We start from the raw sequence: 70874 nt of genomic DNA, 5'->3' as shown, positions 1-70874 counted from the left end.
ACAGTTATGAGCTAGGAATTAAACCTGGTCCTCTGAAAGAGCAGTCAGTGCTCTTAACCACTGAGCCATCTCTCCAGCCTCACCCTGGGGGTTTTATGTAGCCCTACTCTTTGCTGTGGTTTGAAGGCTCAGGACCTGTAGTCCTGGGAAAGGCCCAAGGTGATGGTCACTTTGTATCATTATATTGATATCTATATAATTATACATATCTATCTATATCTATGTATCACCTATCAATATTTCTCTCTCTCTCTCTATCATCTCTCTACTATCTATCTATCATCTATCTTTCTTTCTATCATCTCTATCTATGTATCTATGTATCTATCTATGTATCTATCTATGTATCTATCTATGTATCTATCTATCTATGTATCTATCTATGTATCTATCTATGTATCTATCTATCTATCTATCTATCTATCTATCTATCTTTCCCTATCTATCTATCATCTATCTATCTATCTATCTATCTATCTATCTATCTATCTATACATCTGTTCATCTATCTATCATCATGCTAGCCTCTGATTTTAATCCATGCCTGTGAATCTGAGAGTTGTTCGGGAGAAGCTAAGGATCCACAGGCGGCAGGAAGAGAAAGCCACTGGGCCTGGTTTGGGCCACGGAACCTCAAAGCTCTCTCCCCATGACACACTTCCTCCAACAAGGCCACACCTCCCAATCCTTTCAAATCGTGCCATTTCCTGATGACCACGTATCAAATCTATGAGCCTATAGGGACCATTCTTATCCAAACCACCACTCTGCTGGTTTCCATAGTGGGGCATAAGCCACAGGAGAGGACTGGTAGTGCACTTGCCCACTCATGTGCTTTGGAAAGACACAGGAGTTGTTCAAAGCAGCCAGTGGGCCGGATTTAGGGCTGTGTGGCTGATAGTCGCCAGTGAGCCCTCCCATTCAGTGTGTGCAAAGAATTCAGAGGAGGCTGTGCTAGCTGACTTTCCGTTGCTATGATGAACCCCCAAAAAAGCACCCCTGTAACGTTTGCGTATCCAGTAGGTGCGATGAATAACCAGACCAGCTCAAGAACAACAGTTATATTTTTTAATAATTTAAAAAGGGGAAACTCAGGCTAACAGAGTGAAAGGTCAGAAATCCGAAATGGTCCGGCAAGCACAGTGTAGAGAGAGCGCATGCACCTTTCTCTCCAGTTTTTCTACTTGGCCTCCAGGCGGCCACACCCTAGCCAGATGTGATTGGCTGAGCTTCCCCATCACACCTATGCAGAGGAAAGGGTTTATTTAGCTTACAGATTACTGTCCCTCATCGAGGGAAACCAGGGCAGGAACTGAAGCAGAGACCACAGAGGAGCCCCGCTTACTGGCTTGCTCCCTATGGCTTGCTGAACCGCTTTTCTTATGGAGCCAGGTGGCACCTGCCTAGGGGTGGCGCTGTGCACAGAAAGCGAACTAGTGCGGTCCACTTTCCAATCCTATACACGCATGGAATGGGGAGAGCTCACGTACTTATGTGGGCACACGGTATACACATATGCACACACACTCAATTTAAAAAGAGAAAACACAAAACACTGTTCTGAGAAATTCTGGGGGTGGGAATGCTTTAGTATTTAGCTTCCTTGCTAGCTGCACATCCCTCTGAGTGCAGACTCAATGGCTTCCAGCAGCACTGTTTTCTGGCTTGGGTCTGGCAGGTTGTGGTGCAGAGATCAGCTGTTACAGGGGGATCTGGGTTGAGATCAGGTCTGGGCCTTGGATTTAATACCAAAGTGTGCTCTTTTCTGTGCCATGTTCTTTCCTGTATTCATAGGGGCACAAAAACTCTGACAATGGTATATAAACACATTTTCAGTTCTTCCTGGTACCACATCTACTAATATTCTCCTGGCCAAAACAAGTCACATGACCAAAGCTCAACCTTCACCTAATGCAGAAAATACACTGTGTCCACTGCAGGGCTGGGAAGCTCATACAACAGAGGGAGGAGGTAACGGATTAGGAATAATAATTTGTTCTGTCCCTGAAGAGACACGGTGGGCTTGGGCTATGATCTTCTTGCCCCAGACTCTGGGGATTATGGAGGTGTACCAACACATCCAGCAAGATCTGGTTTCTTTTCTTTCTTTCTTTCTTTCTTTCTTTTTCTTTTTTTTTTCTTTCTTTTTTTTTTTTTTGAGACAGGGTTTCTCTTTTGGTGCCTGTTCTGGAACTAGCTCTTGTAGACCAGGCTGGCTTCAAACTCATAGAGATCCGCCTGCCTCTGCCTCCCAAGTGCTGGCATTAAAGGCATTTGCCACCACCGCCTGGCCAAGATCTGGTTTCTTAAAGTGCTTTGTAAACTGTTGAAGGATGATCCTGGAGGTTAAGTGGGAAAAGTCATTCATTCTCACTTCACAAGGTCTCTGACAGACAAGGTCACTTCACCAAAGTGAAGTTTGTAAGACTGTACATATTTACAAAAGAGATTCTGGGAACCTGCTTAGCATTTTTCTTTTTAAAAATACTTGTTTATTTTTATTTTAAGTGTATGAGTGCTTTATACACATGCACGGGGGTGCATGTGTGTGAGCCTATTGCTCCATTCCTGGTTCTCGCAGAGGCCAGAAGAGACGGTCTGACCTTCTGGAACTGGAGTTACAAATGGTTGTGAGCTGCCATGTGGGTGCTGGGACCCCAAACCAGGTCCCCATCAAGGGTGGTGACAGCACACACCTTTAATCCCACACTTGGGAGGCAGAGGTAGGTGGATCTCTGAGTCTGAGCCAGCTTGGTCTACAAAGGGATTTCCAGACAGACAGGGCTACAGAGAGAAGCCCTATCTTGAAAAACCAAAACCAAAAACCAAAACCAAAAAAACCCAACCAGACACCCAATCCTCTTAACCACTGAGCCATCTTTCCAGTGTGTGTTTTGCATTTTAAATTGATCTTTCCATCAGTTTCTAGAAGATGGTGGCAAGACCAAGAAGAGAGCTGCAGAGAGGAGAGGACGAACCTTGGATAGAATTAGCGTGTGTCTTATGGTTTCTATTGCTGTAAAGAGACACCATAACTGTGGCATCTCTTATAAAGGAAAATATTTAATTGGGTCTGGCTTTCAGTTTCAGAGGTTTAGTCCATTGTCATCATGGTGAGACAAAGTAGCAGCATGCAGGCAGATGTCCTGTGACAAAGGATATACATTACCCTTCCGAAAGGGAGGGAACGGAGCAGAGAGAGGAAGTACTGGACCAAAGCAAGACCGATAACCAGCTGGGCAAACTCCAAACTGCATCTCCGTGTCTGATGTCAACACGCTCCTCAATTCTCCAGCTCCTTTCAGCTTTGTTGACTGCAACAAGCTTCTTTCTCTTGGACTGGTTTCACTCCATGTTAGCAACTTTCTTGTCAGGTATCCCATGGCTCTGGCATATCTTGGAAAGGTTTCCAAGGTGGTTCAGGCTTCCCCTTAACAATGGCCTCTCTAGACCTCCATTCAGGGGCATCCCTGACACATACCTGGTCTCAGCAATTTTCCTCAGTTGTGGAGGGAATTTCTTCTATCCTTAACTCTAAAGCCGGAACCACGTGGCTGTCAAGTTCTGCTGCTTACTGGGGCAGGAACATACTGTTCAATTACATCTTTACCAGCTTCCTGTTTTCAATGGTTTCCTTCACAGCCCAAGCTTGGCTGTCCTTGAAATCTCTCTGTTGACCAGGTTGGCCTTGAACTCACAGAGTTCCAACTGCCTCTGCCTCCCGAGTGCTGGGATTAAAGGTGTGCGCCACCTCTGTCCAGCTCGCAGTGACAGTTTTAAGCGTTTGACTTGAGACAGGAGAACCTAAGTAATTTTTATTTTGGAGGCAGAGAGGGGAAAATACAGAGCTTCTAAGAACCTGAGGAACTGGCCCATCTTATGGGAGCCATGTTTAAAGACAGTTTCACAGTTTACAAATGGTCAAGTATTTGGTCAAATGCTTGCCTTTGCAGTGTTATTTAGTAAGGGCTCCCTAGGGGCCGAGAAAGAAAGTCTAGATCAGGGCTGGGATCTTTAAGATGCTCAGATAACAGCAGTCAGTTTGTGGGAGAGTTCAAGGCAGAGAGAGTATGCCTAACAGGACATGTCATGGGGGTGTTGTTGTGTTGCCTGGGATGCATGCATCACATTGTCATCCCTCCCCAGTTTTCACACCAGGAGAGCAGTTTTAAACTTGCCTAGACACTGCTCACATCACATGGGGCCAGGTCCTGGCTGGACCCATCCTGGCAGAGCCACTGCTGGTTCCATCTTCCCCAGCAGACAATGCTTTAGGATCTTTCTCAGTCATCTTGGCATGGAGGATGACATCACCAATATCGTCATCCAAGGGTTCTGAAAGGGAGAATCGATGAGAGAGGGGAGGGAGATATCTCTTTTCTTGCTTTTGATAAAGGTCATTGTTTTGGGAGACTTTAATTGTCTTTTTTTTTTCTTTATGAGGCAGGGTTTCTATGTGTAGCCTTGGCCGTCCTGGAATTCACTCCATAGGCCAGGTTGGCCTCGAACTCACTCACAGAGATCCACCTGCCTTTGCTTCCTGAGTTCTGGGATTAAAGGCATGTGCTATCACTCCTGGCTTTCTTGAGGAAACGAAACCCTAAGTTTTAGAAGTCCTTCATAGCTCTGAAATCCCTTTCTGGATTTGCCTTTCAGGGTTATCTGAGAACTAACGCAGAACCTGACGAGCTAGTGATGGCCTGTTTTCAGAACAGGGTTCAGCGCCTTGAGTGCAGCTGGCGAGTGTGTGGAACAGCGAGACAGGTGTGGCTGAGCTGCGAGCAGGGTGAGTATCTCGACAGATGAGAATTCATGAATGGAGACGAGGTCACAGACTCTGGGGTGGGGTGGGCTAGGGCTTGGTCAGTGGCCAGTGTCTCTCTTCTCCATTTAGGGAAAGATATCTGTGGGATCCTGCTATAGTGTGAGAACTCTTTGGGGCCGTTGGTTGCCCACGCTCAGCTCAAGCTTGGAGGAGTGTCAGGTGTTAGGGGGCAGCACCTTTAGTGTTCCCATTGTCTGCTCTGGCTGCTCCCAGCCCTTGGAGGGGACAGAGGTTTCACTGCTGCAGAGCACAATGTAGGCGTTTCCTGAGGCATGACTAAGTCCTGTTCTGCTGATGTTATGAAACAGAGAGCCAATGACAAGGGACAGGGAGGTGAGGATCGTGAGCATGAAGGTGAAAGACCCCCCCCCCCCCGCCCAGCTTGTTAAACAACTTAGCACCGGTAACGCCATTTTACAAGGCTTGTACTGAATATTCAGGGTTTGAACAAAGGGCAGTTTAGAAGCTGCCAAAACGAGATAGAGACACCTGTGGCTGGGCCGGGGGAGGAACGAGGAATACCGAGAATATGGCTGGGTGTCGTCTGCCCCAGGCGGGGAGAAGACACTCTGTCTGCCCTAGATAAGAGCCAAGGCAGCCCATATCTGAATTCTCGGGGACTAGGGACCTTGTCCCGACCTGAACTCGGCCACATTCAAACTGACCAATGAAAACCCTGTAACTATGCTTCTCGCTTCTGTACCGCGCTTTTTGCTCCCCAAAACATATATAAACCCATTACCCCGACCTGGAGGTGCACAAGTCCTCTGAGAGACTTTGTCGCCCCAGGTACCTGTGTATCTGAATAAACCTCTTGCTGTTTGCATCCGTACAAGTGGTCTCGCTGTTCCTTGGGAAGGGTCTCCCCAGAGGAAAGACACTCTTGGAGGGTCTTTTATTTGGGGGCTCGTCCCGGATTTGGAGGCCCCCACCCAGGGACCACCGACCCACCACCGGGAGGTAAGCTGGCCAGTGCCCTGTCTGTGTCTGTGTCTATGTCTGTCTGAGTCTTATGTCGTTCTGTCATTCAGTAAGATTCGATAGGGTCTATCAGTATCTGGCAGGCCAGGGAAGGAGCTGACGAGCTCAGACTTCCCCCCCGCAGCCCTAGAAGACGTTCTAAGGGTGTCTGGAGCCTTTGGGGCTCAATCCGTAACTGGAGGACACTCCAGTATCCATAGGGGCTAAGAGTGACCAGGTCACTCCTCTAGTTCCCAGGAGGCCTCCATCTGAATCCGTAATGCTGCGCAGCTTCTGATTTTGAGTTTGGTTTTGGTTGTTTTGTTTCTTTGTTTTTATGTCCTTTGTTTTTGGTATATCTGTTTGTACTCGAGTCTAAATCTGGTACCATGGGACAATCGTTAACAACACCTTTAAGTCTCACTTTAGATCACTGGCCTGATGTCCGGGACCGAGCAAACAATCAATCGGTCGAAGTGCGAAAGAAAAAAATGGGTGACTGTCTGTTCGTCTGAATGGCCCACATTCATAGCCGCGGGACGGCACTTTTAACCTTGATATCATTTCCTAGGTGAAGGAGCAGATGTTCAACATAGAATCCCCAACCCCCTCACCTATGGCTGGCCGACTGAGGGGCACACGCGGGCCACTGCCTGATTCCACCTCCCACGCCCTTCCCCTCCGAGAGGGTCCGAATGACCAGCAACAGCACTGGCCATTCTCAGCTTCTGATCTTTACAACTGGAAGCAACTAACTTGATAGAATCTATCCTAGTTACACACCAGCCCACCTGGGACAACTGCCAGCAGCTCTTGCAGGCTCTGTTGACCTTGGAGGAAAAACAAAGAGTCTTTTTGGAGGCGCGGAAGAATGTCCTGGGCCACAATGGACGCCCGACCCAGCTGCCGAACGAGATTGATGCGGCTTTTCCCTTGACCTGCCCTAATTGGGACTTTACCATGGATGCAGGTAGGGGACACCTATGTCTTTACTGCCAGTTGCTCATAGCGGGTCTCCAAGGGGCAGCACACCACCCCACTAATTTCGCTCAGGTAAAGCAAGTGATACAAGGGAAACTCTGGAGAAAAAGGAAGAGAGATTATGGCAGAGAATAAAAAAGAATCAGGAGAAAAAAGAGATGAAAAGAATAAAGAATTAAGCAGACTGCTGGCCACTATAGTTCAAGGACAAGATAAACAGGGAGGTAGGCTGGGAGAACGGAAGGGGGCCAAAATGGATATTGACCAATGTGCCTACTGCAAGGAACGAGGCTGCTGGATCAGGGCATTCTCACTCCCTGCCGATTGCCATGGAACCCCCCCCCCCCCCTCCTGCCAAAAAAAAAAAAAAAAGCCGGGGACTAGGGACTATTGGCCAATGCAGGATCTGAGAGAGGTTAACAAAAGGATGGAGGACATACACCCCATGGTCCCCAACCCTTACAATCTATTTGAGTACTCTGCCACCATCCCACGTTTGGTACACCGTATTGGATTTAAAGGATGATTTCTTCTGCTTGCGGTTACATCCTGAGAGCCAGTCCCTTTTTGCCTTTGAATGGAAGGACCCAGATCTTGGACTTTTGGGTCAATTGACCTGGACCAGGCTCCCCCAGGGATTTAAGAATAGCCTGACCCTCTTTGATGAGGCCTTACACTGGGACTTGGCAGACTTTCGGGTTCAGTACCCTGCCCTGATATTGCTCCAATATGTTGATGACCTCCTTCTGGCGGCCGCCTCGGCAAAAGAATGTCAGGAGGGCACAAAAGCCCTCCTACAGACATTGGGACAATTAGGATATCGGGCATCAGCCAAAAAGTCTCAGATATGTCAGAAACAAGTCATTTACCTAGGTTATCAATTGAGAGATGGTCAGAGATGGCTGACCGAGGCGCGCAAACAGACTATTACTAACATCCCTGCCCCCCAGAACCCCCACCAGCTGCGGGAGTTTCTGGGAACAGTGGGGTTCTGCCGCCTCTGGATCCCAGGGTTTGCAGAGATAGCTACACCCCTGTACCCCTTAACCAAGCAGGGGGCAATGTTCAGATGGGAAAAGAAATAGCAAAAGGCTTTTGAGGACAATATCAAAAAGGCTTTACTAACCTCACCCACATTGGGCCTTCTAGACGTTACCAAGTCCTTTGAACTGTTTATAGATGAAAAGCGGGGATATGCCAAGGGGGTCCTGACCCAGAGACTGGGCCCCTGGAGGCGTCCTGTGGCCTATCTGTCCAAGAAACTCGACCCAGTAGCTTCTGGATGGCCACCCTGTCTACGGATGGTAGCAGCTATTGCAGTCCTTACCAAGGACACAGGTAAATTGACTCTAGGCCAGCCATTGACCTTCCTGGCACCCCATGCAATGGAGGCCTTGGTCAAACAGCCTCTAGACCATTGGCTTTCCAATGCCCACATGACTCATTACCAAGCCATGCTCCTGGATGCGGACCGGGTGCAATTTGGACCTGTGGTCACTCTCAACCCCGCAACCTTGCTCCCCTTGCTGGAGGAGGCAGAGCAGCATGATTGCCTCCAGATCCTTGCGGAAATGCACGGGACCAGACCGGACCTGACGGATCACCCTCTTCAGGACGTTGACTACACCTGGCACACCGATGGTAGCAGCTTCCTGGAAAACGGGGAACAGAGAGCGGGGGCAACGGTAACCACGGAAACTGAGGTAATTTGGGCTGAGGCCCTACCAGCAAGTGCCTCATCCCAAAGAGCAGAACTCATCACATTGACCCAGACACTCCAGATGCTCCAGATGGCAGAAGGTAAGAAACTTAATGTCTATATGGACAGTCGATACGCCTTTGCCACTGCCCATATACATGGGGAAATTTACTGAAGGCGAGGGCTCCTGACCTCAGAGAAAAAAATTAAAAATAAGACTAAAATCTTGACACTACTCAAAGCCCTATTTCTGCCCCAAAAACCTGGCCACCAAAAGGGTCACAGCCCAGAGGCAAAAGAAAATCGATTGGCGGATGCTGCTGCCAAAGAGGCTGCCCTAAAAACAATCAGCACCTCCTGAGCCTTCACTCTGACCGATTCAGAAAATACAAGGCTGTTCTGATGTCCACTGCCCTAAAGTCAAGAGGACACCAATCTCCTAAAGAAAATGGGGGCCACCTATGACCCCAAAGAGTAACATTGGGTCTTCAAGGAAAAGACTGTTATGCCAATGAGAAACCTTACTGGAACGACAGGAAACTGGCCCCAACCTCCTAAACAGAGATGGGGCCCTACAAAAGGTAACTGATAAAAATAAAGCCTGTGCTCAAGTAAATGCAGGTAAGACTAAGACCTGGACAATATGGATACAAATACCTATTGGTATTCATGGACACCTTTTCAGGATGGGTGGAAGCCTTTCCCACCAAACACGAGACTGCTAAGGTTGTAACTAAAAAGCTCTTGAAAGAAATCTTTCCCAGGTATGGCATGCCCCAGGTATTGGGCACTGATAATGGACCTGCTTTCATCTCCCAGGTAAGTCAGTTGGTGGCCAAGCTATTGGGGATTGATTGGAAATTACATTGTGCATACCGACCCCAAAGTTCAGGGCAGGTATAACGGATAAATAGAACCATCAAGGAGACTTTGACCAAATTAATGCTTGCAACTGGCTCTAGAGACTGGGTGCTCCTCCTTCCCCCAGTCCTCTACTGGGCCCGGAACACGCCGGGCCCTCATGGACTCACCCCATTTGAGATACTATATGGGACACCTCCACCATTCATTAATTTCTTTGACTCTAATATTGCTGATTTTGCTAACAGCCCTTCTCTGGAAGCTCATTTACAGGCACTGCAGATTGTCAAGAGAGGTCTGGAGGCCATTAGCTGCAGCCTATTGGGAACAACTGGACAAACTGGTGGTACCACATCCCTTCCAGATAGGAGACACTGTCTGGGTCCACAGACATCAGACCAAAAACCTAAAACCCCGCTGAAAGGGACCATACACCGTACTGCTGACCACCCCCACGGCGCTGAAAGTTGACGGCATCGCCGCCTGGGTCCATGCCTCCCACATCAAGGCAGCCCATCACCCTGAGGAGAAGGAGCCAACTGCGACCCCACCATGGAGAATCCAGCGTATCCAAAACCCGTTAAAATTAAGACTCACCTGTGGGGCCCCTTGATTACTCTCTGGGCCCTGCTAAGACTGGTAGGGACAACCCTAGAGGGGAGCCCACACCAGACATACTCCTTAAAATGGCAAGTCCTGTCCCCAAGTGGAGAGATTGTTTGGGAAATTCAGGACAACCATGCACTTAACACTTGGTGGCCTACTCTCACACCCGATTTTTGCCAGTTAGCTGCAGGATCAAATGACTGGGACCTAGAGATTCCCGAATCCACTTAAAACAATTGAATGGAAGATTCCATTCAAAGTCATAAGAGAAATGGGGGAATGAAAGACCCCCCCCCCCCCCCGCCCAGCTTGTTAAACAACTTAGCACCGGTAACGCCATTTTACAAGGCTTGTACTGAATATTCAGGGTTTGAACAAAGGGCAGTTTAGAAGCTGCCAAAACGAGATAGAGACACCTGTGGCTGGGCCGGGGGAGGAACGAGGAATACCGAGAATATGGCTGGGTGTCGTCTGCCCCAGGCGGGGAGAAGACACTCTGTCTGCCCTAGATAAGAGCCAAGGCAGCCCATATCTGAATTCTCGGGGACTAGGGACCTTGTCCCGACCTGAACTCGGCCACATTCAAACTGACCAATGAAAACCCTGTAACTATGCTTCTCGCTTCTGTACCGCGCTTTTTGCTCCCCAAAACATATATAAACCCATTACCCCGACCTGGAGGTGCACAAGTCCTCTGAGAGACTTTGTCGCCCCAGGTACCTGTGTATCTGAATAAACCTCTTGCTGTTTGCATCCGTACAAGTGGTCTCGCTGTTCCTTGGGAAGGGTCTCCCCAGAGGAAAGACACTCTTGGAGGGTCTTTCAAAGGGAGCCGATGACAAGGGTGCTGGAAGAGATGAGATTCTCGGTCATTCCTCTCACTGCTTAGAAGACATGAAACATTTCCGGCTCTCTTGAGCATCCTTCTTCATTCTCACCAAATTCAGATGGGAAAGAAATCGGTGTGTGGGGCTGAAGAGATGGCTAAGTGGTTAAGAGCATTGCCTGCTCTTCCAAAGGTCTCGAGTTCAATTCTCAGCAACCACATGGTGGCTCACAACCATCTGTAATGAGGTCTCGTGCCCTCATCTGGCCTTCAAGTATACACGCAGACAGAATATTGTATACATAATAAATAAATATTAAAAAAAAGAGCACAGACTGTTCTTCCAGAAGACCTGGGTTCAATTCCCAGCAACTACATGGCAGCTTTACAATTGTCTGTAACTTCGGTTTTCAGGGACCAACACCCTCACACAGACATACATGCAAGCAAAACACCAATTCATATAAAATAAATAAATAATTAAAAAAAGAAGTCTGGTATGTGTGGAGGGGAATCACATGAAATGCATCGTGCATAGGACAGTCTCTGGTAGAGAAAGAGGAAAGCCAGTGGGGACTTAGAGGTCAGAAGGGGCAATCGGGAGCATGGGAGGAGCTCTGAATTACCAGAGAGCCTTGGGTGGGAGTGGCAGTCCTGAGAGAGAGAGAGTGTTGGGACGGGGTGTCTCTCACAGAGAGGGATTTATACTCCCATCCAGCCAGACTCTAGCCATGGAAGCCATCCATGCCCTAGACCTCCAGTTCTTGGGCTCGTTCATGTTTTATTAAGTCTTTGGCCTTGTAAGTTGCAAGGAAGCAGCTGAAGAAGACGGCCAGAATGGACTCCATTTCTGCAGCTAGTGGAACCCAAGACTGGCACACCCAGGATGCTGTAAACCCTCCAGGCACAAGGGTGTCTCAGAGTGGACTACAACATTGGCAGCGATGCCAGGAAGAACTTGCTTGCTCCAGGCCAATGACCCAAACTGGTCCAATCAGTGTGAACTTCAGGGAAGGAGGTGAAACCAAGAACGGTACCAAGAATGAAGCCTTTGGGGAGAAGGGGTAGGTGGCTCTGGGTCTGGGAAAAATGCAAAGAGAAGGGAAATGTCGAGCAGGAAGTTGGTAGGAGAAAAAAGTGTGATTTCTAAGACTTATGCTCTCATTGCATTGTACTCAAAGGGGCTGTCCCTGTGTGGTCTGCTGAGCTTTGGCTCAGGTTTTCCTACTCAGTCTAGTGGAGGAATCATGATGGGTAATTGAGTTTGGAGGGACGGAGGCACTTGCAATCACTTAAGTGTAGATTGAACCAGGATTTGCTGGAACATAGGTTCCTGGTGTCTCCATGTGTAAAAGAAGTCAGCATTCTGCCCAGTGGAATGTGGAGGTGCTGCCCAGTGGAATGTGGAGGGCTTCCTGGCACACTCTAGGCTCTGGGGGAAGATCTACAAGAATATAGATGGATAGATAGGTGAGTAAAAATGTCACTGGAACAATTCCCAGCTATGCCTGACACCTTTCATATCTGTGCTCATCCACCATCCAACATTTTGTACTTGCTGAGCGGAGGTGGCACAGGGTTGTAATCCCACCACCCAGAAAGCAGAGGCTACATGGCATCTCCTACTCTGCCTTCTTTATCCCAGCATTCAGCTTAATTTTCTCTGCCTAGCTCTGCTTTGCCCTATCACCGGCCAAGGCAGATTCTTTATTCATTAACCAATAAAAGCAACACACATACAGAAGGACCTCCCACACCATTTCCTCCTTTCTGTTTAAATAAAAAGGGAGGTTTTAACTTTAACATAGTAAAATTACATATAACAAAACAGGTATCAAGCAAGAATTATAGTTACAACATTTACTCCAGGGAGACAGCATCAAAAAAGATGATATTTACAATAAAACAAAGCAATTAATTGCAAGGTTTTGATTCATATAGTTATGGAATCTGAGGAGTTTATATCCAGGCCTCTTTCCTGTCTCTCAAAAGGAAGAAAAATGTGCTACTTGAATCTCAGATATACATTATTTAAATTCAGTAGAAACTAAGACACATATAAAACTAGATTACTAAAAGATTGTTTTAGTTCAGGGAGAAGTTTTTTTTTTTTTTAAGACAGGGTGGGGTGATTTGAAAGAAAATGGCCCCCAAAGAGAGTGACACTATTAGGACGTATGGCCTTGTTGGAGGAAGTGTGTCATGGTGGGGGTGGGCTTTGAGGTCTCCTTTGCTCAAGCTTTACCCAATGAGACAGACTACTTCCTGTTCTTGTGGGTCAAGATGTAGGACTCTTAGTTTCTTCTCTAGCACCATGTTTGCCTGCATGCCACCATGTCACACCACAATGATAGTGGATTAAGCCTATGAAAAGGTAAGACACCCCAATTAAGTGGGTTCCTTCCTAAGAGTTGCTGTGGTCTCTTCATAGCAAAAGAAACTCTAAGACACAGGGCTTCTCTGTGTAGCCGTGGCTGTGCTAAGACTCACTCCGTGGACTAGGCTGGCCTTGAGCTCAGAGGTCCCACCCCCCATCTCTGCCTCCCACGTGCTGGGATTAAAGGTGTGCACCACCACTGCCCAGGCTAAAATGTTTGCTGGGATTAAAGGCATGTGCTACCACCTCCCGGGCTAAAATGTTTGCTTTTTTATAAGTGATGTTTGCAAAGGATGCTCAATCGTGACACAAGGACATGTGCTCAACCATGTTCATAGCAGCTTTGTTTGTCATAGCCAGTACCTGGAAACAACCTAAATGCCCCTTGATCAATGAATGGATTAGAAAAATGTGGTACATTTACACAATGGAGTACTACACAGCAGAAAAAAATAATGACAGCTTGAATTTTGCAGGAAAATGGATGGAGCTAGGGACTGGAGAGATGGCTCAGAGGTTAAGAGCATTGCCTGCTCTTCCAAAGGTCCTGAGTTCAATTCCCGGTAACCACATGGGGGCTCAGAACCATCTGTAATGGAGTCTGGTGCCCTCTTCTGGCCTGCAAGCATACACACAGAATATTGTATAAATAAAGAAAAAAAGAAATATTTAAAAAAAAAATGGATGGAGCTAGAAAACATTATTTTGAGTGAGGTAACCCAGACACAGAAAGACAATGTCACATGTACTCACTCGTAGGTGGTTTTTAAACATAAAGCAAAGAAAGCCAGCCTATAAACCATAATCCCAGAGAACTTAGACAACAACACGGACACTAAGAGAGACTTACATAGACTAATCTACGTGGGAAGTAGAAAGTAGAAAAAGACTAGATCTCTTGAGTAAATTGGGAGCATGGGGACCTTGGGGAAGGGTTAAAGGAGGGAGGGGAGAGGCAGGGAGGGGAGCAGAGAAAAATGTAGAGCTCAATAAATATCAATAAAAAAATTGAAAAAAAGTGATCTTTGCAATGAACTTTGGCTTCACATAAGACAGAACTTTCAACAACTTCTGAAATGAGCCCAAACTCCTTCCATTGTGTACTGCATACTTATGGAAAATTGATGATTATAAGATCAAAATATTGACCAGCTCTGAAGAATTGACAATGCTGGATGCCCTGAAGTATTAACTGTTTAGTTGGGATTTATTTATTTATTTATTGTGCACTGGTATTTTGCCTGCATGTCTGTCTGTCTGTCTGTGTGAGGATGTCAGATCCCCTGGAACTGGGGTTACAGACAGTTGTGAGCTGCACATGGGTGCTGGGAATTGAACCAGGATCCTCTGGAAGAATAGTCAGTGCTCTTAACCTCTGGGCCATCTCTTTAGCCCCGGGATTTAATTCTTATGTGTGTGGTTTATGTGTTTGCATGTGTGTGTTCAGGTGTATGTACTCACACATGTGTGTGTTATGTGTGTGCGAATGTATGTGTTGTGTGTTGTGTCTGTGAATATATATGTTATGTGTGTAAGTGATATGTGTATGAGAGTGTATGGTATGTGTATTATATACATGCCAGTGTGTATGGTGTGTGTGTGTCTGTGTGGTGTATGTAGTATGTGGTGTGTATGGTGTGTGTGTGTATACGTGGTTTGTAGTGTGTGTGATGTGTGAGTGTGTGTTTACCATAGTGAATCTGTGGAGGTCAAAGAAGAACCTGTGAGAACAGATTTTCTCCTTCCACAGCATGGGTTCTGAGGCTCAAACTCAGGGCTCCAGCCTTGGAGGAGGTGACTTTAACCACCTGAGCCTTCTTGCTGGCTCCTTTCTTTTTTACTTGACTGATGGAGGTGGGTCTTGTATCTTAACTGTTGCTTTCATTGGTTAACTAATAAAGATAACTGCTTGGCCTGATAGGACAGAAAATTATGTAGGCGGAGTAAACAGAACAGAATGCTGGGAGAAAGAAGCCGAGTCAGGCAGTCGCCATGATTCTCCCACTCCAGACAGACACAGGTTAGAATCTTTCCTGGTAAGCCAGCTCGTGGTGCTACACAGAATATTAGAAATGGGTTAGATCAATATGTAAGAGCTAGCCAATAAGAGGTTAAAACTAATGGGCCAAGCAGTGTTTAAAAGAATACAGTTTCTGTGTAATTATTTCGGGGCATAAGCTAGCCATGCGGGCGGCCGGGTGCCAGGGATGCAGCCCCGCCGCTCCTATTACAACACTTGGCCATGGACAACAACACTATAAAAAGATCTGTTGTTGGTTGTTTTTACTCTTTGGCTCTTTTGGGGGGCCCAGCCCCCAGCCCCAAAATAAATCCGCACAGAGTATTACTACTTATAAAAGCCCAGCCTTAGCTTGGCCTGTTTCTTGCCAGCTTTCTTTAACTTAAATTATCCCTACTACCTTTTGCTTCTGGTCTTTCTCCTTTCTTACCTCCCTATTTCTTACTTCTCTTACTCCGTGGCTGGCTGGGTGGCTGGCCCCTGACGTCTTCTTCCTTTTGTTCTCTCTTGCTCCTTCTTCTCCCTGATTTATCCTCCTATTTATTCTCTCTACCTGCTAGCCCCATCTATCCTTTCTCCTGCCTCACTATTGGCTGTTCAGCTCTATTAGACCATCAGGTGTTTTAGACAGGCAAAGTAACACAGCTTCACAGAGCTAAACAAATGAACATAGACAAAAGCAACCCATCTTTACATCATTAAACAAGTGTTCCACAGCATAAACAGAAGTCACACACTTTAAAATAATATTCTACCGCAATGAACAGGGGCTTGGAAGCTCAAAGCTGTCCTTTGAGTCCTGGACTCACTTCTTAAACACATTCGCCTACATGAGCCTCATCTCCTTCAGCTATGGTATCTGCTGCGGTGTCGCGGAGACCTCTGTACAGGCATCTTGTGCTGTTGACTGGGGGTGGGGTGGAGTGGAGGGTGACTACTGGGTAGCTGTTGTTCATAGTGTTCTTATTTTTTATCCTCTATCTACTTTCACTGGTTAAATTGGTTCAGAATACCTTTTCAAATTTTATTTTTTGAGAGTTTCATATAGGAACACAATGTATTTTGATGCTATCTACCTCCCACCCTGCCCTCCCACTCCCTTGTATTTCACCCAACTTCATGTCCCGTACTTAAAAACGTTTTTATTACTGCCTGAGTCCAGTTGGTGCTGCTGAATGCCCATGGAGAAGGATGGCCCATGAGCATGGGCAGCTTACCAACAGCCACATTGCGGAGCCAAAAGGCCTTTCTCACTAGCGGCGGTGGCTCTTCATCTAAGGTGGGGCTCTTGGAACCCCTACCTGACCCCTGTGGGAATTTCTACTTGACCTTGTTGGTCTTATACGGGTAACTACAGCTGCAGGGCCCTCAGAGACCAGAAAAGGGCATTGGACCTCCTGGAACTGGAGTTATAAGCCACCAGATGTGGTTGTTAGGAATCAACCCCGGTCCTTGGCAAGAGCAGTAAGTGTTTTCACACTCCAAGCCATTTCACTAGGCTGTTAAAGTCCTTCCTTCCTTCCTTCCTTCCTTCCTTCTTTCCTTCCTTCCTTCCTTCCTCCCTTTCTTCCTCCATTCCTTCCTTCTCCTTCCTATATTTATCTGTCGTTTTAAAAAGACTTTATTTTATGTGTATGGATGTTTCATCTGAATTTGTCTCTGTACCATGTGCATGCAGTGCCGGAGGAGGCCAGAAGAGGGCAGTGGATGCCCTGGAACTGGAGTTAACTATTAGCGTCTTGCGGGTGCTGGGAACTAAAGCCAGGTCTTCCAGAAGAGCAAACAATTCCCTTAACTGCTGAGCCATCTCTCCAATCACCTGTTTGTTTTTAAAGTCAAAGTCTTTCTGTAGAGCCCTGGTTGGCCAAGTTTTCTGACTTTGGACCTGTGATACGCCTGCTTCTCAAGAGCTGGGCTTACAGGCCTGTACCACCACACCTGCCCCAGCCACTTTCTGAAGTTTGCTCGGCCCACCCCATGCTGAAAATTCAATTTAAACCCCGTGCATATCAGGCAAGTGATAGCTACCGAGCTACATACTGGTTTAGAAGGAGGGCTCATTGTCATGTACTTCACATACGTGGGATCACAGAGATTACTTAGATCCTCTTCTTCCCTCCCTCTTTTCCTCCTCTTCCCTCCTTCCAGCTCTCTCTCTTTCCCCTCTCTCTTCTCCTTCCTTCCTTCCTTCCTTCCTTCCTTCCTTCCTTCCCTCTTTCCTTTTTTGTTCCAGCATCTCTTTGGCAGTTTTGTGGTGGCCTTTTCTGTCTCCCTAGAGTCTGGTACCGTGCCGTACATTGGCGGTTTAGGAATGTGGTGAAGATGAGACGGGGACTCCTTCAGAGCTAGTCGAGGACCCAGAAGTGTGGCAGGTCGGTTCCTGGTGGAGAGATCCTGAAGCCGTCGTCCTCTGTGCCTCCCTCCACCTGTTCCTGTCACAGTGTCACCCAGCAGTTTTTTAAATGACCTCACTCTCAACTTCTCTCTGCTGGCTTGGTCCCGGAGCCTGTCCTTGCCGCAGGTGCATCGCTTTCGTGTCTGTTAACCGGAGGGGCTGAGCTCAGGCAGAGTCACGTTTACTTGCTTAAACTTAGAACCCAGCAGGCCGAAGCTCAACACTATCCGTGGTGCTCACTAAATCTCTCTTCCCCTGTGGCCCTGTGAAGACTTTTATCTTTCTTTCGAGCCATTTTGTGTGTCTTTTGGCTTTTTTCCCCCGTCATGGCTATTTCAGGAACTCAGAATGCAGGGTGAGCAGAAGGCCTTGTGTGATGGAGGAAGGTCATTGGCTAATAAAGGCACTGCCCTGGCCCATTTTATTGGTTAGAGGATAGGTGGGAGGAGTAGGCAGAACAGGACGCTGGGAGGAAGAGGAAGTGAGCTCAGTTTCGACAGCTTTCCTCTCAGGAGCAGAAGCCTGAGAGAGACGCCATGCCCCGCTCCCGGCATGAAGCTCCGACCCAGGATGGACTAGGCTAGAATCTTCCCGGTAAGACCGGTTCTCACAGATTATTAGAGATGGGTTGATCGGGATGTGAGAATTAGCCAGTAAGGGCTAGGGCTAAAGGGCCAAGCAGTGATTAAATGAATACAGTTTGTGTGTTGTTATTTCGGGGCATAAGCTAGCCGAGCAGGCGGCCGGGGTGCTGGGAACGCAGCCCCGCCACTCTTATTACTTCATATGGCGCCCACGTGGACAACTGCTTCCACATAAAGCCTGAGACAGCTTGGGAAGTAATTCTAGAACAAAATGAAAGCATTGTGCCTGGTTTCTTGGTAGCAGCAATTTCTCGGTTCTACTCTGCTTGCTAGAGGCAAGCAAGGGCCTCATCTAAGAGAGGCTTCCTGACTCAGCTTTAGCTGCAAAGCCTGCAGCTCATTAAGAGGTCCTGCCACGAAACACTTAAATGGTGTTGACAAAAAGCTGAACGCATGCTTTTCGATTTTCAGCCGTAGCAGGAAAAAAGCTGCGCCGTTTAAAAATGCCAGCTTTCTGGGCTGTCCTGCCAGGGCAAACTCTGACTCTTTTACGCAGGCGGTTCATGCGGTTTGCAAGCACAGGCTGCTGAAGCTCGCTTGCTGGCAGGGACCTTGAAATGCCATAGAGTTGTCACAGTAAACATGGCTACAGCCAGTACCTCAGCCAGGAGGCTGGAAAGCTAAGGAATGGGCTGGATCCAGCCGGCAAAGCCACGCCTTTAATCCTACCCATATTGCTTGGTAAATTAAAGACTCGTGTGGTCAGAAAAAGAGAGATATACAGTAAAGAGAGATTCAAAGACAAAGAAAATTTCTAAATGGTTTACTGTGTGTTAAAAATATATGCAGACTAAAAGTTGAAGTTCTTAAAGTAAAAAACATAAAAAAAGGAAGAGAGTTGTTGTGTGTGGTAGCACACGCCTTTAATCCCAGTGCCTAGAAGGCAGAGACAAACAGATCTCTGTGAGTTCAAGGTGTAGTAGTATACACTTTTAATCCCGAATGCCTGGGAGGCAGAGACAGGCAGATCTCTGAGAGTTCAAAGACAGCCTGGTCTACAGAGTTACTTCAGGTCAAAGATACAGAGAACCTGCCTCAAAAAGCAAAGAGTTAAAAGTAAAAATAAACAAAATAGAGGTTAAAACACAGCTGCACAAAGATGGAAAATACACAGAGAATTTTGATACTGTATGCTATTATGCTCTCTTTGAATTGTTTGAATGCTGAGGAAGGACAAACAACTGCTAAAAGATATTTGTTTATAAATGCTGCTGAACTAATCCAACATAGATACTTTGAAAATGCCTTAAATTTGAAATTTGGATCTAAGGACATGATACTTTGGAAAGGAGTTTCTTATTTTGTTTTCACAGAGGATGAGACGCTGTTCATTTCTTCTACTCCGATTTGGTATGATGGACCACGCCCTCCTGAAGGGTTGCAGTGAACACCTTCAGAAAATTGCTTCGCTCAACTGCCAACTGAGATGAAACTAGCACACAGGTTATACCATGAAAGACCTAATTAACGACGCCCCCATTCAGCAGGAAGCAGTTTGGAGAGAAAAAACTGCGCCCATGTTCCCAAATATGGTTTATAAACGTTCTTTTACATTTAAAGGGGGATATGATATAGATATGAATAATTTGCATTAGTATAGATTTTGCTTTATTGATAGAGATTTAAGGTCAATTTTGTTATATGTATAAGTGTTTCTGATTTTGATTAAGGTATTGTGATTGTGTAGTTCATTTAAATATGTACTGTATAATTAAGAAATATAGGTTGTTAATGGATAATCATCGATAATAGTAAAGCTTGTAGTCATGTTAGTTAGATTTTCTAGATATATAGAGATGTATTTCAGTTAGATAGACATTCTTCATGTCTTTCAAAGATTACAGAATAGGACATTTAATGTTTTAATAACTGAGGACTTTTCATGACAATGAGACACTCTGCTCCTGGCAGCACCAATCTACTTCAAGAGGAAGATGGGCATCGAAGAGGCTCGTTATGGAGTTTGATAGCCATTTGGGCAAGAAACTGCTCTTGCCTGGACTATTGCATAAACTGGACACAGAGAACCCGCAGAGAGAGGACTACTGAACTTGCCTAAGGTGAGATGATCTTTCGGGGTTCCTGATTCATTTTGAAAGAGTCTGCGAGACATTCTGCAGGACACAACAGATAGTGACTGAACTGACTTTGAATTTTCCTGCTTTATGGAAATGTCTGCTGGATACCATGGGCCTGAAGGCTGAAGATGGATGCCCCAACGGTACAAAAGAACTTTGGGTGACTGTCCAGGCAGCGAGATGTCTTTGTCATTTCTAGAGTTTGAAGTTTCTTAGTTCTTGTTTATTTAGGTAATATTATATCTTTCTGGAGTCTTTGATGGAGTTAAGAATAGTTAGTTATAGTTATAGTTTTCCTTAGTTATGATAAAGATTATTGTAACTTTTACTTGATAACTGTTTTGTTATATGTAATTTTGCTATGTTAAAGTTAAAGCCTTTTTTTTTTTGTTTAAACCGAAAAAGGGGAAATGATGGAGGAAGGTCATTGGCTAATAAAGGCACTGCCCTGGCCCATTTTATTGGTTAGAGGATAGGTGGGAGGAGTAGGCAGAACAGGACGCTGGGAGGAAGAGGAAGTGAGCTCAGTCTCGACAGCTTTCCTCTCAGGAGCAGAAGCCTGAGAGAGACGCCATGCCCTGCTCCCGGCATGAAGCTCCGACCCAGGATGGACTAGGCTAGAATCTTCCCGGTAAGACCGGTTCTCACAGATTATTAGAGATGGGTTGATCGGGATGTGAGAATTAGCCAGTAAGGGCTAGGGCTAAAGGGCCAAGCAGTGATTAAATGAATACAGTTTGTGTGTTGTTATTTCGGGGCATAAGCTAGCCGAGCAGGCGGCCGGGGTGCTGGGAACGCAGCCCCGCCACTCTTATTACTTCACTTGTGACAATCTTTTTTTTTTAATATTTATTTATTTATTTATTTATTATACAATATTCTTTCTGTGTGTATGCCTGAACGCCAGAAGAGGGCACCAGACCTCATTACAGATGGTTGTGAGCCACCATGTGGTTGCTGGGAATTGAAATCAGGACCTTTGGAAGAGCAGGCAATACTCTTAACCACTGAGCCATCTCTCCAGCCCATGACAATCTTTTAAATGATATGTTTCTAAATTTATGTGGTGGAAGGCAGCCATCCGCTTTGTTCAGATCCTGGGATCCAGCCTTCTGGGGCTGCTGGCGTCTATGCCTTTTGAGCCGCCTGGACTCTCAATGGCATTGACAGGGGTTAGAAGCCGAGTCTTCAGCACAGTGTGAGGGATCACCCTGAGGAGGACGCTGTGCCCTTTGTCCCATGAACTCGCTCTGCTCCTTGTTCACTGTCCTAGTCCTCCTCTCTCTAGGACACTCACATGCAACACAGGATTTTTACCTTTTTTTGAGACAGAGTCTCACTAAGGTAACAAGCTATCCTTGAATTCACTCAGGCTGGCCTAGAACTCATAGAGATCAGCTTTCCTCTGCCTGCTAAGGGATGGGATTAAAGGTGTGTGCCACCACATCCAACTGGATTTTCCTTTAGGTTTTAATGCAAAGAATAAACACCACAGAGAACTTTGTTTTATGCTAAGGATTGTGCATGCTAAGCAACGATTGTGCCATCGAAGGGCATTTTCAGTCTTAACAGATGTTTCTAAATATTCTATACAGCTCAGATCTGACCCACTCCCAAGCAATATTCTAGATGGAGGAATTCCCATTTTTTTCTCTGTTCTATCTTGGAAGGGAAGTTGGCTATCCTAGGTTCTCTATGCCCTCAGTTTCCCTTACTTGCCTTTTCACATACATTTCCTCGGCTCTCTGCTTCCTCCTACTTCCTTTCTATAGGTCTACATCTGTGAGCATCTGTAGTCCCCCCTTTCCTTGTTGACTTTGCTGCTGAACACTGCCCCCATTGGACACAATGCTCTCTTCCTACAGTGAGAGTCAGTTGGATTTATTAAGGACGGTCTTCTGGGCCTGGCCTCCTTTCTAGCCAGCCAGATGCTGTAGGTCTGCTTTCTCAGAAGTCTTTATTTGGAAATAGCGACTTTTTCAGGACTTGGGCTTGAAGCCAGGGCCTTGCATGAGATTGCTAAGCACAGTTATCAAGCTATCTCTCCACCCAAGGATACAGCCATGTCTTCAGACCATTCCAATATTGGTGGATCACAAACCACACTTTGAAAAACACGTTGATACAGTTCAAGTAAAATTTAGAAATTTGTTTTCTGTGTTGGAGGTTTAGCCGAGGGGTTCACATAGGCCCTGTACCTGCTCTATCCTTGAGACACACCTCAGAATGGGTTTCCTTTGAGACAGGGTTTCTCTGTGTATCCCTGGCTGTCCTGGAACTCACTTTGTAGACCAGGCTAGCCTCGAACTCAGAGATCCACCTGTTTTTGCCTCTTAAGTGCAAGAGTATGTACTTAATCTTAAGATTAAGAGTATGTACTACCACTGCCTGGCAGATTTTTCTTTTTCTTTTTCTCTTTCTTTCTTTCTCTTTTCTTTCTTTCTTTTTTTTTTAAAGAGATAGAGTTTTACTTTTTTTTGTCCATTTGTCCTGAGCTCCTGGGGCTAAGGACTCTTGGCTTTTTGCCATTTTTAAAGTCTTCAAAGAATCTCTGATAAAGGCAGAAAGACTTAGTTCTTTGGATTTAATTTCTGCTTCCTTTCTCATTTAATTGCCTCCTTCCCTTCTGTTACTATTTATTGTTTCAATACCAATGACAGAGACTAATTGGAACTCATAGAGCAGTGGCCTAATTGGTCTCCTGGGCTCCAGGCCTGAGTAGTTTGAGCTTTGGACTCTCCCCTAACTGACCTTTGTTTTCCAAGACAAACTCTGTATGCAACCCCTCCTGCTAGCACCCTATGGACCTTAAGGCTAAGAGTTTTATTTCTTCATTTCTGAGATAACATATGAAGCATGTCAGGAAGCTAACTCTTAATTCTGGTTTCAACTATCTCTCTGACCCCTCTTTCCTCTCTTTCCAACTTTAGACCTGGCAGCCTTGGATTAAGAATCCATAAGTAGAGACTGGAGAGATGGCTCACTGGTTAAGAACACTGGCTGCTCTTCCAGAAGATCTGAGTTCAATTCCCAGTGCCCATATGGGGCTCTTGAAAGACCAGTCCCACATTTTTTTCCGAGTCAAATTTGAAGCAAGTTTTAATTAAATTCTGGCCCAGACAATGGGCCCTAGCCGGGACCAGTTCATGGTTCCCAGGAAACAGTGATGAGTCATATTTTACTGAGGTGTATTAAAAACCAGAAGTCCAACATATTTCCCATCATGTTCTGCTGTGGCCAGTAGCCAGGTAGGAATCATAGGCGGGACAACCAGACTAGGAGAATTCTGGGAAGAGGAAAGGCAGATACACAGTCACCAGCCAGATTCAGGGGAAGCAAGATGAGAATGCCTTACTGAGAAAAGGTACCAAGTCAAGTGGATAAACATAAGAATTATGGGTTAATTTTAAGTTTTAAGAGCTAGTTTGTAATAAGCTCTAGGCAATAGGCAAAACAGTTTATAATTAATATAGGCCTCTGTGTGTTTATTTGGGGTTGAATGGCTGTAGGACCAGGTGGGACAGATACTTCCATCTACAATGTCCAGTCATGGGCAAGCATATCCTGACGTACTTCCTGCCTGTGTACCTCCCCCCTACGTCTAATCAGGGACAAGCAGACATCATGAAGTATAACTTGCCAGTGTACCTCCTGCCCACATATGATGAAGCATGTATGCTGCAGATAGGTCAAACAAAGACAGAACAAACAGAAAGCTGTTCTTAACTGTCTTAACTGCAGCCAGAACCCTTAACCTGCAAGGTCTATTTTTCCTGTTTTGGTCTCTCACTAACTTGCAAGGTATGTTGTTCTTGTTCCTGTTTTGGTCTCACAATGGCAGCCCACACTGTGCATAAATCTAGTTCCGAGGAATTCGACATCCTCTTCTGTGCTCCCTGGTGCCAGGCAAGAGGCATGCACACGGTGCACAGACACACATGCAGCCAAAACACCAACGCATGAAACCAAATAATAAAACAAAAGAATCTGTCAGTATTCTCCATCTGGCATTACTGCTCAGTTCCTTCTTGTATTCTTTTCAGTGTTAATCCACTCAAAATGAGTGTTTATGAAATGTCTGTATTGCATAGACCCTATTTGGGATGTGCGATTTTGATCTCTATACAGTCACAATGGAAAATTGGGGTTACCTCATTTTGTTAGGTATTTGTTTTCAATCCCATTGTCTCCTCTTTTCAACACAACAGCTTTCTCCATCTGACTCCGAGGAATAGGCGAAGCTGAAACAGAGGAAGAAGTCAATAGCCGTCCTGTACACCTCAGTGGGGGCGAGTCCTTAGATGAGCTGTCTCCAGAGCCGCTGCAGAGCCCGCTTTACTTCTTGATTCTTCAGACTGTAGATGATGGGGTTGACCATGGGAGTGAGCACCGTGTAGAGCACAGAGAAGGCCTTCCGGAGCAGGGGAGGCATGTGGTCTGTTGGGGCCACATAGACCACAACGAGAGTGCTGTAGAACACTCCAACCACACTGAGGTGGGAGGAGCAGGTGGAGAAGGCTTTCTGTCGCCCATGGCCTGAAGGTATCCTCAGCACAGTCCTCAGGATGAAGATGTAGGATGTGACAATCAACACGAAGGGGGTGAGCGTAAGGCAGCCTGAGATGCCGACTCCAGCTCCCCACATGATCCATACCTCCCCACAGAACAGCCCGACAACTGGGGCGAAGTCACAGAAGTAGTGGTCAATCACCCTGTTGCCTGGGCAGAGGGACAGAGGGGCTGCCAAGGCCAGAGTGAAGGCAGAGAAGAAGAAGCCACTGAGCCAAGCACCTGTGGCCAGGCAGCTGCAGGACCAGGTGCTCATGAGAGCGGGGTAATGAAGGGGATGGCAGATGGCCAAGTAGCGGTCGTAGGACATGGCAGAGAGCATGAGACACTCAGCTGCAGCCAGTGAGGCAAACACGTAGAACTGGACAAGACAGCTGGCCAATGAGATGGTGTCCCCTCCTTCCAGGAAGCTCTGTAACAGCTGAGGCATGATGTCGGATGTATAGCCGATCTCCAGTAGGGAAAAGTGGCAGAGGAAGAGGTACATGGGTGTGTGGAGGGTCCTCGTGGAGGCCACAGCAAGCAAGATGAGGAGATTGCCACCAACTGTCACCACATAGATGGCTAGAAAGAGAGTGAAAGGGAGGAAGCCCAGGTGTTGCAGCTTGCCAAAGCCCACCAGGATCAGCCAGGTGGTCTGGTTCTCATTGTCACCATATGACTTCCTCATGGAGATCCGAGGAAGAGAGACCTCAGAAGGGAAGAAGACTTCCAGTGGTAAGCAATGCTTTGTTAGGGCCACATCTCTGCTCGGCTTACTGCTTACAGCAAGTGTTGGAGAAGGCTTTATTGTCTCCTGTTAATTAAAGAGAAATCAATGCCCAATGAGTTTATACCAGTTACTCAAGACCGCTAGGACGGGTTTACTGTTTGAGCCCATTTACTTGGCTCCAAATCTCCTGCATAACATACTGTTCTATAGTGCTTTCCCGCAGACTTTTTCTTGGGGGCTGGATACATAGACATGAGAGAGCATTATAGCAGTGAACTGTGTACCTGGTGATCCTGGCTGAGTACCAATAGGAGGGGCACACCAGGTGGACTTTTTCTGCAAGGATAGGAATGCTGCCGTGGCAGAGGTGGCCTTATTCTGAAGTCATGCATATTTCCAGGGCAGCAACACATTCCAAACTCTCTCTTTCTAAGAAGGTCAGATTGGTGGAATGGGGAGGCAGCTTAGTCAGCTTGCTGTTCTGAGTTTGATTCCCAGCAGCCACGTGAAAGACATGCATTGTTGCACACCTGTAATCCTGTGTGCGGGTGCAGGGAGGGGGAGATAAGAGGACCCTTGGGATTTTTTGGTCAGCAATGCTAGCCAAATTAAAGCTCTCTAGGATCTGGGAGAGACCCTGCCCCCCAAAAGATGAAAGCGATCTAGAAAGATCCTCAACATGTGTTTCCAACTTCCACATACATGTGCAATGCATGCCTGCACACACATGCACACACAACTATACACACCTGCACATGAAAACCTGCACACGCACACACCTGCACCTGCATGCCTGCACACACACGCACACACACACCTGCACATGAAAACCTGCACACGCACACACCTGCATGCCTGCACACACACACACCTGCACATAAAAACTTGCACACACACACCTGCACCTGCATGCCTGCACACACACACGCACACACAACCACACACACCTGCACATGAAAACCTGCACACGCACACACCTGCACCTGCATGCCTGCACACACACACCTGCACACGTGTGAACACACACACACCTGCACATGTGTGCAAACACACACACACACACACACACACACACAAGACTTGGGAAACCAGACAAGCCACTGTATCATTTACTCTGTGAGATTCCGTGTAGGTCTGAGTTAGTCTAGAACCTCCTCCCCTGGGAAGTTATTTGTTTTCCTGGACAAGTGGTTTGGTAATTCTGGAAATGTCTGTTGACAAACTGTGTTCAGGCTCTAGTCAGATGTGAAAATCTGGAGTCTTTACTGTTCTTGACTCCTCTCCTTTCTCTTCCACGTGCTGTCCAAATGCCACATTTATCTCATCTAACTATGAGTTCTTTAGAAATTTCTACCCTCTAGGCTACTCTACTCTAGTAGGCTGATTCTCTCATTGCAGAACTCTCTAGCACCAAATACAAGGAGGCTGTCTGATAAGCACCCGTGGAAGGAAGAAGTAAATGAACAAATGGTCAAGTAAGATTCTGGTAAACTGCAGGGAAAATCCTAATCTGTGACAATTACCACTTTAGTGGGAGAAAATTTGAGACAAAGTATCACATTGTAGCCCAGTCTGGCCCGGAACTGACTCTGTGGTTCAGGCAGGCATTGGGTTTCTGGTGGTTCTCTTGTTTTAGCTTCTCAATGCTGGGGTTACATGCATAAGCCTCCTTGCTGGGTAGAAAAAGGCATTTAAGTGGGAGTCTAAAGACAGAAGGAATCTCACTACACACACACACACACACACACACACACACAGAGAGAGAGAGAGAGAGAGAGAGAGAGAGAGAGAGAGAGAGAGAGAGGAACTAGAAAACTCAACCTGATACAGAGGCAACAGTTTTGAAGATAAAAACAGGACATTCTGTATCTGCAGAGGGGCAGCAAGCGCACATGGCTTTTGTGCACCTGCCTTGGTCCTTTGTTTTGCGCTGTTGGCTTACATCATGCAGACACAGGTCCAGTCACATAGTGGTAAAGAGACAGAGCATGCTGAGCACTTTCCAATGTATCTGAACACATTTACCTTCTATGTAGTAGTGGCTTCTAAAGGACCCAGGCAGGGAATTGAATTGAGACCGACACAGGACACTTGATTTGCCAGCGAGTTGGAACTAGTAAAACTGACCAACTGGACAACTGATCCCAAACTTCTCAGGTCTATACCCCGGACTGATGCTTAAATAAAAAAGTTACTAATGCCTTTTGGTAAATTTGATGTTGGGCCTTGGTGAGATTGTTATATTTTTAATATTGCTGTTTTAAAAATATTTATACTTATTTTATGTACCTGATTATTTTGACAGTGTGTATGTGTGTGTGCCCTTGCATGTCTAGTGCACAGAGGAGGGCAAGGAACTCCCTGGGATTGAGGTTAAGGATGTTTTCAAGATAGTGTTTCTCTGTGTAACAGCTCTGGCTGTCCTGGAATTTGCTTTGTAAACCAGAGTGGTCTCGAACTCACAGAGATCCACCTGCTCCTGCCTCCTGAGTGCTGGGATTGAAGGCGTGTGTTACTATACCCAGATCTCCTGGTGAAGTTCTTAAATATATATTTTGTAGCATAGTTGTCTCACAAAGAATCACTAAGAGGTTTGTGATGCTGACCGTAGGAACCTTACATGATGTCCTTTACCGAGACTATTAGTGAGGAAGTAGATCAGGAGAAAGCTGTAGAAAGGGACATATTAATTTCCGTAAAGCTTCATGTAAAATGGAGAAGGTGTTCTAGACCTTATAACCTTCCCATATTTTATCAATGACTTCAGGAGGCTTTTAAATATGCATGATTTATAAATGTTCAGATAATATGAAACAAAGGGAGAACCAGTATTGCAGGCAATAGAATAATAATTCAAAGAAATCTTGCAATTTGAACCATGGAAAAAGAGTAAAATGAACAGGAGCATATTTTAAAAACTACATGTAAGCCTTAGCAATGAGTTTGAACAAGTATAAGAAAGGTAAGAATGGGTGTGGGAACACTGGTGTAAAGTAACTAGGATTTGGGCTGCAGAGATGGCTCGACAGTTGGGAGTGTAACTGCTCTTGCAGAGTTAGGGTCAGGGTGGTTTACAATTGCTGCAACTCCAGCTCCAAGGGATCCAGTACCTCTGGTGTGCATGCATACACACACATACATACACACACATACACACTCTACACACACACACACATACTCTACACATATATACACACATACATACATATACTCACATACACACATACACACTTGCACACACATACACATATACCCACACATATATACACATACTCACTCGCATACACACATATTCACACATACACATATTCCCATACACACATACTCACACATACACACATACACATACTCACATACACACACATACTCACACATAAACACACATACATACTCTACACACATACTTTACACATCTGTACATACTCACACACACTCGCATACACACATACACACATATACACACATATGCACACATATACATACTCGCTTACACACACATATCACACATACACACATATCACACATACACACATACTCACACACACTCGCATACACACACATACACATACTCACATACACACATACTCACACATACACATACTCGCATACACACACATACTTACAATACTTACACATACACACTCGCACACACACATACTCTACACACATACACACATACATACACATACTCACAATACACATACATATGCACGTACACACTTGCACACACATACATACACATATACACACACACACACATGAGTTAAAAATGAAAAAAATTACAAACAGTGGTTCGGGTCTGTTTGCCGATTATCATGATTTAGGACGTGAGAGCTGCCGACTGTGAAGACTCCATGAAGAATGTAGAAATATTCAACTAATGGAAGAATAAAAGCTGCGCTCAGCGGACCAAGGTGCTTCTATGATGACTGGGATAGATTTAAGTCTACACACACTCCTGTATAACACGACCCGGGGTACAGTGGTACCTGCCTGTCCAGGAAACGACCACTGCTGTCTACAGAATTACTTCTGCTTATGAAAATAGGGTGACACGCAGGGCACAGGACCAGAGTGGAGGGAGCGGAGTTTCCATCTCTGGCCTCCAGAAGCTTGTTGGCAAAGAGAGGCCGTATCCACTGGACTCACGTAGGAAAATATATGTCATTCTCCCTTGTCCATCTGCCTAGGCTGGGCCAGGGAGCTGGGCTTCTGTGGGCAGAGAGCATTGTTAGCCCAGATGAAGTAGATAGTCAGAGGTGGGGGCTGACCTGTTCTTCAGGCTGAGGCCAATGGCTGCTCTTTTGGTTGTCTTTACCCCGGGACTCAACTCTTCTGCCAGCGGACAACTCTGTGGGCTTCCTGCTTCTCTCTCATCCAGCCCTGGAGCGCTCATGGAAGACCAACAAGGTCTCTGTTCTGTATGCGCTGCTGCAGGCATCGCTGCCCTTTATAGAGCAGGGTGGCATCCCTCCCGTGTGGAGAAGATGCGGAGCTTGGTGCCAGCTGCAGCAGCTGCTTTTGTGCTTTGGTTCTAGGGGATGCTTTAGCTCTCAAGGGACTGTATGCTGGTTTCACCTGAACGCAATAACCAGTCGTGTCTGAGCTCAGGGAAGACTGGCGAACATAGGATGGCGAGTTCTGTAAAATGGCTCAGTGGGTAAAGACACCTGCCTCCAAGCCTGACAACCTGAATTATTTCCCAGAGTCCACACGGTAGAAGGTGAGAATGGACTCCCTCAAGCTAGACTATAACTTTCATATTAGTGCTGTGGCACACACACACACACACACACACACACAGACACACACACACACACACACAGACTGTAAATGAATTCAAAAGCTTTAATTAAAGTAGACATTTAGCAAATACTTTTTGCCCCAGAGAGCAAACATGAACTTATCTGGTGACAAATCAATTCTCAGAATCAACCTTAAGAGGAAGTGTGACGTGTGTTGTGATCTGTTCTTGCACTACTGGAATGGATCAGCTGACTGTGCCCAGAAGGGCTGTGTTAACAGTCTGGCGTGGGTTAGAAACCTTGTCCTGCTTTGGTCTTTTATCAAGGAAGAGGGTGGGTGAAAATGGCTATATAATCCTGAAGATAACTTGTTCTGTTTAATTTGATAGATTATCATAACTCCAAGTCAGGCTTCTTCACAGAATCAATAACACATAGCTAAATGACAGCTAGGAATAGGGAACTATAGAGCGAGTCCCTGCTGTATGACGGCAGGAAGCGGGGCAGGCAGGCGTGTCGCAGGAGGAGGCGGGGCCGGCAGGTGTGTAGCAGGAGGAGGCGGGGCCGGCAGGTGTGTAGCAGGAGGCGGGGCCGGCAGGTGTGTAGCAGGAGGAGGCGGGGCCGGCAGGTGTGTAGCAGGAGGAGGCGGGGCCGGCAGGTGTGTAGCAGGAGGAGGGGCCGGCAGGTCTGTATCAGGAGGAGGGGCCGGCAGGTGTGTAGCAGGAGGAAGCGGGGCCGGCAGGTCCGTAGCAGGAGGAGGGGCCGGCAGGTCTGTAGCAGGAGGAAGCGGGGCCGGCAGGTCTGTAGCAGGAGGAGGCGGGGCCGGCAGGTGTGTAGCAGGAGGAGGCGGGGCCGGCAGGTGTGTAGCAGGAGGAGGGGCCGGCAGGTCTGTATCAGGAGGAGGGGCCGGCAGGTGTGTAGCAGGAGGAAGCGGGGCCAGCAGGTCCGTAGCAGGAGGAGGGGCCGGCAGGTCTGTAGCAGGAGGAAGCGGGGCCGGCAGGTCTGAAGCAGGAGCTAGGTTGTTTCTTCCTGGAAGCCTTGTACAAGTGTCTCATTTTGGTAGGAGGGCAGGGTAGAGAGCTCTGGATGGGAAAAAGGGGACAAGGACGGAAGTAACGAGCCTATTTTCTTTAAGAATAAAATACAGAGATGTGGGTCTTGGATTATGTGAGTAGCCTGAGGGAGACACAGGCCAGGGTCTTTTCTCGAAGAAGGAATGCTAGTGTTTATTGGCTTACAGTTTATGGCAATAGTGATAAAAAATAGGCAACTTGTGCTTAAAAGTTTTAATTTTAGTACATTTTCTGAAATGTTATATGTGAATTCAAAGAATAAATGAAGGATCTCTATGTTGTTTTTTAAGCCTTGAATTGTTTTTGTATAAACGTGTATCATAACACTAATTAATCCAATAAATGCTTATAGGCACAGAGCATAAACCCACACAAGATCTAGTAGGATAAGTATTTAGTACTTTACCCTATCTATGCTTTATTAACTGGACCATAATTTTCTCTGAGAGCTCTTTGCTCTTAGAGGCAGACTTCCCAATTGTGTCTGGTTTGACCTCATTTGGTCAGCTTCTTCTATCTTTCTTCTCAACTCATTGATAAAAGTCTCAGGAGCCGGGCGGTGGTGGCGCAAGCCTTTAATCCCAGCACTTGGGAGGCAGAGGCAGGTGGATCTCTGTGAGTTCGAGGCCAGCCTGGTCTACAAGAGCTAGATCCAGGACAGGCTCCAAAGCTACAGAGAAACCCTGTCTCGAAAAAAACCAAAAAAAGAAAAAAAAAAGTCTCAGGAGGGGATAGAGGGAGTATAAAAACAGAGCAAAATAATGGTGCTAAAAATATGCTTTGCTGAATCTTTCTTTTGCACTAGATGCTCAGAGGCCTTTACAGAACTGTCTAATCCTGACCCCCAGGAGGTGACATATTATATATATATCAGGAAGCTACATGTAAGGGGTCAAAGTCACTGTCCAGAATCACACAGTTAGAAAGCAGTGGATCCAGAATCCAAACCAGATGTCTCTGGCATGAGTTTCCTTGTTAGATAACAGAGACAGGGAAATAGAAGACACCAAGGAAACGACCAAGGCCATGATGGGTTGCCCAGGAAAAAGTCAGTTCATGGAAACTCTCTTCAGATGTTGGCTACCTCCTGATTAGAGCGTTGTAGGGCAGACACAGAGAAGCAGAATCACATAGACTGCAAGTTGACTTGTCTTCTGCAGGTTGATGGCCAACATTTTATCCTGGAAGAATGTCTAAAGTGTCTGTAACGGAACAATGGTCTCTGTCATCAGCAGTCTCAATCTGGCACCTTCACAACATGTCACTGTGAGCAGTAAACTTCCTGATAAGCTCTGGAAGTTGCTCTGGTCACAAAATGTGCTTTCAGAAGGCCACGTGAACTATTGCCTAGATTCAGAACAGGGTTGGAAGACATGAAATAAAAATAAAGTATTGGTGTGGAATGATTGATGATCCTATCTGCTGGGAATATTTCTTAGGATGAGCCTCTCCGCTGACACAAATGATTCCAATCAGATGAAATTAGACCGAATAAAAGATGCCCATGTTTACTGCAGCGCTCCCAGATGGCACTGGGAAAGCATGGTGAGGAAAAGGGAGAGAGGGGGAGACCATTCGAAACCCAGAGACCACATGTACATTCTCTGGGGGGCAGCCTAAGTAGCCTGTGGGAGTGGTCCTGACCCTCCCTGGGGAGAAGTCACCACTTGGCGGGCTTTCCGGGAGGTGGAGTCTGGACCAAGGCAACTCCCAGGGGAGAGGGCTTGAAATGGAGCTTCCTGCTCCATTCCAAAGATGGGTGCCAGGGGCTGGGATGAGGCCCCCAAATATAATATTGTCCTTTATGAAGAGAGTTAGGTAGCCAGGGGAAAAATGTCTTTCAACTAGTCTTAACAGTGGGAATGGGATGTCTCTGACTCTTGCCTGCTCTTGGGACCCTTTCCTACTGGATTGCCTCTTTTAGCCTTGATATAAGGGTGTGTGTCTAGTCTTACTGCATCTTGTTATGCTGTGTTTAGCTGACATTCTGGGAGACCTGCTCTTTCCTGAAGGGAAATGAAGGAGTGGATCTGGGAGAAAGGGGATGTGTGGGGGAATAATTGGGAGGGGAGATGGGAAGGAAAACTGCAGTTGGGATGTATTATATGGAAGAAGAATTAATAAAAATGAATAAATAAATAAAAATCTGTGCCAAATTAAAAAAAAATCATGTGTCATTAGCACATGTAAGTCAAAACTATTATTTGAATGTAGAGTTCCTTGTAGGATTTCATATGCATGCTTTCTACATAGCCACAACTAGCAGACATACATGCGAAGCCTGATATTCACTTTATTGTTATTATTATTTTGTTTTTTTGAGATAGGGTTTCTCTGTAGCTTTGGAGCCTGTCCTAGAACTAGCTCTTGTAGACCAGGCTGGTCTCAAACTCACAGAGATCTGCCTGCCTCTGTCTCCCGAGTGCTGGGATTAAAAGTGTGCGTCACCACCGCCTGGTGTAATCTACTGCTAATAATTAATCCTTAGACTGCTGGAAAAACTCTGACAGCCTGCTCTTATTCTCCTGGGCTTACAACTTTATATTTCTTTATTTCTACGCTCCTATTTCTGGAACATGTCTATACTTATTCTTGGACTCTTCAGTATAATTTTCCTGAATTATGAAATAAAGTGGAACAGAATGGGAATATTTATTTATTTATTTATTTATTTAAGATTTCTGTCTCTTCCCCGCCACCGCCTCCCATTCCCTCCCCCTCCCCCAATCAAGTCCCCCTCCCTTGTCAGCCCAAAGAGCAATCAGGGTTCCCTGCCCTGTGGGAAGTCCAAGGACCACCCACCTCCATCCAGGTCTAGTAAGGTGAGCATCCAAACTGCCTAGGCTCCTACAAAGCCAGTACGTGCAGTAGGATCAAAAACCTGGCTTTCAGGTGTTTGCTCCAAATGGCAACCCCAGCTCTCAACTTGGTACCATTTCCTTTCAAACCACTGTGTCACAGGGCAAAGTATGGAGCAGAAGCTAGACTTGGTTCCCGGACGTCCACGAAAGGTGGCTACTGGTTTTAGAAACACTAACTTTTTCTGATAGAATGAGCAGGCATTTATAGGATATCTTTGAAGAAATCCAGAAAGTGTGTGATAAATACCTTTTCCCTCTCTGACTCAGATCACAGCCTCTGTGTGAAGGTTGCTCACTAACTCCCCCATCCCCCCCCTTGGAAAGGAGATTTGGGCAGGAGCCTTCCTTACTGGCTGGCTATTCTTACGTCTTTCCATTTCTTCCTCTTTCAGGGCTGTGATTGTTGTCTGTTGTTCCCCCTCCAGGAACTGATGTCTCCCTCTGAATGTCTACAATTGTTCCCATTATCCTCAGGTTGTCCCACTTTTACAAACATTTCTAGGGAAATGATGGTTTCTCTTGCCTGGGGCACAGTTAGCTGTGATTCCTGGATCTTATATTGCTTTTTATTGCTTGCCAGGAATGGTAGAGATGCAACTGTGTAACAGGCAGGTGGAAGTGTCTGAACGTGCAGAGCCCCTGTGGTCCCTAAGACTCTGGGCTACCATTTCACTCCGTTGTAAATACACAGCCCAGGGCCAGAGACATTTTATATAGACACCACTATTTGGAAGATGCCACCAGGTCTAACTCTTCTGTGTCCTATTCCTGTGTGGTCCAAGGTCGTCCCCCACGTTTGCTCACATTCTCCAGGAGACTTGCTCAGGGGGATGGAATTCTCGTCCTTGTCACCTATTCTTCCAGTACTTCTGGCAGCAGGTGCTGAGTTTCTGAGCATGTGCCCCTCTCCATCCAGGAGTTTCTGCTCATCTTATTTTCCCAGGTCCTCCATATGAGTTTCATTCACGTCATGCTTTTTTCTTTTTCTTTCTTATCTCTCTCTCTCTCTCAGACAGTTTTTTTTTTCCATAGCCTTGGCTAGCCCAGAAATTCCCAGAAATTGCTATGCAGACAGGCTGGCCTCAAACTCAGAGATCCACCTGCCTCTGCCTCCCGAGTACTGGGATCAAATGTGTGTGCCACCACAGCCTGGCTCCATTTACGCTGTGTTATACACTGGTTACCCAGAATAGAAGGGATGAGATTAACTGACAAGAATTTCATTGACCTGAAGACTTACAGGTAATAACAAGTTGGAAGGCTTTCAGTTTTTAAGTCTTAGGTGGTGTGGTTAGGATGGAAACCTCAGGATATGTAAGAAATCAAGTTTATAGATTTTTCCAATCTAAGGATTAGCACAGGCTTGAAGTCGGTCAACTATTACCGATATCATGAGTGTAGTGCTTGATGCCAGCAAGTTACGGGAATCACTTAGAACTAGTGTCAGGGCAGACTTCATAGCTGACTGAGGACTCAAAAATATCCTCCATGACTTGGACCACCCTTTTCTAACTGTCTGTGGCCCACCCTGGGGTTATGAATAAGCTACTTCACAAGAACGATGTTATTATGAAATTAGACTTGGATCAACCCAATGTCTTAATTAATGCCAACGCAGCATCTAGTTTCTTATGGGAGAGGTGATTAGGGTCGGGGAGCTTGGCAATGGCTCATAGGATAGCTAGATATTTCATACAAATTTTTCGAATTGTCTGCCTTCCTCCATAAGAAGTCGTAGGATCCAAGTTGTTGTATTAGATTTTCATGTTTTCTGTCGCTATGCTGCCTCCCTTTTTTCTGAGGCCCTCAGCTGTGAGCCACAATGTCAAGGGTTCTTCCTGGATTTCCTCCATGGCTAGGTGGCCAGAAAAATGCCAACTTTGATCCTAGGATGTGATAACTCCCTTTCCACAGTCTGTGTGTGTAGGTAAGAATGGAGGTGGCTGTGAACCCTGACTGTTTTCCAGTTGTCTCTCTTGTGGTGTCTCTGAAACCTCTTTCTTCTTAAGTAGGCCAGGGACATGCTGCTTCCTAGAACTGACCCTGGAAGAAAGGAAAGGTTTCCAAAGCTGAGTGAGAAGCAAAACCACGTGTGGAACAGTTTGGGCAGAGAACAGTGCTCGGTATTGACTAGACAGAGGAAGAGGGAGAGGAAAGCGAGGGCGACACGGTGCAAGGAAGCTGGCAGGCTCGGCATTTCCACTCTGGCATACGCACGTCCTCTTCACCATTTTCCTAGATACCAGGTGCCAGGGATCGAGAGGTTGTCGTCATAAATAAAAGCAGGTGCAGCTGAGTAGCGTCTGCCTTTCAGGATCCGGGAGCAACCAAAATGATGCGTTTTGTTCCTTTTTTCGTAGTGTGCATCTTGTTCCCTGCCATTCAGGCCACGCAGCTTACAAAATGTGAAGTGTACCGGGCTGTGGAAGACATGGACGGCTATGAAGGCATCTCTGCGCTTGAATGTGAGCTCATTACTCTCCCTTTGGCTTCATCCGGGTCCTCGCCTCTCTCTTCTCAGCGCCATCCTCTTCCTATCTCCTCTGCTTTCACTCAGTCATCTCCTTGTCGTCTTTTTGTTCTTCTCCCTCTGTTCCGGTTCTCTTTTGTTCAGGATGTTTTCCTGTCATTCTTTTCTCCCTTTGTCTGATGGTTCTCACTTCATCAAGATGCTTTGTACTTCACTCCTCTCGGAGATTGACTGCGAAGCCTTTGTTTTCTTCCGGGAATCTAGTCTCTCAATTACGCTGTTACTGCAAATCTTTGTGAACCATCTTTCTTCTCTCTCCCTCAGGGACCTGCGTTATATTTCACAGCAGCGGTTATGACACACAAGCAAAGGTCAACAACAAGGGCGGCACAGAGTACGGACTCTTTCAGATCAGCAACAAACATTGGTGCAAGAGTAGCGACGTCCCCGAGTCTGAGAATATCTGTGACATTTCCTGCGACGGTGAGTAACCTCCTTCACCTACCCTGCTCTTCTGTTTTCCTTAGAGGCCATCTACTGTTTGGTACCCAGTACATCTCAGAAGTCACTGCTCTAAGAACTGTGTGACTTGAAGTGATGATGCTTAGTAAGAAACTGGTCCCTGGTCATGATCTCCACATGCCCAGAATTCCCCCACCCCATCAGAAAGTTCAGGGAGTGGTAATCAGTTGGTGAGTCTTGAAGTCTGCATTTCCAGGGTCTGATGAAGCTGATGACTTCAGAGGCATCCCAGGGAATGGAAGGAAACCTAGATTGACCTTTTCATATTGAAAGTCACTAGGCCAAATCTTCAGCTCAGAACAGGACCCCTGAATCCAAGGAATAGAGGAACTCCTCCCCATTCTGAGCTGTGCTTCTTAGCTGTCTTGTTTCTTCCTGCACTCTGCTAGACTTACTGGATGATGACCTTACCGATGACAAAATGTGTGCTAAGAAGGTTCTGGCCATCAAAGGAATCGACTACTGGTAAATTATGTCTTCTGTCTCCTGAGAGCAATGCATTCTCCGCTGCTTGTGTCCCCTGACCATTTAATCTTGGGTAGACTCTCCAAAACAAAGCTCATCCGAGGGTCCATTTTTTTAAAGAAATGCTCCTCTGTGTCATTCCTGTGTGACAAGTTTCCTGGTTTGAAATTCCCTATTGGAAGGCTGATGTCCAGGTCTCCCTTCCCCTGCCCGGTTCTTAGCCTTAAAGCAAGCCCTTGGTATCATTACACATCTTTTCTGGATCTGCACTTTCCTGGCTTTATTATTATTATTATTTTAATGAGTCCTATTCCTTTTAGAAGTCCTTTCCATGTATCTCAGAATGTCTATTTCTTGTCTGCATCTTTCACCTCACCCTGAGGAAGAAGCTAAATTTAACTTTATGCTTAGACCCTGCCAGTAAGAGGGGAGAAAGTGTGTGTGTGTGTGCATGTGTGCGCACAAGTGTTTGGTAATTGAGCAAAGTACAATGATATACATGTATGAAAATATCATAATGGAATCAATGTCATAATGGAACTCATTATTGGACATAGAAAGTTAAAAAGGAAGTTCCAGTTATCCAACCCATTTTGTCTGTTTTCCCATGAACAGGTTGGCTCACAAGCCTATGTGCTCTGAGAAGCTGGAACAGTGGAGCTGCAAGAAGCTGTGAGCTCCTTATGTCCTTGCTGCTCCTGTCACGTGTTCTGGAACACCTCTTCCCTAAGGCTGCCTCAGTTTGGCTCTTTCTATTACCCTGAGAATGACCTGTCTCTGAGCCCTGCACCCTGTGGTGACACCACTGGACTCTTAAGGACTTTTGTCAAAGGGTGTGTGACTGGAGCAATGGACTGCAGACCCTTGCTCAGTGATGGTGAGGAGCTTGATGGCATTTTCACCAAAGCAAGAGAGTCCTCTTCTGTTGTAAATAAAGGGCCTGGCCTGATGTGCCTGTCACCAGTATAACGGTCAAAATAAAGGAAAGGCGAAGTGTGTACTTTTTGGCCCCTGCTAAGGTATGTCGCTAAACAAACATACCACATGCAACAGAGTTAGTGCAGGAGGTCTATTGGTGGGGGCAGGGAGAGAGGGAAAGGGCGTGTCAAAGTGGGGATGTGAGAGAGACAGGCAGACAGACAGACAGACAGAGAACAGGGAAGAGATAAGCAGAAGAGAAGCAAGAGACAGAAGAGAGGAGCACGAGGCAAGAGAGCCAGCTGGGTCTGGAGGGCACATTCATTTTATTTTTACCTTATGTATTTAATTATTTATTTATGTTTTCCAAGACAGGGTTTCTCTGTAGCTTTGCAGCCTATCCTGAAATTAGCTCTGTAGACCAGACTGGCCTTAAACTCACAGAGATCTGCCTGCCCCTGCACCCCAAGGGCTGGGATTAAAGGTGTGTGCTGCCACCCCGCCCGGCTCTGGTGGGCACTTTTAAAGGCTGCCCAGGTTGCACAGCTGAAGGTGGAAGGCATCTGATGACAGGTGATGATGTAACTGTCAGAGGGCAGAGGCAGGCTGCAGCAGGAAGCCACGGCTCCCCCTTTTGTTTATTATAAAAAGATGAGGAAGTAGATAGGGGTAGCTGGTGAGGTGGGAATGGGTGGGGCACCATGTTTTCTAGACTGCTTCCTGTTATCTGGGGTCTTGGCATTTATGGGGACCTGGGAGAGTCCTGGGATAGCTGGCTGTTTCAATCACTGTCCAGGCTGTGGGACTGTTTGGTGCTAGGAAATTGCAGGTCTAGTTGAAGCAACCTGTGAGACTGGACCACTTGGGGGTAGCCATTCTGAAGATGCTCAGGATGCAGGTTTTGAGGGGAACCTTTCAGGATGTTGGCAGAAAATAGTTAAGAAGTTTTAGGAGGAAATTTTTTCTTAGGTTCTGGTAGTTGAGCGGGGTGGGAGTCCCAAGACCAGGGAAAGGTGGGGGAGATCCCACTCCCAGGAACAGGCAGTAGGTAGGGAAACTTAGGCTGTTGATTGACAGCTCTTCTCTGGAGTCCATTTGATGACCTCCTTGAAGCTGGAGCTTACCAGAATTTTCTGAGTTTAAACAAAGAAACATGTTAGACACATTAGCATCCCCATTGTTTGTAATCCGCACTGAAATCCACTTTGTAGAAAAAGAAGTAGACTCCTGCCTCTGAATCACAGGGGACCCCAAAATGATGCTGGTTAAAAGCCATAAACACACGTTATTGTTTGTCATAGCCAGAACCTGGAGACAATCTAAACAGCCCTCGACCGTATCTATAAAGAAAATGTGGTACAAAAAAATAACGACCTCTTGAATTTTGCAGGAAAATGGATGGAGCTAAAAAACATTATTTTGAGTGAGGTAACCCAGACACAGAAAGACAATTATCACATGTACTCACTCATAGGTGGTGTTTAAACATAAAGCAAAGAAAGCCAGCCTACAAACCACAATCCCAGAGAACTTAGACAACAATGCGGACACTAAGAGAGACTTACATAAATCTAATCTACATGGGAAGTAGAAAAAGACAAGATCTCCTGAGTAAATTGGGAGCGTGGGGACCCTGAGGGAGGGTTAAAGGGGGAGGGTAGAGTCATAGAGTCAGAGAAAAATGTAGAGCTCAATAAAAATCAATAAAAAAATCTAATGCAAGCAAGTATACACTGAAAGTCCTAAATTAAAGCCAAAAAAAAAAAAAGCATGAACACTCTTTCCTCTGTCCAGAAGACTGGGTATATATAGATTAAACTTGTTTTTAGCACAATGAAAAACTTGTTTTTAGCACAATGAAAAGCGTTTTTAAGTCTATACTAAAAAAAAAAAAAAAAAAAAAAACCCAAAGGGGCCAGGCAGTGGTTGAGCATGCAACTTTAATCCCAGCACTCAGGAGGCAGAGGCAGGTGGATCTGCATGAATTTGAGGCCAGCCTGGTCTACAGAGCGAGTTCCAGGACAGGCTTCAAGTTACACAGAGAAACCCTGTCTGCCCCCCCCCCCCACACACAAAAGAATGATGAGAGAAAGAAAGAGAGACTAGGAATATGCCCTGCATATTTTTTTTTATTTTTTAATGGCTCATTTCTATTTTATTTTATCTGCATTGGTGTATTTCTGCATATGTGTCTGTGTCAGAAGCCCTGTAATTGGCGTTACAGGCAGTTGGGAGCTGCCATGTGGGTGTTGGGAATTGAACCCAGGTTCTCTGGAAGAGTAGCCAGTGTTCTTAACTGCTGAGACATCTCTCGAGCCCCTTCCTGCATAGTCTTAAGACTGATGCTGGGCTGTGGTGTCTCAGATGCTGGGCTGTGCCAATCAGCGCCACAGTTCTGGCTGTGTCAGACACCTTTGCGTTATTACTACGGAATGCTTGAGATGGTGCTCTTACCAAGAAATAAATTTATTATCTTCATAATCTTGGAGATTCAGAGTTTAAGATTTGAGGCTCCCACTGGTGTTGCTTCTGGTGAGGATGGTTGGTGGCAGTGCACACTGCAGGACTAAACATGAGATCGCATGTTAGAGATGGTGGCGGCAGTGCACACTGCAGGACTAAACATGAGATCACATGTTAGAGATGGTGGGGGCAGTGCACACTGCAGGACTGCACATGGGACCAGATGACTGCACATGGGATCACATGTTAGAGATGGTGGGGGCAGTTCAGACTGCAGGACCGCACATGGGACCAGATGGTGATCCTTCAGCTGAAGAATGGGCAGGGGAGACAGGAGAGATGGGACCCTACAAAAAAACATGGAGTCTGACTGGCCTTGGCCAACTACTTCTGAGAATGAGGCCTGTCCTTTTGATATACCCAGTGACACTCAATTGAATAAAACTGTTTTTCTGTCTATCAGAAGCTATCAATTGCAAATAGCTTCTTGGTTACGGGTGGGACCACATGCCCACTACTCTGCTCTCTGACAGGTAGCTTCTTGGTTACGGGTGGGACCATGTGCCCAATTCCCTGCTCTGTGACAGGACTTGGTCTGTGAGTCTCCCTTTAAAAGTCCATAGCACCTTCCAATACTGTTACTCTGGAGGCAGGGGAGGGTAAATATTTATACATGGATCTTTGGAGGAAGTTTTAGTTATTTTTCTTTTCTGTGATAAGACACCACGACTATGGCAGATTAGAGAAGACAGCATTTAATTTGGGTTCATGGTTATAGAGCGTTAGAGACCCTGCACATCTTGGTGGGGGGCATGGCAGGAGGCAGGCAGACATGGTGCTGGAGTAGTAGCTGAGATCTCACATCCTGAGAGACATGCAGGAGGCAGAGAGAGGCAGAGAGAGAACTAATTGGAAATGATATAGGCTTTCGAAACCTCAAAGCCTACTTCCAGTGACATTCTTCCTCCAACAAGACCACGCCTCTTAATCCTAACCAAGCAGTTCCACCAACTGGAAACCAAGTAATCAAACACATGAGCCTGAGGGACCCATTCTCTTTTAGACCACTACAGGGGATATTCAACATTCAAACCACAGCGCTGGTCCTATGGACATCAGGACACCATAAATGAGGTCATGATCTTCAATAGGCTGTAATAACAAATTACAAATGGAGACCTTTTTAGCAGGATGGTTGGAGGAGCAAGATCAGGGTCCGAGCAGTCATTTATTGCTACAGAGGTTAGCATGCAAACACATGCCCAGCGCTTTAGAGCAGTTCTTAAAATGTACTTTCCCTTAGCTCCGTTTTCGTGTGGCAAGTGGAAAAATAATCCATTCAGTAAAGCAAACTGATAAAGTTCTTTTGTACACACAAAAGTTGAGGGCATCTGAGGTCAGCATTTGTAGCTCTTAGGCAAGCTCTTGCTCCTAGTTTGTTCTCTCCCCCACATCTTATGCGTCTACTTTATTCAATAATTAATGTAGCATTCACAAAATTATGAACTCTCTTATGATAATAAACGTCACCCTAGTAATTCAGTCAAGCCTGATTGTCCCACCTGACAGACAGAAGCTGCTGCCAGCTCTTCCTCTCCTCTTCCTTCTTCCAAATGAAGGTACATACGTTACAGATGGACCTTGGTATATGCATATATGGTGAAATGATCACTGCAATGAATTTCCGTGCCCTTACCTCACAGGGTGACATGTTTATGTCAATGGGACAATGACAGTCCTGCTTCTTTTTCTTTCCTTGCATGTGTTCTATCACCGAGCTACACTCTATCCCCTGGAGGAATATGGAAGCTTGACAAAGGCAGACAGACCTCTGGGCATCTGAGAGGAAGCAGGATAGGGAATGATGGCTCTGTCTAGAAGGGCTTCTTGTGAGCAGAGTGTGCACGAGGATGGCAGTAGGCTTTTGTGCTGCTTTCTCCAACTTCTCTTTCCTCTATGTCTGGAACAAGGACCTGAACCGGAAGCAGCTCGGCTTAGGTGGGAGGTGGGAAGGCTTGGAGGGAGACCTGCTGCGGACTGTTTACCGAGCTCACAGTGAGGCTCAGGCCAGTGCTCAACAACACAGAGTCCCATTGTCTCCTCTTCCTGTTTCTTTTCTCGGATATTTCCTCTGACACACATCTTGTGAAGGCAATGCCTCTGTTCGCACATTCTCTTCATCCCCTTCCCCCTACATTTGTCAATGCCTGTCATTCATCTACTGTAACTATTAAGTAACAGGATGTACTAGACCATGGTGACAGAGAAGCCATTAATAAAAGTTCTGCACTTAGGACACTTACAATTAGGTGTTGACCGTCACCCTCCCTATCTCCTATGAGCCTACAAGAGAAGTCACCACTTCTTCACCCACAAGTAACTACTGTGGATTTGGTGAGCCCTAGTCTGGGCAGTGCTTTTATGCATGAAGACATGACTCCAGAGACACACTTAATTTGTCTCTATTTTACTTATTGTGGAGATTTAGATTTTTCAAAGGATCCTTTGGGATGGAAACAGGTGGGTGGGTGTTGTATCTTTTCCAGCCAAGATGCTACTCTCCTGGAGTGTGGCACTATCGTCACCAGTGGTGTGATGTGTTGATTCATAATCTGAGCATAGACAAAATAAAGGACCGGGGAAGGGGAAACCAAGAGCTGTAGAAGTGGCTAGTGGAGCTCTGAAGATTTTCTAATGCACTAAGTGGGTCTCTTGGATTAGTGGGAAATTACCTGCTCTGTTCTGGAAGTTTCCTAATATCACAACTAGGGGCAGGGCAATCCGAGAAGAGAACTTCCTCTGTTGTGGCAACGTAGAGATGGGGGAGTGGTAAGACGGCTTCTTGTAGCATCTTCCTTCTACAACTCCCCTCCCCATCCCCGATGGAGCAGGAGTACCTGGGCTACAAGGTCAGCCTGGATCTCCTGGTCAGCATCCTCCTCAGAGCTGCCTTTACGTCTTTGTTTCTCAGGCTGTAGATGAGGGGGTTTAGAAGGGGAGTCACCACACTGTACTGCAAAGACAGTACTAACTCCAGGGTTGAGCCAGATGCTGGAGTCATGTACCTTGGGAGGAATTACACAAAGGAGCAAAGTGAACTCAGGATGAGGATGGCAACACTGTTGGCAGCCATGGGCCATCCACTTTTGCCGAGTGCACAAGACACCTCAGGGTCAAGTGGACTGTCGCCATGCAGCTTCTAGAAATGACTGATCATTGGGAAGTCAATCATTTCTGTCTTCCAATGCTTCCAAGCGTATGCGAACTCACAGAAAGGAACTCTCCCGTAAGAATGAGTTCTTTTGTTGGTTCAGGTTAGGACAGGGCTAATGCATTTCCATAGCATTTCCCTCTAGAGAGCATCTTGGCTAACAATCATGATAGTATCATTACCCTTTCTCTATACTCACAACAATTCAGACACACTAAGTTCTCATTTAGAGATGATTATTTTTTGCAAAACCATGTGTCTAGTTCACAATACTGCCATTGCTTCCCACACGTATGGCTCTGAGGACTACTCTCACAACTATATCAAATTATTAATAATCATTATTACTAATTATTATATGTGTGTGAATGTTTGCATGCATGTGTGGATGTGTACCATATACATGTATGGTCCTCATGGAGGTCAGAAGAGGGTTCCTGGTCCCCTGGAACTGGAATTATGGATGGTTGTAAACCTTCAAGCAGTGCTGAGAACTGAACCTGGTCCTTTACAAGAGTAGCAAGTAATCCTAAAACCTCAGCAGTCTCTCCAGATCCAACACATTATTTTGGTGTTGTTTTGTTTTTGTTTTTGAGACAGGGTTTCTCTGTGTAGCTATGGAGTCTGTCCTGTAACTTGCTCTGTAGACCAGGTTGGCCTTAAACTCAAAGATATCCACTTGCCTCTGCCTCCTGAGTGTTGAGAATAAAGGTGTTTGCCACCACCAGTCAGTACTACACATTATTTTGGTGGAACAATTTATTAAGTAATATTTTTATTTGGCTGGAAAAGGAGCCAAAATTGGTGAATAAAATGAGAGATAGAAATGGGTTCAGCAGCACACATGATTTTAAAACATTAAGATTAAATTATTGGGCATATCTTAAGTAACCCCACGGTTATTTCCCAAAGAAACATTATTAATTTATCAATGGCATTATGTTCACTGGTACAAATGCAACATATCCAGAATGTTCCTTATGGACTCTGCTTGATTTGATTTAAGGAGTTATTTAGGTGCTGGGAAGATGGCTCAGGGGCTAAGAATGTTGCTGCTATAATAGAGGACTGCAGTTTAGTTCACAGCATGCATGGCAGACAGCTTGTGATCACATGTACCTCTAGCTCCAGAGGATCCGGCGCCCTTGTGTGGCCTCTACAGCACCTGTATACACACACACACACACACACACACACACACACACACACACAATCTTTAAAGAAAAGGTATTCATCTAACTAACTTTAATTATCTACTTTCCTAACATTTCTGTGAAATCAGTAGGGTAAATCTTATTGTCCTTTATGGTACATGAGACAACTGAGATAAAGGGAGGTACATTTACACCAGCCACAGGTGAGCCTTTCAAAAACCAAGCAGCTAGTCCACAGCAGACTGGACTGGGGCTCAATCCCGAGGAATTCCAGGATGGAATTTAAGGATGATTCTTTCCTGCCACACTGCATGCTCATGTAGACCAAGGGAAATTAGGGGACAAATACATGGCCTCTATGCTAAGGGACTGCTGTGTGACACACCTGGATACTCCCGACCCATAAAAGATGGTGACCACAAGGAAATGGGATGAGCACGAAGAGAAGATCTTGCTTCGACCCTTGGCTGAGTTGATGCCCAGGGCTGTCGTGATGATACGGCTATAGGATCCCAGCAGTAGGACAAGAGAACCAAGACCTAAGATCACCATGGTTGTCAGGATGGAGACGACAGTAGTGTAGGGGTCAGAACAGACCAGCAAGAGCACTGGGGGAACCTCACAGGCAAAGCTGCAGATGAGGTTTGGGCCACAGAAGTGCTCTTGAGATAGCAGGAAGGTGTTAACCAGGCTAGCACTGATTCCTAAGACCCACGATATGATCACCAGCCCAGAGCACACTCTTTCATTCATAGTGACCACATACATCAGTGGGTGACACACAGCCTGGAAGCGGTCGTAGGCCATCGCAGAAAGGAGGCAGGCTTCAGTGGCCCCAGAAAATATGACCAGGGCGATCTGAATGAAACACCCAAGGAAGGAAATAGTCTTCCACTCAGAAATAAGGTTCCTCAGCAACTTAGGCACAATGACTGAGGAGTAGAAAGCATCTATAAAGGAGAGGTGTCTCAGGAAGAAGTACATGGGGGTATGAAGGTGGGGATCCCAGCCGATCACCAGCAGCATCAGCAGGTTCCCTGTAAGTATCAACAGGTAAGTCACCAAGAACAGGGCAAAGAGTAGCCCCTGAGTCCGAGGGTTGCTGGTCAGTCCCAGAAGCACAAATTCAGTGACATTCCTAACTTCCATGGCGCATTCAGCATCCCATCAGGGATGAGAACCAAAAAGATTGTCCAGTACTGCTATGCAGCTCTGGAATGGTTGACTCAGGAGGGATTACGTGGCAGAGACTTTCTGCTGTGTTAGATCATCAGCACCTCCTAGCTCAGGGCAGTGACCTCCTAGGCAGAGTGGAGCATGTGGAGGATGAGAACTAGAAAAGGAGGGAAGGAGAAACGGGATTAGAGAAGAACAAAGAAGGGAAGAAAGACAAGGACAGACCTCAGGACTCTGAGAGGTCTTATGTTCTACTTCCAAAGGGCGTCAAGCTCAACCTCAGTACTCACAGCCTGGCACAGCGGGTCAGCAGTCAATATTTTGGCTGGCCATCTGCACGACAGACTATAAGGATATAATTGGGAGAAGTGTTGCGACATCCCATGATGGTGCAGTCCTTTCTCTGTCCTCATAAGTTTCTAAGTCACTTGAATTCTTCGTTTAAAACAGTCAGTAGGAGCCAGGTGGTTGTGGTGTACATCTTTAACCCCAGTATTTGGAGGCAGAGGCAGGGGATCTCTGTGAGTTCGAGGCCAATCTTGTCTACAAGAGCTAGTTCCAGGACAGGCACCGAAGCTACAGAGAAACCTTGTCTCGAGAAACAAAACATAACAAAACAAAAAAAATTTCAGGAGGGCAGTCAGATGTCTTTGTGAGTAAACGTGATTGTCACAAGGCTGATGGTCTCAGTTCTGTCCCAGGAACTCACAGAGTAGAAGGATGGAAGGAGAGCACTGACTCCTGCATGCTGTCCTCCAAATCCACAGACATACAGTGCCACACGCCCCACTCCCAATAGATGTAAAACAATCTGGAAAACCAAATGTTTTCCAAGATCCATTTCCTTTTAGTCATTTTAAGAATGATGAAGCGAAGTGATTTGATTTTTTTTTGGAGGTGTGTATTTGTTACTGAATAGAAAGTCCTTGTCCCTTTGTATGCTAGTAGCCCAAGCAGAGATGGCACATAGTTTCATGGACACTTGTCAGGGGAAGCCCTCAAAATGGAAGTGAGGACAATGCTCTCTGCTTTCACTGCATTCTCCAGATTTACACAAGAGTCCACAGGGACCTGAGAATCTTTGAACTGAATGTGTATTAAGCCACATAAAACTTATATCACCCAACACCTGAACATTACAGATATCTTGTCCCCAAAAGGAGGAGGGATAAAGGATAGTTGGTAGAATGGAGAGTTACAGGGCTCAGTTTTAGACCAGAGGGACGTAACGAGGTTTCTCTCTTCTCAAAGGATAGCTAGAACGTTTTTACACAAAGATCTGCTCTTCGTTTATGAGTATCACAGTCATGGGTTCCCAGAGTGGGCAGTTTGGGGAGAAGATGAATTTAAATAAGAGTTATCCTTACCTGCATTCCAAAGCAGAAACTAGACGTGCTTGCTTAGTGGAGAATGCCAGAGAACATCCTCTCCAACACTGAACAAAAGCCACGGTTGGACTTAGTTTCTGTAGGCTTCCCTTGACTTAGTCCTAGGGGATAGAGGCGAGGGACTTCTGGGCACTGAGCTCTTTCAATTTTGGTTATGAGTCTTAGTTGGTTATCAGCCTTTAATGGCTGAATGGTGTCTCTAGCCCACAAGAGACTTCTGAATAAGGATTCATCTCCATAGTCTTTATGTCCAAGGGGAAGGGTAGTTTTCCAAAATTCTGCTTTACAAATAACAATGGCCATTGGGACTCTGAGTCAACTTTAGCCCTGAGAGAGGGAAAGGGGTCCCTGGGGACCTTCAGCTGGTCTTCTGCGGTTCTGAGTGAAACCTCTGGGTTGACTCTTTGTGATACTCTTGTTTTAGTGTGTTACATCATACAAGAGGGCCCTGAGGTGGCCAATAATCCATTTTTATTTCTATTATCATATAAATATATCTCTGATATATCAGTAGGTTATAGGCATATTCATTGTACAATGCTCAAAATTCTGAGAAACAAACACACAACCCCTTTCCCTCCAACTTTGCCCAACTCGGCATAGTATCTGCTATACCTCGTCTCCTAGGCTCCTTCTCCAGAAATGCTTCCCCATTAACTAGAATGTCACATGTTGTTCAGATACTTTCACAAATCTAATAAAGTGTTAGGCTGGAAAAAGAACTGTTTACACCATTTCCCCCTCCTAGAGTGCTGTATTCACACTATTTCCGTCTCCTGGAGTGCTGTATTCACACCACTTCCCCTCCTAGAGTGCTGTATTCACACCATTTCCCCCTCCTAGAGTGCTGTATTCACACCACTTCCCCTCCTAGAGTGCTGTATTCACACCATTTCCCCCTCCTGGAGTGCTGTATTCACACCACTTCCCCTCCTAGAGTGCTGTATTCACACCATTTCCCCCTCCTGGAGTGCTGTATTCACACCATTTCCCCCTCCTGGAGTGCTGTATTCACACCATTTCCCCCTCCTAGAGTGCTATATTCACACTATTTCCGTCTCCTGGAGTGCTGTATTCACACCACTTCCCCTCCTAGAGTGCTATATTCACACTATTTCCGTCTCCTGGAGTGCTGTATTCACACCACTTCCCCTCCTGGAGTGCTGTATTCACACTATTTCCGTCTCCTGGAGTGCTGTATTCACACCACTTCCCCTCCTGGAGTGCTGTATTCACACCATTTCCCCCTCCTGGAGTGCTGTATTCACACCACTTCCCCTCCTAGAGTGCTGTATTCACACCATTTCCCCCTCCTGGAGTGCTGTATTCACACCACTTCCCCTCCTGGAGTGCTGTATTCATATAATTTCCCCCTCTTAGAGTGCTGTATTTACATTATTTCCCCCTCTTAGAGTGCTGTGTTCACACCATTTCCCCCTTCTGGAGTGCTGTGTTCACACCATTTCCCCCTTCTAAAGTGCTGGATTCACAGTATTTCCCCCTCTTGAGTGCTGGATTCACACCATTTCTCCCTCCTAGAATGCCTGATTCACACCATTTCTCCCTGCTGGAGAGCTGTTTTTACATCATTTGCTCCCTTCAACTCTTCCCATTCTCCCCCTTCCCAGATTCATAAAGAAGTTTCGTTCTGAGAGAGATAATCAGTCTGCTCCAGGGATTAGGCCCTCATAGGTGATCCAGGTCTAAGCAATCTACTTTAAACACATATATATGAGCAACATTAAATAAACTCGGAAACACAGACTTTTACAGAAATCCACAACTGGTCGTAATATACAAAACACTGACCATGGTGTGCCCTATACCAGCTGATACTTCTACAACACACCCCTACACTGAAGGCTAGGGGACCATCTCTGAAGGAGAGGGAGATAGACTGTAGAAGCCCGCGGAAGAGGATATCTCCTGCAAGCCAGTATCTCTAGAAGGCAGAAATGGTGTGAACACAGCAATCCAGGAGGGGGAATGGTGTGAATACAGCATTCCCACAAGTTGTCTTCGGCCCTCCAATATGCAATGTGGCGCACAAACTCACCTCATACATAAAAAATAAATAAATAAAAACGCAATAATATATTTTAAAAACAAAAAATGGTACCAGGTGGTGGTGGTACATACCTTTAATCACAACATTTGGGAGATAGAGCCAGGAGGAGCTCCAAGTTAGGCCAGCCTGGTTTACAGAGTGAGTTCCAGAATCGCTAGGGCTACACAGAGAAACTCTGTCTTAGAAAACCAAAACCAAACCACAATAAGACACAAAATAAAACAAAAAAAAAATAATTGAGAATTTCATACCCTCACTTCCAATTTCTTCCTTACTCCTCCATACTACCACTCCCTTCCAGTTTCAAGTATTCTCTTTTAAGATACATACATATATGTGTGTGTGTATACAATACATGTATATATATTACCTCTCCTGTAGAGGGAGAGACTCCCTGCCCCAGAGAGTTCTGTATATACAAAGTTACTAGAGTGTTGACCCATTGTCAACTACTCTTGCAGAGGACACTCTTCAGTTCCCAGAACCCATGGCAGTTTATAACTGCCTGTAAGTTCAGTTCTGGGGAATCATATGACTCCTTTGGACCCTCACCAGACAGCACACACGTGGTGCACACACACACCGGACAGCACACACGTGGTGCACACACACACTCGCAGGCAAAACACCCATGCACAGGAAACAAAAAATAAACCAATTTTCAAAATATTTGAGTTATGTATACTAGTCAATCAACCCCTTCTTTGCAGCACATGGACATCCTTGCTGTTAGCCTTGTTCATTTGTGTTATTGTTTCCTCAGCAGCAGATTGTTTCACAGAATAGATGCAAGAGAAATGAGTTCATTAGAGATCAGTGTTTGTTTTCAATAACAATGTTACAGTTTAATAATTGTTTAATAAATGCTTTTTCTTGTTTCAGTGTTTGTGCAGAATAAACTCTGAAAGAATTTGTAGTTCTTTTTTTTATTGGATTTAAAAAAATACCGATTCAAATTCCCACTCCCTTCCCTCCTCCCATTCCCTCCTCACATCCTCCCACCCCACCCCCTCTAATCCTAAGAGAGGGTAAGGCACTTTGCATTGTGCAAAGTTCAAGGCCCTCTCTACTACATCTATGCTGAGCAGTGTATACATCCAAAGAGAATAGGATCCCAAAAAGCCAGTACATGCAGTAGAGATAAATCCCAGTGCTACTTCCAGTGGCCCCTCAGTTTGCCCCAGACATACAACTGTCAGCCACATTCAGATGGAGTAGTTTGGTCCTATGCTTGTTTCTTCCCAGTCCAGCTGATGAACTCTTCATGGTCTTGACCTCTTTGTTCATATTCTCATTCCTTCTACTCTTCAACTGGATCTTTGGAGCTCAGTCTAGTGCTCTGTTGTGGGTCTCCACCTCTGTTTTCATCTGTTGTGGGACGAAGGTTCTATAGTGATATTTAAGAAAATCATCAATCTGACTACAGGGCAAGGCCAGTTTGGGCACCTTCTCCTCTATTGCTTAGGGTCTTAGCAGGGGTCATCCTTGTGGATTCCTGGGAATTTTTCTAGAGTCAGGTTTCTTGCTAACTCCACAATGGCTTCCTCAATCAAGATATCTCTTTTCTTGCTCTCAAATCTGTCCTTCCTCCCTCTTGACTATCCCATTTCCTCACGTTCTCCTCAACCCTCCCCTTTTCTCCTCCTTTTCTCCTTCTCCCATTCCCCCCTACATTCTACTCCCCACCCCCATGCTCCCAATTTTGTAGGCGATCTTGTCAGTTTCCAATTTCCAGGTTGTCCTATATATGTTTTTCTTTGGGTTCACCTTATTACTTAGCTTCTCTAGGATCATGAACTATAGGCTCAATGTCCTTTGTTTATAGCTAGTATTCACCTATGAGTGAATACATACCATTTTCATTTTTTTGTGCCTGGGTTATCTCACTGAGAATAGTGTTTTCTAATTCCATCCATTGGAATTAGAAAATACTCAGGTCACTGCTCATATGAGTGAAGACAGGACTCCAGAGACACACTTAATTTGTCTCTTTTTTACGTATTGTGGAGATTTAGATCTTTCAAAGGATCCTTTGGGATGGAAACAGGTGAGTGGGTCTTGTGTTTGTCCAGCAAAGATGCTACTGTCCTGGAATGTGGCACTATCATCACCAGTGGTGTGATGTGTTGATTCATAATCTGAGCATAGACAAAATAAAGGACCGGGGAAGGGGAAACCAAGAGCTGTAGAAGTGGCTAGTGGAGCTCTGAAGATTTTCTAATGCACTAAGTGGGTCTCTTGGATTAGTGGGAAATTACCTGCTCTGTTCTGGAAGTTTCCTAATATCACAACTAGGGGCAGGGCAATCCGAGAAGAGAACTTCCTCTGTTGTGGCAACGTAGAGATGGGGGAGTGGTAAGACGGCTTCTTGTAGCATCTTCCTTCTACAACTCCCCTCCCCATCCCCGATGGAGCAGGAGTACCTGGGCTACAAGGTCAGCCTGGATCTCCTGGTCAGCATCCTCCTCAGAGCTGCCTTTACGTCTTTGTTTCTCAGGCTGTAGATGAGGGGGTTTAGAAGGGGAGTCACCACACTGTACTGCAAAGACAGTACTAACTCCAGGGTTGAGCCAGATGCTGGAGTCATGTACCTTGGGGGGAATTACACAAAGGAGCAAAGTGAACTCAGGATGAGGATGGCAACACTGTTGGCAGCCATGGGCCATCCACTTTTGCCGAGTGCACAAGACACCTCAGGGTCAAGTGGACTGTCGCCATGCAGCTTCTAGAAATGACTGATCATTGGGAAGTCAATCATTTCTGTCTTCCAATGCTTCCAAGCGTATGCGAACTCACAGAAAGGAACTCTCCCGTAAGAATGAGTTCTTTTGTTGGTTCAGGTTAGGACAGGGCTAATGCATTTCCATAGCATTTCCCTCTAGAGAGCATCTTGGCTAACAATCATGATAGTATCATTACCCTTTCTCTATACTCACAACAATTCAGACACACTAAGTTCTCATTTAGAGATGATTATTTTTTGCAAAACCATGTGTCTAGTTCACAATACTGCCATTGCTTCCCACACGTATGGCTCTGAGGACTACTCTCACAACTATATCAAATTATTAATAATCATTATTACTAATTATTATATGTGTGTGAATGTTTGCATGCATGTGTGGATGTGTACCATATACATGTATGGTCCTCATGGAGGTCAGAAGAGGGTTCCTGGTCCCCTGGAACTGGAATTATGGATGGTTGTAAACCTTCAAGCAGTGCTGAGAACTGAACCTGGTCCTTTACAAGAGTAGCAAGAAATCCTAAAAGCTCAGCAGTCTCTCCAGATCCAACACATTATTTTGGTGTTGTTTTGTTTTTGTTTTTGAGACAGGGTTTCTCTGTGTAGCTATGGAGTCTGTCCTGTAACTTGCTCTGTAGACCAGGTTGGCCTTAAACTCAAAGATATCCACTTGCCTCTGCCTCCTGAGTGTTGAGAATAAAGGTGTTTGCCACCACCAGTCAGTACTACACATTATTTTGGTGGAACAATTTATTAAGTAATATTTTTATTTGGCTGGAAAAGGAGCCAAAATTGGTGAATAAAATGAGAGATAGAAATGGGTTCAGCAGCACACATGATTTTAAAACATTAAGATTAAATTATTGGGCATATCTTAAGTAACCCCATGGTTATTTCCCAAAGAAACATTATTAATTTATCAATGGCATTATGTTCACTGGTACAAATGCAACATATCCAGAATGTTCCTTATGGACTCTGCTTGATTTGATTTAAGGAGTTATTTAGGTGCTGGGAAGATGGCTCAGGGGCTAAGAATGTTGCTGCTATAATAGAGGACTGCAGTTTAGTTCACAGCATGCATGGCAGACAGCTTGTGATCACATGTACCTCTAGCTCCAGAGGATCCGGCGCCCTTGTGTGGCCTCTACAGCACCTGTATACACACACACACACACACACACACACACACACACACAATCTTTAAAGAAAAGGTATTCATCTAACTAACTTTAATTATCTACTTTCCTAACATTTCTGTGAAATCAGTAGGGTAAATCTTATTGTCCTTTATGGTACATGAGACAACTGAGATAAAGGGAGGTACATTTACACCAGCCACAGGTGAGCCTTTTAAAAAACCAAGCAGCTAATACACAGCAGAGCTGGACTTGGGCTCAATCCTGAGGAATTCCAGGATGGAATTTAAGGATGATTCTTTCCTGCCACACTGCATGCTCATGTAGACCAAGGGAAGTTAGGGGACGAATACCTGTCCTCTATGCTAAGGGACTGCTGTGTGACACACCTGGATACTCCTGACCCATAAAAGATGGTGACCACAAGGAAATGGGATGAGCACGAAGAGAAGATCTTGCTTCGACCCTTGGCTGAGTTGATGCCCAGGGCTGTCGTGATGATACGGCTATAGGATCCCAGCAGTAGGACAAGAGAACCAAGACCTAAGATCACCATGGTTGTCAGGATGGAGACGACAGTAGTGTAGGGGTCAGAACAGACCAGCAAGAGCACTGGGGGAACCTCACAGGCAAAGCTGCAGATGAGGTTTGGGCCACAGAAGTGCTCTTGAGATAGCAGGAAGGTGTTAACCAGGCTAGCACTGATTCCTAAGACCCACGATATGATCACCAGCCCAGAGCACACTCTTTCATTCATAGTGACCACATACATCAGTGGGTGACACACAGCCTGGAAGCGGTCGTAGGCCATCGCAGAAAGGAGGCAGGCTTCAGTGGCCCCAGAAAATATGACCAGGGCGATCTGAATGAAACACCCAAGGAAGGAAATAGTCTTCCACTCAGAAATAAGGTTCCTCAGCAACTTAGGCACAATGACTGAGGAGTAGAAAGCATCTATAAAGGAGAGGTGTCTCAGGAAGAAGTACATGGGGGTATGAAGGTGGGGATCCCAGCCGATCACCAGCAGCATCAGCAGGTTCCCTGTAAGTATCAACAGGTAAGTCACCAAGAACAGGGTAAAGAGCAGCCCCTGAGTCCGAGGGTTGCTGGTCAGTCCCAGAAGCACAAATTCAGTCACATTTCTAACTTCCATGGCGCATTCAGCATCCCATCAGGGATGAGAACCAAAAAGATTGTCCAGTACTGCTATGCAGCTCTGGAATGGTTGACTCAGGAGGGATTACGTGGCAGAGACTTTCTGCTGTGTTAGATCATCAGCACCTCCTAGCTCAGGGCAGTGACCTCCTAGGCAGAGTGGAGCATGTGGAGGATGAGAACTAGAAAAGGAGGGAAGGAGAAATGGGATTAGGGAAGAACAAAGAAGGGAAAAAGGCAAGGACAGACCCCAGGACTCTGAGAGGTCTTATGTTCTACTTCCAAAGGGCGTCAGCGACAACCTGCAGAACGCACAGCCTGGCACAGCGGGTCAGCAGTCCATATTTTGGCTGGCCATCTGCACGACAGACTATAAGGATGTCTGAATAATTGGGAGAAGTGTTGCGATATCCCATGATGGTGCCTATCGTTCTCTGTCCTCATAAGTTTGTAAGTCCTTTGAAGTTTTCGTTTAAAACAGTCAGTAGGAGCCAGGTGGTTGTGGTGCACACCTTTAATCCCAGGACTTCGGAGCAGAGGAAGATGGATCTCTGTGAGTTCGAGGCCAATCTTGTCTACAAGACCTAGTTCCAGAACAGCCTCCAAAGCTACAGAGAAACTCCATCTTGAAAAACAAAACAAAACAAAAGAAAACAAAACAAAAGTCAGGAGGGTGTTCAGATGGCTAGAGGAGTTAAGATGCTTGCCATAAGGCTGATGGTCCCAGTTCTGTCCCTGTAACTCAGAGTGGAAGGATGGAAGTAGAGCACTGACCCCTCATGCTGTCCTCTGAATCCACATACACACAGTGCCACACACGACCAACAGCCGATAGATGTAAAACAATCTGGAAAACCAAATGGTTTCCAAGATCCATTTCCTTTTAGTCTTTCTAAGAATGATGAAGTGAAGTGATTTGAGTTTTGGGGTGTGTATATAGAAAGTCCTTGTCTCTTTGTATGCTAGTAGCCCAAGCAGAGGTGGCACAAAGTTTCATGGACACTTGTCATGAAGTGAGGACAATGCCCTCTGCTTTCACTGCATTCTCCAGATTTACACAAGAGTCCATAGGGACCTGAGAATCTTTGAACTGAATATGGATAAAGCCACATCAAACTTATATCACCCAACACCTGAACATTACAGATATCTTGTCCCCAAAAGGAGGAGGGATAAAGGATAGTTGGTAGAATGGACAGTTACAGGATTTAGTTTTAGACCAGAGGGACGCAAGGAGGTTGTCTCTCTTCTCAAAGGATAGCTAGAATGTTCTTAAATGAAGATCTGATCTTCATTCATGAGTATCATGGTCATGGGTTCCCAGAGTGGGCAGTTTTGGGAGAAGATGAATTTAAATAAGAGTTATCCTTACCTGGATTCCAAAGCAGAAACGAGACGTGCTTGCTTAGTGGAGAATGCCAGAGAACATCCTCTCCAACACTGAACAAAAGCCACGGTTGGACTTAGTTTCTGTAGGCTTCCCTTGACTTAGTCCTAGGGGATAGAGGCGAGGGACTTCTGGGCACTGAGCTCTTTCAATTTTGGTTATGAGTCTTAGTTGGTTATCAGCCTTTAATGGCTGAATGGTGTCTCTAGCCCACAAGAGACTTCTGAATAAGGATTCATCTCCATAGTCTTTATGTCCAAGGGGAAGGGTAGTTTTCCAAAATTCTGCTTTACAAATAACAATGGCCATTGGGACTCTGAGTCAACTTTAGCCCTGAGAGAGGGAAAGGGGTCCCTGGGGACCTTCAGCTGGTCTTCTGCGGTTCTGAGTGAAACCTCTGGGTTGACTCTTTGTGATACTCTTGTTTTAGTGTGTTACATCATACAAGAGGGCCCTGAGGTGGCCAATAATCCATTTTTATTTCTATTATCATATAAATATATCTCTGATATATCAGTAGGTTATAGGCATATTCATTGTACAATGCTCAAAATTCTGAGAAACAAACACACAACCCCTTTCCCTCCAATTTTGCCCAGCTCTGCCTACTATCTGCTATGCCTCGTCTCCTAGGCTCCTTCTCCAGAAATGCTTCCTCATTAACTAGAATGTCACATGTTGTTTAGAAACCTCCACAATCTAATAAAGTGTTAGGCTGGAAAAAGAACTGTGAAAAGTTCGCTACAGTATATTCCTTTCACTGAACACATATGCAACTTAACTTACTCTAGAGTGAAGGTTAAAAACCCCAGTCATGACCTCTTATTCTTGAATCATTGTTACACACATATACACATACACAACACACACACACACACACACAAACTCACATGCACAAACACACACATTTATAAAGAAGATCAGGGAAATTTATTTAATGTTGCTCATATATATGTGTTTAAGGTTGATTGCTTAGGCCTGGATCACCTATGAGGGCCTCATCCCTGGAGCAGACTGATTATCTCTCTCAGCTGTTATTCATTTCTTGGGGTTCTTCATCCAGGAGCGGGGTCTTGATTTTCCTTGTTGACATTGGCATGTCAATTGTCCTGTTCTTGATTTTGTTTAGGTGACCATATTGTTGAGATTCCATGGGTACAGCTTCCCTGTCACTCACAGGAGATACTGTCTTGCAGCAGATGCTTTGGTCCTCCCTGCTTCTACAATCTTTCTACCTCTCCATCAGAGATGGTCCTCGGGGGCCTTCAGTTTTTATTCCCTTCTTTATTTCTTCAATGGCTCATTCTTCCTTAATAGTGAATTTTAAAATCTCCATGAATTTCTATATCTTATGTAGTTTTCCTTATGTCTGATTCAGTCATTGAGGCAGGTAAGATACAAGAAAGTGTTTTAATTTTCCTGTATTTGTTGAGACATGCATTGTTTTCTGGTATGTGATCTATTTTTAAAGGAACTTCCAGGGGCTGATGAAGTATGAGGTGGATTCCTTTATCTTCTCTGACTAATTTTGGTGTAAAATCTGTTTTGTCAGATAGTAGACAGCAGTACCTGCTTCTGGTTCCTTCTCAGTTAAAGATCACTCCCCATCCTTTTACCTTTAGATGATGTCTGTCTTTGTTAGGGAGGTGTTTTTGGAGTCAATAAACAGATGGATCCTCCTATTTTCAAAATATTATTGGTTAGTCTGTGTCTTTTGATTGGGGAATTGAGATTGCTAATATTTAGAGTTATTATTGACAGCTGTGTATTAATTTCTGTCATTTTGTTTAATTTGTAGTGTTTAGTATTTTTCTAATTCTCATCTGCTGACAGCTTTTGACACATTTTCTTTGTTTTATACATTTCTGTGTTTTAGCTATGATACAGGGGAAATTTCTTTTCTCATTATGTCTACTTGATGTTCTATCATTCTTTGGTACATGGATTGCCTTCTATTTTCTGAATTCCCAAAAATTTTTGCTATGATTGCATTGAAAATATTTTATATGCCTTTGATATTTTTTTCCTTTTTTGTGATTGACTGTAATTAAAAGATTTGATATTTTCATGTTGTTTCAAATGTCTCTCTTATTTTGTTCACATGCTACTTATTTATTTATGTATGCATATATTAAATATGTAAGTATGTATTTATTTGTAAATGGAGACTGCATTTGACTTTCCTGGCTACCCAGACCTGAATGATCACACAGAAACTATATTAATTACAAAACTGCTTGGCCAATGGCTTAGGCATATTCCTAGCTAGCTCTTATATCTTAAATTAACCAATTTCTATTAATCTGTATATCACCACAAGGCTGTGGCTTACTGGAAAGGTTCTGGGCATCTTTATCTTTGGCAGCTACATGGTGTCTTTCTGACTCTGCCTACTCTCGCTCTCTATGTATATATTTCTGTTTGGATTTCCTACCTGGCTTTAGTCTTCCCTGTCATAGGCCAAAAAATCTTCTTTATTAATCAATGGTAATAAAAGATATTCACAGCAGTCAGAGGGAAATCCCATACCCCATTTTCTGTTTAAATAAGAGTTCCATTTTCTGTTTAAATAAGAGTTTTTAACTTTAACATAGTAAAATTACATATACAAAACAGCAAGCAAGAATTATAGTTACAATATTTATTCCATTTACATTTGGCAAATTAAGGATAATACTTTATCATCTATCCTAACTTTGTAAATCTAAAGTTTTATATCTAATTTATCTTTTATCATAACTAAGAAGAACTATAATTATAACTATCTATTCTTCAACTCCATCAAAGACCCCAGAAGGATATAATATTACTTAAGTAAACAGGAAGTGCATTGTAAGCAATTTCCAAAACTCTAGAATTGACAGAGACATCTCACTGCTTGGATAGTCACCCAAAGTTCTTCTGTAATGTTGGGGAATCCATATCCAGCCTACAGGTGCATAGTACCCAGGAGACTTTTCCATGAAGCAGGAAATTTTAAAGACTGTTTTGCCTTTATTGGAAATTTTCAGTCACTTTCTTCTGTGTCCTGCAGAATGTCTGGCAGGCTCTTTCATGAATCAGGAACTCTGAAGGACTGTCTCTCCTTCTTTAGGCAAGTTCAGCAGTCACTTTTCTATGGGTCCTGAATGTCCAATTTATACAGCATACCATCAAGCAGTCAAGCAAGAGTCTCTTGCCCAAATGGCTAGCCTTGCCACATTGAAAGCAAACTCCGTAAGGAGTTTCTTCGATGCCCGTCATCCTCTTGAAGTAATTAGCACTGCCTGAAGCAGACATGTCTCATTGTTGAGAAAAGTCTAAGTTTTTAAAAACACTTTAAATGCCATATTCTGTAGGTATTTGAAAGGTTTGAAGAATACCTATCCATCTGAAATATATCTCGTAGATCTAGAAAACCTAACTAACATGACTATAGTTTGATTATTACAGATGCCTATCAATCTGTATTTCTTAATCATACATTACATTTTAAAATGAGCTGCCTAAACTCAATACCTTAAAAAACAAGAGCAGAAAGAAATATATACAGTATAACAAATCAATTTTAAGTTTGTATCAATAGACTAAGATCTATACCAATGCAAAGTATTCATCTTTATATCATATCTCCCCCTGCTTTTCTTTTAGAAAGAGTTTGACTGTGACCATTTAATCATTTATACCTAACCCCTTTTAAATGAAAAAAAAATTCTTAAACAATAAGTTTGGGAATTTGGGCATAGTTTTCTTCAAAATGCTTTCTGCTATTTGTTGGGCAAAGTATTTTTAGGGATCATGGAGACATTTTGGGGATCTTGTTGCATCAAACCATATTAGCCTGGAAGGAATCCACAGGTTCTCATTTTCTGTGGAAACAAAAGCAGAACCTCTTTTCTAAAGCAACATATCCTTAGACGCAAATTTTGAAGTCAAGACACCTTTATGTTGGTTTAACTTAGCAGCCCCCAGAATCAAATGTCTCTCTACAGTCAAAAAAATTCAAAGAAACAAAATAGTATACATAATCTAGATTCTTTGTGTATATTCCATCTTTACATGGCTTGTTTTTCTTTACTCCTTTAATCTATGACTGTCTTTACTCTTTTATATTAATTTTACTGTTTCTTTAAAGACTTTGTTTTATTTTTAAAACTATTTCCTTTTATAACTGTCTATACTCTTTTCCTTCTTTCTCCCAACCCTATGTACATTTTTAAACATACTATAACTAGTTCAGAGGTTTATTTCTCTTTGAATCTGTCTTTATTGCATATCTGTTATCATTCACTGGCCAGGAGTTCTTTTAAGATGGGAAGAAACTTGGTTGTAGTGGCCCTGGATGCTGGCTCTGTCTCTCTTGATGTTTCAGTATGATGCGGGTACATTTACTGCCAGTTCTGTGAGCCATGCTCACTACCCTGGGTCCAGAGACACAGCAGGTCTATGTTGCCATTAAGCAACTTGTAGCACTCTGCCCACAAACCCTAACTGCTCTGTAGAAGGACCTCCCAAAGAAGCCAGAGCCATTTATGCTTCCAGTATGAACCATAAAGCCATTTCTTAAAGGAGTCACACCTCTGCTTGCAGCCCACAAACAAAGTCTATCTGAAAAAAATTTGTCTACCAAGAAGCTGCACTTTGTTCCCATTTTCATGTCCCAGGTTGGATACCATTTTGTAAATGGAGACTGCACTTTACTTTCCTGGCTGCCTAGACCTGAATAATTACACAGAAACTATATTAATTATAACACTGCTTGGCCAATGGCTTAGGCATATTCCTAGCTATTTCTTATATTTTAATTTAACCCATTTCTATTAATCTGTCTATCACCATGAAGCTGTGGTTTACCAGAAAGGTTATGGCCATCTTTATCCTTCAGCAGCTACATGGCATCTCCGACTCTGCCTACTCTTTCTTTCTCTCTGTTCATATTTTCTTCCTGGCTTTATTCTTTCCTGCCATAGGCCAAAGCTGCTTTTTTATGAACCAATGGTAATAAAACATGTTCACAGCATACAGAGGGAGGGGAATCCCACTTCATTCATTCATTCATTCATTTTTCCTCTCTTCCTTTTTCTCTCTCTTTCTTTTTTTCTTGTTTTTTGAGACAGTATTTTTCTTTAAATCTTTGAAGCCTGTCCTGGAACTTGGTCTGTAGATCAGGCTGGCCTCAAACTCATAAAGACCCACCTGTCTCTACCTCTCAAGTGCTGGGATTAAAAGTGTGCATCACCACTGCCTTACTCTTGTTCATGTGTATTTTTAAATTTATTTTTATCCTAAGTGAATATTTTAATTTTTCTTCCTGTCTTCAAGCCTTAATAGTCTGTCCTAATAATCCATATATTTCTCAGGCTTTCCACTGAGTTTTTTATTCAACTTATTGACCACTTCAGGTTTAGCATTATTTCAGTTTGGTTTTTCCAAAACTGAAACACTACAAAAATTATAAAACATTAAAATTAAAGATGTAGATTAAATACAAAATAATATTGTGAGTATATAGGATTAAATAAAATATATCATTAAATCAATACTTCTTAAATATACTACAAAATTTAAAATTACATATGTGGTTTATATATTTACATATATGTTTATACCTTTATACATCAAAGATCATAGTTTGGGTCTTGAAGTTCATCAGAGGTTAAGCTGTCTCCAATTTCCTGAGGGTCTGGAAAACACCACTATTAATACAACTAATATATTAAAAGGAAAACTAAGATGGAAAGAGTCTATCTCCATTTCAAAATATTAATTATCTGTTTTACAAGTGATTATCATTCATTCCCCTACTTTGCTTCCAAGATCTAATCATGAGTGAGTAGAAGAGAATTTCTAGGACAATGATGAGTCACAGAGTCTACAAAGCTGTAGGAATTAACCCCAAATTTGCCAGAAAACCCAGGGATAGAGCTGAACCCTGGCAGGAATTGAGGAGGAGTAGCAATGTGAGGGTGCTAGCTGAGTCCTGTGCTCTCTTCGTAGCTTTGTAGATGAATTCCCAAAGTAAAGGCTGCTATTAAAGGAAGTCACAGAACTAGGAAGTAGTGGAATGACCTTGTTTTGAAGCTAACCTTTCACAAGAATACCAGCACATTTCCAGGAACTAATGCTTGCAGCTGGACACGCCATTGAGTGGTGTAGGAGGGTCTTCTGTCTATGTGTTACTTTCATTGGTTAAATAAAGAGACTGCCTTGGCCTTTTGATAGGGCAGAAAATTAGGAGGGCGGAGTAGACAGACCAGGATGCTGGGAAGAAGGCAGGCAGAGAGAGCCGCCATGGAGTCACCAGATCAGACATGCTAAATCTTTCCCGGTAAGCCACGACCTCGTGGTGAAATACAGATTATTAGAAATGGGTTAATCAAGATGTGAGAGTTGGCCAATAAGGGGCTAGAGCTAATGGGCCAGGCAGTGTTTAAATGAACACAGTTTCTGTGTAATTATTTCTGGGTTAAGCTAGCCGGGCGGCGGGATGCAGCCCACCTTCTTTACTACAGTTGAGCTATGTGGTCATCTTAGTCTGATCACCCCATCTATACTTCCTGCCTGGCTACTTGCCAACAGCATTTTATTCAGCCAATATGAGTGATAAATCTTTACAGGGTGCAAGAGCATTATCCTACAGCAGACTCACTAAACTTGCTTCCTGGATTCAGATGTATAAAATAGACTCCTTCTGTTTCCAGGCTGCTGCTGGTGCCTCTCAATCAAAGTCCATGGCCCACCTGACTCCAGCTTGTCTGTATGTGTGTGTGTCCCAGTTAGAGTTACTATCACTGTGGTAAAACATCATGACCAAAGAAACTTGGGGAGAAAACATTTATTTCACTTACACGGCCAGATAACAGTCCATCACGGAGGGAAGTCAGGAAGGAACTCAAGCAGGGCAGAAACCTGGAGTCAGGAGTTGATGCAGAGGCCATGGAGAGGTATGGTTATTGACTTGCTCCTCATGGCTTGCTCAGCTTGCCTTGGACCGTGAACCCAAGTACAGCACCATTCACAATGGACTGGGCCCTCCCCATCAATCACTAATTAAGAAAATGCCTTACAGTTGGATCTAATGGAGACATTCTCTCATTTGAGGTTCCCTCCTTTCAGATAACTCCAGCTTGTGTCAAGTTGACATAAAAGTAGCCCTCACAATTGACCCCTTGTCATATATATAATATAACATATTACTGTTAAGCTACAACCTTTTCTTTCTTGTTTTCCCCAATATCACACATTAACATAAATGTCAAAATATAAACAGTACAAAATTTAAAAGTCCTATGGTCTTTAGAAATTCAAACACTTAAAAATTCAGTCTCTTTCAAATCCAAAATATTTTAAAATTCAAAGTCTCTCAACTGTGGGCTCCTGTAAAATCAAAATTAAATGAAATACTTTCTTACTTCAAGAGGGAAGAACCAGGACACAGTCACAATCTTAAAAAAGCAAACCAAACTCCAAAAATGTACATAACTCAATGTTTAATTATCTGGGATTCCCTCATGATCTTCTGGGCTGCTCCAAGGAGCTTGGGTCACTTCTCCAGCTCTGCCCTCTGCAGTACACACAGCTTGCCTTCTAGGCTCCAACTGGAGCCACCACACTGCTGCTGCTGTCCTTGGTGGTCAACCCAGGGTATTGGCATCTCCAAGACACTGGGGTCTTCCACTGTAACTGGGCTACACTTTCACCAATAGCCTCTCCTGGGCTCTTTTCATGGAGCCAAGCTTTATTATAATTGTATAGGGTGTCTTCCTGACCTCTTCAGTTATCAGGCTTCAACTAATACTGAGGCTGCACCTTCACCAATGGCCTCTCCTAGCCTCTCACAGTGCCGAGCCTCAGCTGCTCTCCATGACCCCTTTATGCCTTCAAAACTAGTACTACCTGGGTGACTCTTACACTACCAAGTTCAGCTGCTAACATGAGGTACAGCCTTGGCCGTCTCTGGAACACAGCTTCTGTGTGCTGATCCCGAGGAAACACTTCCCAGGACTCTTCAGCTCAGTGATGCTGGTCTCTTCTCAGTCACAGCTGAGTCTTCAGCCCCAGCTGACCAGACACCACAGACTCTTCACACAAAAGGCCTGGTAGAGTCTTTGCTTCCCTCTGAAACTTCCCAAGCCAGGTTTCCATCCTCTGCACTGCTCTCAACAGTCTTCTCTTCCAGGCTCCCACAGAACAGCCCACTGAGCTCTCAACACTCAGTGGCTTTTCTTGCGCAAAGTTCCAAAGCCCTCCCACAATCCTCCCACAATCCAAATTGTCAGGCATGTCACAGCAATGCCCCATGGTCTCGGTCCCAATCTCTGTCCTAGTTAGGGTCATTGTTGCTGTGATGAAGAACCAGGGCCAAAGAAACTTAGAGAGAAAAGGGTTTATTTCAGCTTATACTTCCCGGTAACAGTCCATCACCAAAGGAAGTCAGAGCAGGAACTCAAACAAAGCAAGAACCTGGAGACAGGATCTGATGCAGAGGCCATGGAGGGGTGCTGTTTCCTGGCTTGCTCCCCATGGCTTGCTCAGCCTGCTTTCTTATAGAACCCAGGACCACCACCACCACTCTCAGTGGGCGTGGGCCCTCTTCCATAAGTCACTAATTATGAAAATCCCTTCCAGGTGGATCTTTTTTCCTTCTTTTTTAATTTTAAAAACCATCTTACATATCAATTCCAGTTCCCCCTCCCTCCTGCTCTCCAACCTTCTTCCCTCCCTACCTATGTCTCAGAGACTCCCATGGGGAGTCAACAAAGTCTGTCACATCACTTGAGGCAGGACCAAGGCCCTCACCTCTGTATCTAGGCTTGAGCAAAGTATTCATCTACAGGGAATGGGCTCCAAAGAACCAGTTCATGTACTAGGGTCAAGTACTGGTTCCACTGCTAGTGGCCCCACAAACTGCCCATGACACACAACTATTACCCACATTTAGAGGGTCTAGCTTGATCTTATGCAGGTTCCCCAGTTGACAGTCTGGAGTCAGCGAACTCCCACTTGCTTGGGTCAGTTGTTGTTTCTGGGATGTTATAGAAGCATTTTCTTAATTGAAGTTCCCTTCCTCCAGATAGCTCTAGCTTGTGTCTGCTTGATATAAAACTAGCCAGCACAGCGTGTCTGTGTGTCTTTGGTTTCTCCATTCCCTTTTCACCCAGTCAGGTCAGTCCTTAAACCATGCAGATTGCAGCAATCCAAACCTCTCAGGCAATACCTTTAGGGGTGTCCAGCCCTCAAATAATACATCCACAATGCAACCCTTACACCTAAGGTTCAGGGAACATCATTGAGGAGGGAGAGAAGAGATGGTAGGAGACAGAGGACCAGGATGCCTGCTATGAATTAGGATCTTCTAAACGTGATAAGAATGATAGACTCATGAAATCTCAACAGGGTCACCTAAACAAGCCCTGCGTGGTAACAAGACCAGTTAGCCTACTAACTAACATATATAGGGGAGTTTCACAGGTTCTACCTTTAGACAAAGAGCTCTAGGCAATCAATGGCTGCTAAGGAGGGGAAATCAATCCATTTTCCCCAGAGATGAGCCCCCGATAAGTGGTCAGCTCTAAACACATGTACACATGAGTAACACTCAATGGACCCAGTGGGTTTTATATCACACACACACACACACCCACACACACACCAATAGTAACCATGGAAGACAAGGTTTTTAGATGGGGACATGGGAGGAGTTGTCAGGGGGAGAGGAGGGATGGAAGTAATATAAATTCAGTGTGAAGTTCTTAAAAATTTTAATAAAAAAGAATACATAGAGTTGAGGATAGGATGGCAAGGTGGGTGTGGGTGTTGAAGAAGTTAGGAGGGAGAGTTGGGGGGAGGAATATGATCAGAGAACATTCTGTGGACTTCTCAAAGAATGAATAGAAACATTTAAAAAAAAAAACAAGGTACCTGTTCAGGGGTTAAAACTCTTAACTCTGTAACTTAGGAAGAAAATTGTGGTAGAAATGACAGAGAGCAAAGCTAAGCCAAGATGGGCCATTATTTTAGATATAAACATTATCTATCTAAATACAGTTTTCTATTCTTTTACATTCTTAGCACAGCCAGAGAGGGTGGCATAGGCCTCCCCCGAGGTCAGTGCTCTAAACCTCTACCTTAAGTCCAAGTGCTTGACGACACAGACTCTATTCCTGCCATTTTGTGACTTTGCTGTCACGCCCAGTAACGCAGGCATTTCCCTACCGTCCTTTGCACGGCCGCCTTTACCTCCTTGTTTTTCAGGCTGTAGATGAGGGGATTCAGCATGGGTGTGACTGCGCTGTACTGCAAGGAGGAGAGCAAATCCAGGGAAGAACCGGATGTGGGCATAAGATAACGAACCAAACCTGACCCAAAGAACAGGACCACGGCTATGAGGTGGGAAGAGCAAGTATTAAATGCTTTGCTCCGCCCTGTGGTGGATTTCATGTTCAGGATGGTGGAGACGATGTGGGCATAAGAAAAGAAGATTGGCAGAAAGGTTCCGAGCCCATGCAGCAAGATGGAGCAGATCAAGATGTCAACATTGATGGAGATGTCAGAGCAAGCTAGGGGAAAGAGAGAGGGTAGCTCACATATGTAGTGGTGTATGGTATAGGCCTCACAGAAGTCCAGGTTCACAGCCAAGAGCATAATGACTACTGAGCTGAGAGACGCCAGGAGCCAGGAGAGCAGAACCAGCTTCAGACAGAATTCATTGCTCATCATCTGGCCATAGAGCAGCGGGTGGCACACAGCAGCATAGCGGTCATAGGCCATCATTGAGAGAAGAAAGGCTTCAGTCCCCGCGGTGATGAACACGAAGAAGACCTGAGCCAGGCAGCCCTCTATCGAGATGCTTTTCTTCTCAGACAGGAGGTCCTTCAGTAGCTTTGGTACCGTGACAGATGAGAAGCAGAGGTCCAGGAAGGACAGGTTGCTTAAAAAGTAGTACATGGGTGTGTGGAGGTGGGAGTCAGCCCTGATCACCAGCAGCAGCATCAGGTTCCCCGTCATGGTGAGGAGGTAAATCCCCAGGAACAGCACGAAAAGCAGAGCCTCGATGAGGGGGTCGTCAGAGAGCCCAGTGAGAAGGAACTCTGTGATGGCGCTGTGGTTCCTCCAGGCCATTTCAGGATGGTACTTCCTTGAAATAAAGCAGAAAGGGGTTACATTGCTAATGCTTATGACTATGTCTGTTGGGGTGTCACCCCGTCTAGTCCATTCCTCCACTTTGCCTGGACTCTGCTCTGGTGCCTCAGAGCTGTCTGTATCTCAGGGAAAGTTTCAAGTCCTATTTGTCGTCGTTGGTTTCAAATCACAGTGTCCACATACCTCAAGGGAAGTCTATCCGTTTCTCACCCGCATTTGCAGGAAAAGCGAGTTTCTCTGGATGCTCCATTTACTCATAGGCTCGGCTTCTGTTGCACATATGCAGAGTCTAGTGACTCTCTCTCTCTCTCTCTCTCTCTCTCTTTCTCTCTCTCTCTCTCTCTCCCCAAAGTAATTCAATGACTCCTTACCAGGGCTGACTCCATTAGATACAGTGGATACAGTGCCTGGGGTCACAACCTTCCAGTGACAGATGAAAATATATTTCTATAAGATTAAAAGAAGCTGGGTGTGGTGGTGAAGACATACAATCTCAGCACTTTAGAAGCTAAGGCAGGAGGCTTGCTATGAGTTCCAGATGTTGGGCTAATCTCAGGTACAAAGTGAAATGTTAGGGAGAGAGGGAGGGAGAGAGAGGGGAAGGAAGCAGTGTATGTAACAAGACTAATTTTAATTTTAATTATATTTGTGACAATGTAATCATAAAATATAAATTAAACTTTTATGGAAAGAGGGACCCACTAAAGCAAAAGCAGCTGGCTTGCTGGGAAGTCACAGTGACCACACAGACAACACACTTCTGCCGCAGTGACCGCACGGACAGACAGCACACTACAGCTGCAGTGACCACACGGACAGACAACACACTTCTGCCGCAGTGACTGCACAGACAGACAGCACACTTCAGCTGCAGTGACCACACGGACAGACAGCACACTTCTGCCGCAGTGACCGCACGGACAGACAGCACACTTCAGCAGCAGTGACCGCACGGACAGACAGCACACTTCAGCCGCAGTGACCACACAGACAGCACACTTCAGCAGCAGTGACCGCACGGACAGACAGCACACTTCAGCCGCAGTGACCACACAGACAGCACACTTCAGCAGCAGTGACCGCACGGACAGACAGCACACTTCAGCCGCAGTGACCGCACGGACAGACAGCACACTCCAGCAGCAGTGACCGCACGGACAGACAGCACACTTCAGCCGCAGTGACCACACAGACAGACAGCACACTTCAGCGGAGCAGCACACAGAACACTTTCTCAGTTGCTCTCTCAGCTGCTTTCAGAGACAATCTGTAGAAATAGATAGGAAATTCTCATCCCTAGGATACAGAGTTTTGCCTGACTTTTCCTGTGAGGATTTTGGTAGCCAGGGGTATTCTGTAACATCAGCATGTAAAAATAATGACAGCTTTCCTTTGGCTGTCAACTCTGGCTAGCAGGGGTCACAGTGATGAGCTACAAGTTCTTACTCTGATACCCATTGGCCTTTAATCCTCCAACCACTTAACTTATTTCTGATATCAAAAATTAGGCTTCTTTCTGTGTCATTGCTTGTATTTTCTAGCACTTCAAATATATTCTCCTTTTAATTTGATGAATCTAAACTTCCATGGGCTTTCCAATGTCACCCAAAAGACCACATAAAAATAGCCTATCTTGGTGACTTCCTTCTTCAACTCACATGTCCTCTTGATTTAGTCAAAGTCTGAATTGTGCCCCCCTAGCAAGTCAAACACTTATTTCAGTTTCCCACTCCAGACTGTGACACAGACCATAAGAGAACAACTGTCTTAAAACATCCCTCTCTTTGGGCACCATCAGTACCCATTCCGTGCCAGCTTCAGACCATACCTCTCATACTGCCTTAGAAGTCCCCACCTTAGGGCATGTTTTGGATAGGAGCCTTTGACCATTGCAGCTACGATCTCATCCTCTAATCCCTCAGCAGCGTCGGTGGCCAGCAGAAGTACTGCAGATCTTGTCTAAGGGACTACTGCTGAATTTCAAGGATGCTCGAGCGCATCCTTTGACTCCTGCGACATCCTCTGATGCCCTCGGTTTTGGGGAGGCTGCAAACAGTACTACATCAGTTCAGAATACTGTTTGCATTTGTGAGCCAATATATTAGATCCTTTTATCACCACAATCATCATACTCTTATTGTTTTCTTTTAAAATCTTCTTACATAAACTCTGTGTCCAAGAGAGACAAGACTACAATGCGCATGGTAACGGTGATACTAAAAATAATTGAAACCCAATTATGGGCTGTGTAAGTAAGTCCCTTCTCCTTGCAATCTAATTTATCAATATTCTGCTTCTGTTTGGTTTTTGTGATCAGCTTCTATGGTAGGCTTCTGTATTTTTTTTTTTTTTTTTAACATTTCAGCTTGCTTGTTTAGGCAGCTGTGATTCCAACCCTTCTGTTCTCACCAGGAGTCATCAGACAGGTGATAAACCATTAAGAGAAATGGAAATTTTGATATGATCTATCAATCTGATCTCTGGGCCGTCTTAGATCCTAGTCTAGGCCACCTGTGTGCCTGGATGAACACCTACCTTTGTGTGCAAGGAGGTTAGAGCCAATGATGGGGAAACGCAGGCAGCTGGAAGTCACTTCTGAGGTTTCTGCACAGATGAAGCAGTAAACACAGTTAAAAACAAGTGCTTTGAGATGCAGGCGAGCTAGCCAGGTGGGAGGCATTTTCTGCAGAGGCTTGGCTATTTCAAGGTGTCCGTACATAAAGCTTTCCTGAAAATCTCTTCTGTTCTGTGTCTTTTTAAAAGGGGTCTCAGGGCAGGGTAACAGCTTCTGGCTCTGGTGAGAACACTGGGTCCTCTGGAAGACCTTCCCCCTCCATTTCTCTAGCCACATTTTGTATGAGAAGACAGAGGCCACTTCTCTCATTGGCTATTCAAGTTATTGCAAGAATGTGAAACAGAAAGTGGCTTTCTTAGCTGCATGAAGACATTATTGGGATAAAAAAGAGAGGGGTGGGTGTGGAAGGTGAGCCATGGCAAGGTTATGGGAGGGTCCTGGGGGCTGTGGATTGTCACTTAGGCTGTGGCACATGGGAAATCAGCATGGGGTGGGCAGGGGGGCAGGCACTAGGAAGGGCTGTTTTCTGAACTGTCCTCTTGTACACACTCACATTGTGTGTGCCTGTGGTGAACAGATTTGAGGATAGAAACTTTAGCGCAGTTCTCCTCCCTGGAGATCGGGGCAAGCTGGGAAGCAGGTAGCCTCAAGGCTCCTACATCTACCTATATACATTTTCTGCAT

At 45.0% G+C, this 70874-nt stretch overlaps 5 protein-coding genes across 5 annotated transcripts; 1 reads left to right on the top strand and 4 right to left on the bottom strand.

Moving 5' to 3' along the window:
* Positions 1–24569: 24569 nt before the first annotated feature.
* LOC121441407 (olfactory receptor 11A1-like) lies at positions 24570–25511 on the bottom strand. The gene has a single exon (XM_041642538.1). It carries the CDS (start codon positions 25509–25511, stop codon positions 24570–24572), a length of 942 nt encoding a protein of 313 aa, XP_041498472.1.
* An 11053-nt stretch (positions 25512–36564) lies between these two features.
* On the top strand, positions 36565–38365 carry Lalba (lactalbumin alpha). Its single transcript, XM_041642536.1, has 4 exons — positions 36565–36697; positions 37027–37185; positions 37614–37689; positions 38305–38365. The coding sequence occupies exons 1-4, from the start codon at positions 36565–36567 to the stop codon at positions 38363–38365; spliced, it is 429 nt and encodes a 142-aa protein (XP_041498470.1).
* Positions 38366–43972: 5607 nt separating this feature from the next.
* On the bottom strand, positions 43973–46584 carry LOC121441383 (olfactory receptor 8S1-like). The gene is made up of 2 exons (XM_041642506.1): positions 45821–46584; positions 43973–44135 (listed from the first exon to the last, which is right to left on the bottom strand). Exons 1-2 carry the CDS (start codon positions 46582–46584, stop codon positions 43973–43975), a joined length of 927 nt encoding a protein of 308 aa, XP_041498440.1.
* A 5911-nt stretch (positions 46585–52495) lies between these two features.
* Positions 52496–55105, bottom strand: LOC121441384 (olfactory receptor 8S1-like). Its single transcript, XM_041642507.1, has 2 exons — positions 54342–55105; positions 52496–52658 (listed from the first exon to the last, which is right to left on the bottom strand). Exons 1-2 carry the CDS (start codon positions 55103–55105, stop codon positions 52496–52498), a joined length of 927 nt encoding a protein of 308 aa, XP_041498441.1.
* Positions 55106–66658: 11553 nt separating this feature from the next.
* LOC121441405 (olfactory receptor 8S1-like) lies at positions 66659–67594 on the bottom strand. The gene has a single exon (XM_041642535.1). The coding sequence runs from the start codon at positions 67592–67594 to the stop codon at positions 66659–66661; it is 936 nt and encodes a 311-aa protein (XP_041498469.1).
* Positions 67595–70874: the final 3280 nt, after the last annotated feature.

Source organism: Microtus oregoni, unplaced genomic scaffold, assembly GCF_018167655.1.
Source record: "Microtus oregoni isolate MIOR12 unplaced genomic scaffold, Mior012 000077F_ref0000221, whole genome shotgun sequence".
Classification (NCBI taxonomy): Eukaryota; Metazoa; Chordata; class Mammalia; order Rodentia; family Cricetidae; genus Microtus; species Microtus oregoni.
Note: the sequence above shows the minus strand (reverse complement) of the source record. Positions and strands in the feature narration are given on the sequence as shown.

Bases quoted from the DNA above. Each gene is read 5' to 3' on its own strand.
- LOC121441407 (XM_041642538.1), bottom strand. From the start codon at position 25,511: ATGAGGAAGTCATATGGTGACAATGAGAACCAGACCACCTGGCTGATC.
- Lalba (XM_041642536.1), top strand. From the start codon at position 36,565: ATGATGCGTTTTGTTCCTTTTTTCGTAGTGTGCATCTTGTTCCCTGCC. The intron at 37,186-37,613 runs GTGAGTAACCTC...GCACTCTGCTAG, and splicing joins CTGTGACATTTCCTGCGACG to ACTTACTGGATGATGACCTT. The intron at 37,690-38,304 runs GTAAATTATGTC...TCCCATGAACAG, and splicing joins ATCAAAGGAATCGACTACTG to GTTGGCTCACAAGCCTATGT.
- LOC121441383 (XM_041642506.1), bottom strand. From the start codon at position 46,584: ATGGAAGTTAGGAATGTCACTGAATTTGTGCTTCTGGGACTGACCAGC. The intron at 44,136-45,820 runs GTGTGTCACACA...ATTCCTCCCAAG, and splicing joins TATGGGTCGGGAGTATCCAG to GTACATGACTCCAGCATCTG.
- LOC121441384 (XM_041642507.1), bottom strand. From the start codon at position 55,105: ATGGAAGTTAGAAATGTGACTGAATTTGTGCTTCTGGGACTGACCAGC. The intron at 52,659-54,341 runs GTGTGTCACACA...ATTCCCCCCAAG, and splicing joins TATGGGTCAGGAGTATCCAG to GTACATGACTCCAGCATCTG.
- LOC121441405 (XM_041642535.1), bottom strand. From the start codon at position 67,594: ATGGCCTGGAGGAACCACAGCGCCATCACAGAGTTCCTTCTCACTGGG.